This window comes from Panthera leo, chromosome A3, assembly GCF_018350215.1.
Source record: "Panthera leo isolate Ple1 chromosome A3, P.leo_Ple1_pat1.1, whole genome shotgun sequence".
NCBI classification, from domain to species: Eukaryota; Metazoa; Chordata; class Mammalia; order Carnivora; family Felidae; genus Panthera; species Panthera leo.
The window spans coordinates 13,165,958-13,224,761 of NC_056681.1; the positions used below are offsets into that span (position 1 = coordinate 13,165,958).

Below are 58,804 nucleotides of genomic sequence, written 5' to 3' on the forward strand. Positions count from 1 at the left end.
AGAGAGAGAGAGAGAACGAGTGGGGGAGGGGCAGAGAGAGAGAGAGAGAGAGAGAGAGAGAGAGAGAATCCCAAGCAAGCTCCATACTGTCAGCACACAGCCCGGCATGGGGCTTGAACCCTTGAACCACTGAGATCAGGACCTGAGCCAAAACCGAGAGTTGGACGCTTAACCAACCGAGCCACCCGGGCACCCCGCTCAGGGTGTTTTTAACTGCACCTGCCGTCTGCAGTCAGGTATGTGGACCCCCACCCTTAGAGTCTGCTCCTACCGCGAGCGCCTACGAGTAACTCCAGCCCCCATGGTGGGGCCTTAAGAATACAGAAGGGCAGAGCTGGGGGGCAGTGTTTAGGAAACAGGTGAGGATGTGCAGAACCTTGGCCCTTTTCGGGAGCCAGCCGAAACCAGTTAGGTTCCAAGTTGCACCCGGAGCACCCGCGGGCTGAAGGACTCTGGCAGGTGCCCTCTCTCCTTTCCGTGACTTACCCGTGGACTCCCCTTTCTCCCCTGGCCACGCGTCCTGTCCCACTTGCAGAAGCCCCAGACGCTGAGCGAGCATGCGGCCCAGCCTCTGCGTTCACTGGAAGCTTATCAGGAAGCCCCCAGGGAGCGGTAAGGCCCCGCCTGGCATCAGCCTCCTCCCACCCCGACCCCCCTTCCCTCTCGGCTCACCCCTCCGCCCCCGTCTGTGCTTCTGAAAGAAGGTGGCTGCACTTCAATCCTCCGTGTTCTGGAGACCCCAGGCTAGGGCCGGCCTCCTGGCTCACCCGCTCCCGCGGCCAGGACCCGGCTGGTTCCCTAAATCTGCCCACGTCTATCCCTGATGATTCTTAGAAACGGAACACAGCATCAGGTCTCACAGATCGGCAGCCTGGCCTGTGCATGCCGCAAAGATCCCGATGGGATCAGCCCTCGGAGGCTCTGACATGCAGTCGTGACGCCTGATTGTGGGCTGGCTTATGAAATTGTGCCGGAGTTACCCGATATCCACACGAAGGGGCGCGTCTTCTCTCTGTCTTCTGCCGGGTCGTGGTCCTTGAGTCTGTGGGGATCACGCCAGCCCTCCCGAGGAGCCGACATCGTCACACCCTGACCTACTCAGCGAACCCGGGGTCACCGATGCTCTGTGTGCTCAAGAAGGTGAACAGTGGGTGTTTCTGGGACCGAACCCTCAGTTTTATTTCAGAAACGGTCTCGGCCTCTGCTGGCACACAGGGCCCCCCACCCCCACCCCCACCCCCAGCCCTGATCGCTCAGGGCACCGTGAGGAGTGTCTTCTAAAAATGGCGTAAAAGGTGAAAATGGTGCCTGGTGAAAATCACCCTTGAGAACCCTTCACCGTGAGCAGAGAATAGCCAGAGCACATGCTCAGAAGAGCCCCGCATTTGGAGTCTAACGTCCCGCGGTCCTGGTCTTGACATTCTTCATGATTTTGTCTTTGGTCTTGGGTTTGGGAGTGAGGACCCCTGGGAGAAGAGAGCATGCTTGGAGCCTTACGGTAGGAGCGGTCCTGGCTCCTCACCTCCCCGGGCGGCCTTTCGGCGGCAGCTGCCTGTCCCCTCGTGGGCTCCTCACAGCCTTCCTCTTCCGGACCCCCTCCATGACCACTGCCATCAGGCGGCGACCCAGTCTGCGAGAGCCAGGCTGGTGCGTGCACTTTATGGCATCACTGGGAGGGCTTGGGTCGTCCCTACCCCAGGCTGGCAGCTAGAATTTCCCTCCTTTCCAGTTACTGAGTCATGTAAGTATACGTACATATATGTGTGTGTGTATATATACATTTTTTTTTTATTTTTTATTTCTTTTTTTTTATCTGAAGGCATTTTGAACTGGTCTCAATAACTTCTAACCCAAAGAGTCTTGTGGACTCCTTAGGCAGCCAGGACTCTGCCCACAGCACCCCACCCACCCAACACCAAATTCAGTTTCAAGAAATGATTTGATGATTCTTCCAACCAGGTGGTTATAGCTGGTAAGTTGCCACGTGTTACCCCCTCAAGAGCATCGCTAGGAACGTAGAAAGTCAAAGAGAGGGATCTTAAAGATGTTTGGGGGATCCGTATCATTTTTATGTATCAGTAAATGGATTCTGAGACGGGGCAAGGGACTTGCCCAGGGTCACACAGCAGATTTGGTGCTCTGGCTCAGGCTCCCCTCTGGCTACAAAGTTGCCTTGGACTTGCACTTGGCCCTGCCCCCAGTTCCAATATGATCCCCCAGTGTTCTCTGTGCTTCTCTCCGTTTCTGCCTCTCTCTCTCTCTCTCTCGTTTGTCTCCATCTCTCTCTTTCTCCGTCTATCTCTTGTCTCTCTCTCTGTCTGTCTCCCTCCGTCAAATATCCCATCACGTGATGCATGGATAAGCAAAGCATGGAATGGGCACACACTACGCTACCACACCTGCTAAGAACACGACGCTAAGTAAAAGAAGCCGGTCACAACAGGCCATGTTGTGGATGACTCCATGTACATGAAGCGTCCAGAACGGGAGCATCCGCAGCCCCCGAGGTACATTAGTGGTTGCCTGGGGCTGGGGGGAAGGAGGAGTGGGGAGCGATCGCTAAGGGATCTGGGGCTTTTTTAGGGAATGAAGAAAACGTTCTGGAATTGGCTAGTGGTGATGATTGCCGAATCTACGAAACCGCGAAGGCCACGCGCAGGGTGTGCGTGCTGAGGCAGAAGAGAGCACTGTTTTTTGAAGGGTGAACGTTAGGGTGTGTGGATTATATCTCGGTAAGGCAGGGATAAAATACGGTCACGCGACCTGGCACACACAGTGTTGCCGATAACTGCAGGTCTCGGCCCGTCCCGCCCGTGGCACCCTAGAGCCGCGTGACTTCCAAAGAGAAGCGCGTTCGGGTCCACACCCTGGCGGGACGGCCGGCGAGGGCAGAGGGACCGAGGGAGTGCGGGCTTCCTGTCTCTCCAGGGGTCCCCACACCCCCAGAGCCTGCTCCCCCGCCTCCCCCCCCCCCCCCCAACCCTGCAGTGCTTAAACACGATGTTTTCTGTTCTGGAAACAAAAACCCAAGGCAAGGAAAACTTGCTGGGGAGGCTGCATTCCCGCGGCTCCCAGTAAAACCGGCTCTCGGCCCCGGGCCCCTCTCCACCATCCCTAGAGAAGGAAGACAACACCATTTTCTTTTTTTTTTTTTTAATTTTTTTTAATGTTTATTTATTTTTGAGACAGAGACAGACAGAGCATGAACGGGGGAGGGTCAGAGAGAGAGGGAGACACAGAATCCGAAGCAGACTCCAGGCTCCAAGCTGTCAGCACAGAGCCCGACGCGGGGCTCGAACTCACGGACCGCGAGATCGTGACCTGAACCGAAGTCGGAAGCTTAACCGACTGAGCCACCCAGGCGCCCCGACAACACCATTTTCTTTTTGGGGCCCCAACACGGGACGGGGGCTCCCGCCCCAGAAGAGGGTGCTGTCTGTTTGGACTTGCCGTACTTTGGGGTTTCGTCCCATTCACTTAGTTACTGGCACTGCTTTCGGGGCCAAGGCTGAGGCCAGGATTTGCTCCTGGTGGCTCGCGGGAGGTCGGGGTGGCTGTCCTGAAGGGAACTTGGTCTCCTGACCCTGCGGACACAACCGCGGTGCAGTTGCTGCTGCTTTAGGGGAGGGGGGCAGTGCCCCATTTCTGGTTGGCACCACGTTGTTCTTTTGGGCTTGCTTTCACGTGCTTCTCCCCAGGCTCTTGCTGGGTCGGGCTCAGAAACCCAAAGCAAACAAATGAAAGCAACAGTGGACCCTGCCAGCTGCCCACCGTGTGCCAAGCTCCCGGCCGTTTAATCCCTACACTGCCCTCTATGGGAGATGCCATTACTGTCACGCCCCCTTGAGAGATGAGGACGCTGCGGCACAGAGGGGCTAAGCAACTTGCCCAAGGTCACACAGCTACTTACTGGCAGAGCTGGGATTTGAACCCTGCCGGTGTGGCTCTAGGGCTTTGCTCCAACCACGGCTCCCTTCCAGCCTCCGGGGAGATCCCATCCCAGACGGGCTGGTCTTCCCATCTCAGGGTTGAGGCGAAGAGAGTGGGGGAAGGGGGTCCAGCTCTGAGTAGCTCCGGGAGTAACATCCACAGAGTCTGTGGCTGCTCGGGAGAGACCGTCACATTCACGCAGAACCTGCGCCTTTGGAGAACCAGCCTCCCCTAAAGGCCCCGCCCCCCCCCCCCCCCCCGCCCTCCCCAGGACACTCAGGACACATGCTTCATGGCAGGGAAGTCACGCTATGTCCCATCATCTGCTGCTGTTTCTGCACCACGCATGACACTGGGCTCCCGACGCAGCCATGCGTAGGACAAGGTATAATGTCTGTCCGGGGGAGCCACCCTTCAGTAAGGAGGGGGACAGAAACCCCCACACTGGCCTTGTTCCCACAAGACGTGGCAATTCTTCATGTTGCAAAAAACCAAATCAACAGGTGGCCCTGCCCGTACCTGCTCTGGCAGGAAGTTGTATCTCCATCAACTTGGAGGCTTCCTGCCCACCCATGGTTTAGGGCAGATTCCGGGGGCTCACGTAGCCCAAGAAAACTGCACAAAGGACCCCCCAAGGCAGGACTGGCCGGGCTGCGTCTCTGGGGCCAGGTCATCCGGGTCAAGCCCTGGCCGTGTCGCTTGGTAGCAGTGTGGCTTTGGGAAAGTCACTCCTTCGCTCTGTGCCTCACTTTCCTCGTCTGTAAAACGGGAATAAGAACAGTCCCTACTCACAGGATCACCGTGATGATTAAATCTCTCAATATGTGGGAAACGCTGAGAACGTTGCTTGGCGTGGCGTAAACGCTCGATAAATGTCAGCTAGAATGATAACGGTAGTGATTACGATAGCTGTTGCTGTTGCTGTAAGAAACGTCCTTCCTTCCGCCGTCCCCGGCCTCCGTCCAGGTCATGCTCTGCGGCTGTGCTGGGAAGCAGAAACACCCCTCCAAGTTCTCGTTCTAGCTTCCCACTAACCCCAGACAGAGCCGCCCCCCAAGGCCCTGGTTCACACGGACCCTGGATCCCTTTCTTTGCATCTGTGGAAATCCCCAAGCCCCAGCCTCTCTGTCCGCCTCCGGGAATCCACCTGCAAACATTTATGGAGCGCTTGCTATGTGTCAGGCACAGCCATGAGCATTATCTCTGCCCTCACAGAATTAAAAAAAATTTTTTTAACGTTTATTTATTTTTGAGACAGAGAGAGACAGAGCATGAACGGGGGAGGGTCAGAGAGAGAGGGAGACACAGAATCCGAAGCAGGCTCCAGGCTCCGAGCGGTCAGCACAGAGCCCGACGCGGGGCTCGAACCCACGGAGTGTGAGGTCATGCCCTGAGCCGAAGGAGGCCGCTTAACCGATGGAGCCACCCAGGCGCCCCTGAATTTAAATTACACTCAGAGAGATCGATAATTAGCAAAACAGGTATGTAAAGCTGCAGAGAAAGCCAGGCAGTGATGAGGACCAGGGAGAAGCATAAAGGCTGGTGGGGAGACCAGAGAACGCCTGGGTGGGCTTGGATGATTTGCAATTTCAAATTGGTACAGGAAGGGCAACCTAACGGAGAGGCCCCAAAACCTGAGGGAGGCGGAGGAATAAGCTCTGGAGGCGGAGGGAACCACGAGTGCAAAGGTCCTGAGGCAGGAGTGTGCAAGGCTACTGGAGAAACGGCAGAGGGGCCAGTGTGGTGCGGTGGGGCTCAGAGAGGCGAGATGGGGCGTGGAGGGGGTGGTTCTCGGAGGTTCATGTGGGGCATTGGAGGGCTTTGACTTTTACGCGGAGTATGATGGGAAATCCTTAGAAAATTGTCACTTTGGTTATGACACGGTCTGATGCATGCTTCAGACCCGCTCTCTGGCTGCTGGTTAGGGAACAGTGTGGACCGCATCAAGGGAGGAGTCGGGGCCACCAGCGACGAGGCCACTGATGTGGCGACGGCAGCTCGGTCCAGGGTCACGGCAGTGCTGATGGCGAGAAGCGGTCACGGCCGCCTCTAAGGTAGAGGTAGGCGATAGAGGTTCATGGAAGGTGCTGCCTGGGCCTGCTTACCTTTGGGGCTTAGGGAAGTCTCCACGAAGAGACTGTCGGACTCCAACGTTGGGAAAGGAGGAGAGGGTCACCAGGAGACATGGGCAAAGGAGGTCAAGGCATGGAGGCCTGGGCACGTGTGGGGTCCGGGCTCTCGGGTCGGCGGGGGGGGGGGGGGCTCTGCTGGCCCAGATCAAGCCTCGTGGGGGCCAGGCTCCAAGCTTGCACCCCGTGCCTCTCTGCTCCTCCCTCCGTGCCAGGACAGGCCGAGGCCATCCTGTGATTATGAAGGGTCTGCCAAGACTGGCGCTCCCCCCTTCTCTGGCCTCCCCTCCCGCTCTGTTCTCCCCACCCCGCTCTGTTCAAGCCCCGTGAGCGCACGGCCGCCTCAGGGCTGTTTCCTCTGCAGGTGACCCCCCCCCGGCCCCCCATCTCCACTCAGGCCTCTGTCCCCAGGCACCTCTTCGCCCTACCCCCTGCCCTGCGCTCCTTTCTTCACAGCACCCGCCCCCCGCCTTCCCTGGGATTGCAGTGTGTGTGGATCAGCTTCTGGGTTTAACTGTCCCCGGGACTAGAGTGCAAGCCTTCTAGGAGGAGGGCGGTCTGCCCTGTTCAGTGATGCCCAGCCCCTGGCACATAGCCGCTGCTCAGCAAACACCCCTGCAAGGAACAGACAAGTGTGTACCAGTCAGTAAACGGGAATACCATAGTTAACCCAAGCGGCGAGTTCCTTGGCCTTGCGGCACTCTTATCGGTGTGGGGGGAGGCTGGGGTGGGAGCAGGTGCAAAGGCAGACCTTGGATACGTAAGCAAATGAACCACGTGGGCGGCTGGCATCTAGCTGACCTCTCAGTTTGCAGCCTCTGCCGTCAGCGAAAGAGCTGAGCAGTGATGGGGTCCTCTGGGCATCGGGGGGCAGACGTGGGCATCCCTGAGGGCGGGCGTCCTTCCCTGCACCCCAGACAGCACGCCCGTCGGTGTCAGAAAGTCTTGCTCTAGCTCTCTCTTTATGCCACGCCTTGCTCTGAGCACAGATGGCACTCGATAAACGGACGCACGGCCGGTTGGGAGACGATACGAGTTTGTTTCCGCATGCGGCCAGTCATCCTAAAACTTCCTGCAAAGGCACAGGCACTATCGTGTTGGAGTTCTCAGAAGATCGGAACGGCAGGGACTCTCAGGCGATGCTCTCAAATACCTCCTCTCATTTCACCGATGAGGAAGTGGACGTCCGTGCTTGCGATCCAAATTCCTTGCAGATGTTACAATACGATATTATCAACCGCAGGCACCCGGTGCCCGTTCTAACGCTTATTCACCCTCCAAACTAAAGTTGTGGTCGTCTGAACAACAGCCACCCGTTTTCCCCACCCCCCAGCCCCTGGCAACCACCACTGTCCCCTCTGTCTCTATGGGTTTGACTAGTTTTTTTTGTTTAGATTCCACATAAACGTGAGATCCCGCATGAAGGATTTGCCTTTCTCGGTCTGGTTTACTCCACTCGCCACAGCGTTTTCCGTGTTTATCCGTATGGTCTCCATTGGCAGGATTTCCTTCTTTTTGATGGCTGAATAATATTCCACGGTATACATAAGCCACATTTTCTTTATCCATTCATCCGTCGGCAGACTTTTACGCCGTTTCCGTGTCTTGGCGATCGTGGATGACGCTGCCACGAACACGGAGTGCGGGTGGCTCCCTGAGACCCTGAGTGCGAGCCCCTGTCCACCCGCCGTTCGCTCCTGTCCCCCACCTGCCAGCCCGTTCCTCCGCCGGAGAGCGGGGAGCGCAGGCCTCCGGCTCGGGGCCCTGAAGGATACCGCAGCGGCGTTTACGTTGTGTTAGTTTCTACTTATTCCAAATGGCACCGGGCTTTCAGTTCTGAATGCGGATACATAGGGTAATTTCTACCCTACTATAAATAACTCCAAGTGGGATCTGTGCCACTTTTTAAAAAATCACGAGATAAAACTAGAGACAGGCACAGCTGTCACGAAAGCCAGACGCAGAGATGTAAATGAGGCTCGCGAAACCATCAAGGGGCGGCTGACGCGTTGGGAAAATAACAATAAACGGCATTTGTCCAGAATTTACTACGGGCCCGGCTCTGCTCTGAGCACCTCTACGTGTCATAAATAATTCATTCCCCTCGGTGACTCGGCAATGATCCCTATTTGACCCATGGAGGCACTCGGGCTCCAAGAGGCCACGTGACTTGCCCACAGACACACGACTAGGAGGCGACAAGGCTGGAAGAAGCCCCTGACTGAGGGTCACTGGGGGGAAGGCCCCATGGTGGGCCCGGACGTGTCCTGGGGCCGTGTGGGAGATAGCGGCCCCCAGGCCGGCCTCGCCTGCGCAGTGGGACGGGGGTGTCGTCACCCACAGACATCACAGCTGACAGCTCTTCCAGGAAGCTCCGGGCAGCCGAGCGGGGCTTTGCTTCCTAACCTGTCGTGGGTGTTCTGAAACCACTGCGGGCGATTTAGTGCAGGCATACCCAGGAGGAATCGGTCATTGCCACAGCAAACGGCAGCATTTGCCAACCATCCGCTGACCTTGGCTTTTCTTCTGCTGAATCAGGGCCCTGCTGACCACAGGCTGACGGGAACTTCGTGGGCTCCTGTCCTCGTGCTCAGCACCGGGGTGGCAGCAGGTTCTCTGGGGTGGCTCTGGGTGGTGGACTCGGGGTTCAGGGCAGGGGCAGAGTGGGACGGCCCAGAGGGGCTTGCTTGGATCTGAGGGTGCGAAGTCCTGGGTCCTGGAGGCCCTTTTATTCCCCGTTTCCCAGAGGAACCAAAGGCCCATGCTCCAGACGGCCTCCGAAACTGCTGATCTAGTCCATGCTGGGTCTTGAGGAAGTCAGCATTTGGGTTTGCTGGATTGGGAGGGCTTCCTGGAGGAGGTGGCCACGGGCAGCTTATCCTTGAAGGGGTCACTGCTGGCCTTTAGGAGAGATAAAAGATTCCAGCACGGGCCGGGAAAAACGGGGATGTGTGGAGGGCTGAACCCGCGCGAGCAGGTGTGTCCCAGCACGGGGGGAGGGGGCGGGTGCTCCAGGGCCTTCGATACCAGGCGAAGAGGGTGGGAGAAATCAGGGAGCTGTGTTTCTGTGCGTGTGTGTTTGCTTAGTTTAAATACATCGAATATTTAGAAAACCAGGCTGGGGGCGCCTGGGTGGCTCAGTCGGTTAAGCGTCCGACTTCAGCTCAGGTGGTGATCTCGCGGTTCGTGAGTTCGAGCCCCGTGTCGGGCTCTGTGCTGACAGCTCGGAGCCTGGAGCCTGCTTCAGACTCTGTGTCTCCCTCCCTCTCTGCCCCTCCTCTGCTCACGCTCTGTCTCTGTCTCTCTCAAAAATAAATAAACATTAAAAAAAAAAAAGAGTCACCAACTGACTCAACTGACAGAGCCACCCAGGCACCCCTTGTCTTTACGTAAAAACACAACACGTGAATAGACTGGCACTTGTAAGGCAGCCTCCGCCACCGCAGCTCTAGGGACTGAAGATTTGGTCAGCAAAGGGCAGAGGGGGTTGGGGTCCCTGGCACAATCACACGGGACTGGCTGGAACCTCTGAGCAGGTGTCTGCATGGGCCCCAGCATTGCGTTGGGGGTGGCAGGGCCCATGGCTTCCTGGAGGCATCTGGCAGGAATGAGGAGACACATCGGGGGTGGTCGGGCCTCCCGGGACGGTGAGGGGGGATGGGGACCACCAGAAGGGAGCCCGTGGGGCTCTGCTCCTGGAGGACGGAGTGGGGGTGTCGGGAAGGAGAGTGATAGGACCGAACGCAGGCAGGGTTACCCTGTGTGGGCAGCGCAGGGACCCGGTCTCCGGGGGACCAAGATAGTAGCCAGGGTCAGCCCTCAGCCGTGGCACCAGTGAAAACAGAGACCTGATCCGAGGAAAGTGTCAGGAGAACTAGAAGAGAAGGGGGCGAGACCGGGAAAGCCCCAGGGGCAGCCTGCACACAGGCTCACGGGAACCAGGAGGGTGGGTGTTCAAGGACGAGGGTGGGCGTTCAAGGACGAGGCCGGGGTCAGAGTGTGGAAGGTTTGCCCCATGATAGGGTGTCGTGGATGCCCCGTGTCACCGAGGACTGAGTGTGTTCAGGGCACTGCTTAAGTGCTTTGCGGGAATCAATACCTATCATTTTCCTCGAAATCCTCTGAGCTGGGTGCTTTTATCACACCCGTGATGGCCTGTGATGGGGATGAGACGGCTGAGAAGCCAAGTGGTTTATCCAGCAACACAGGGCTCACAGCCGCGGAGCCGGGGAGGCCCAGGCGGCTCGTACCAGGCTCCAGGCTCCGCCTCCCTCAGGCCCCTTCCTTCGGGGGAAACTCCCCTCAGGCTGTCATGGCCTTTTCCAAGCAAGGTCTGAACAGAGAAGGGGGCAGCCCTATGTCCTCAGCATAGACGGTGATCGCACGTGGGGACCCTTCGTGATGGAACCAGGGACCCAGAAGGAGGAACACAAGCTCCCCGGGCAGGTGGGCAGAGTTTTGTTTTTATTTTTGTTTCTGGAAGCTTCACCTCCTTCATTCCCCTCCCTTCTCCTCCCGAGTCCTGGACAGAAACCTATCTCTGCTCTGCATGTCTAGACCCCCAGGAAGCCAGTGTGCCCTTGCTGAAAACAACAGCTTTTTTTGAGTGAGAGATTGACAGAGTGTGAGCAGGGGAGGGGCAGAGAGAGAGGGAGACACAGAATCCGAAGCAGGCTCCAGGCTCCGAGCGGTCAGCACAGAAGCCCAACGCGGGGCTCAAACTCACGAACCGTGAGATCATGACCCGGGCTGAAGTTGGTCGCTCAACCGACTGAGCCACCCGGGCGCCCCAAGACAACATCGTTCTAATCCACAACGTATAACTCACTGCACAAACACACACCCACATATGCAGCCTCATCCATTAACAAGCTCACAAATGTACCCACTCGTCATCCGGTGCATGTAAACGCGAGCATATCCCCAATTATACTTTCTGAACACAAACACATGCTTGCTCATCTGTTTTCATTCACCGAACGTCTCCTGCGCTCCTGATACTTCTTTGTGATGCCTCCTGTCAGGTGCCTGGGGGGACCGGGACAAGCATCAGCCACGGGGGCTGGGAGGGCTACCAGGGGAGAGCGGAGTGAAGCCAGGTGTTGAACGATGAAAAGGAATTTGCCTGGAAAATCGGAAGGATCGTTCATTCATTCATTCATTTTTGCTTCAAACTCTATCTTTGTTTGCTTGTGGAGTATGTTTCCCCTGGTAGAAGAGAAGTCCCACTGGGGCAGGATTTTTGTTTTGTTCATTGCTTTGTCTCTAGTGACTTGAGCAGAATCTGACTCAAAGAGCTCATTTGAGCTCTCCTTTTTTTTTTTCTTTTAAGTTTTCTTTATATATTTTGAAAGAGAGAGAGAGCGTGAGTTGGGGGAGGGACAGAGAGAGAGAAGGCAAGAGAGAGAGAGTCCCAAACAGGCTCCAAGCTGTCAGCGCAGAGCCCAATGCAGGGCTTGAATTCACAGGCAGTGAGATCATGACCTGAGCTGAAATCAAGAAATCAGACGCTTAACCCATTGAGCCACCCGGGGGGCGGGGGGGCCCATCTGAGTTCTCAACGAATACTGTCGAATGAATGAATGCATACATTAATCCTCCCTGAAGATTCTGATGGAGGTGATTGGGGGCGGAGCTGATGGCAGGGGCCACAAGGAACGAGGATCTTTCCACTCCCTTACTGAGAAGAGGATGAAATGAATGGGGTTTTCACCAGGAAAGACTGAGTTAGAATAAGTGGATTAGGCAGAGCTGAGGTCTGAAAACCTGTTTGGTATCTCAGCGCTCTGGAAAGGGGAGACAGTGGGAGGAGGAGGAAGGAAGAAGGAAAGGAAGGAGGGGAGGAGAAGCAGGGGGAGGGAGAGGGGCAGGGAGGGGAAGGGAGGAAGGAGGAGGGAGACAGAGAAATCAGGGAGCACCGAGTCCTGTCTCTGAGAACTAAGTGGCCTGGGCCATGAAGCCACTTTCCGACTGGCAGCTGGGAACGAGCCAGCCCGGAGGACAGGAGAGAACGTGGGAATGTGCGGGGTCGCTAATTGCCTGGTTTTGTACAAATCTCTGAGCTTCAGTCGTGCGTGACCTTAGGGGCAGGATTCTCAAGGGGTCATCCGTGGGTGGACTTCAGGTGGTGCCCAGATGCACACTTTTAATTGTTATTTTAATTTCTATGAGTGTTTATCAGAAATAAAAGCTCTAGCTACAATGTCATGATTATTATTTCCAAGGACCAGGTTGACTTTGCAAGGCAGCTGATGTAAAGTGGTTTGAGGAGACAGATCTAATCGCCCCACAGGCATGCAGCTGGGGTGGCGGGGTGGGGGGGTGTGAATGCTCCCTTTTGGGAAACACAGACCTACAGTGACGTCACAGGAAGCCTCCGCCCTGTGGCTTCAAGGTACGACAGGTGGTTCTCAGGCCAGTGGATGAGAGGGGGAGCCCCATGGGTCTCCCTGCACCCTTCACTGCCCTGCCCTCTAGAAGAGAAAGGACATCTTATAAGGTCTGACCGGAGGGAAGGGCTTCACCCCCATCCTCACGAAGCCAAGAAGCATCCCGAGTGGATGAGAACAATTCTGGTTGGTGAATGCTGTCGATTCCAAAGAGGGTAGACTCTGAGCCTTTGCGCTGGCTGTTCCCACCTCCTGGATACCTTTCCCTGCACTCCTCGTTTAGCTGCTCCTTCTCATTCAGGACCCCGCTCATGTGTCACCTGCTTGGAACGGCTTTACTGGCATGCCCTCTGCGACATACGCCCACCCACCCTGCCCACTCTCCCGTCCAAGATTTCGTCTTGTTTCCCTGGCTCGAGTCATTTGCCAGGGTGTTAAGCGTCCATCTCTCCCACGCGTGTCAGCAACGTGAGAGCAGAGCTGGATCTGGGGTCGTCCACGGCTGGTACCCAGCAGGGGCTCTGCTGTTTGCTGACCGGTTGAATGAACGGCCACGCGCTCCCCCGATTATCTGCCTCGGCCTCTCCGACGTGCTTTTTGTGACACATTCGAGACGTGCCAGCCTTGTTCTTTCATCACTTTCTTCCAGGCCAGACCTGGGGGGCCTTCATACAGTAACCGGAGCTGGCAGCCGCGCGTTTCCTCCCGGCGAGTGGAAACACGAAAGGTAGAGCCGAACCTTCTTTAACCAGACAGAGCTCACCAAGGGCCCCCCGCCCAACATCTGCCCCTGCTTTGGGGTGACCTGGCAGCCGGGAGGGAAGCCCCGGCCCCTGTAGACGCCTGGCCGAGATCTGCTCTCAGTGTTCGCGCTCAGAGAGAGCCTCTGGGAAGACAAAAGCTTCGAAGCCCAGGCCCAGCGCCCATCGAGGTTGCCAGGTTGACGGATCTCCATGGAGACCACAAAAGCACATCTGTTCCCTCTCACTTCCCGGGGAGGGTGTCTGTTCTGAGAGTGCAGTGCTCGGGCCTGGAGCCTTCCGCGGGTGAGCACCTCCCATACCTCCCCCACGCCCCTCCGGGCAGGAGCCCAGGCTGGGTCCCCTGCCCACGAGGAGGGCAAGAAGGAGGGCAGCCGCCGCTCTTCGCAGGAGACGGACAGCTTGGGAGACAGAGCAGACAGACGGGCTGGGCACAGAGGAGGCCCCGCGGGACTCCCGAGCTGGCCACCGGGCTGCGGCTCCTGGCTTCCTGGGAGTCCGGGGGCTGGGCCGGTGCCCACAGCTGGGCCACTGGCGCCTGGCTCCAGAGGAAGAAGCAGCAGCCTCTGTGGGGATCGGTCTCGCCACCCTGCAGCCCCGGAACCCGATGCCTCCCCGCTTGCTGTAGCTCCCGCGATCGGCAGCCCGCCCCTCCGTCTCTCCCTGGTTCTCTCTGGAACGCTCTCTCCTCTCTGCCCTGGGTCTCTTCCTCTGTGTCTTCTGACCTCTGGGCAGTTCTCTCTCTCTCTGTGTCTCTCCATCTCTCTCGGCATGTGTCTCTGTCCTTTTTCTGTCCTTTCTTGGCACCACACGTAACCACCAAGGGTCATTGTCTCCGGAGCTCTAGAAGCTATTAGAAATTGTTGCATTGTGGGAATGCCAACTGGTGCGGCCGCTCTGGAAAACAGTATGGAGGTTCCTCAAAAAATTAAAAATAGAACCACCCCATGACCCAGCAATTGCACTGCTAGGCATTTATCCACAGGATACAGGTGTGCTGTTTCGAAGGGGCACGTGCACCCCATGTTTATAGCAGCATGATCAACAGTAGCCAAAGTATGGAAAGAGCCCAAATGTCCATCAATGGATGAATGGATAAAGAAGATGTGGTGTAGACACACACATACACACACACACACACACAGACACACACACACACACACACACACACACACACACACAAACGATGGAGTATTACTCGGCAATCAAAAAGAATGAAATCTTGCCATTTGCAGCTACGTGGATGGAACTGGAGGGTATTGTGCTAAGCAAAATTAGAGAAAGGCAAATATCATATGACTTCACTCATATGAGGACTTTAAGAGACCGAACAGATGAACATAAGGGAAGGGAAACAAAAATAATGTAAAAACAGGGAGGGGGACAAAACAGAAGAGACTCAGAAATATGGAGAACAAACTGAGGGTTACTGGAGGGGTTGTGGGAGCAGGGATGGGCTAAATGGGTCAGGGGCACTAAGGAATCTACTCCTGAAACCATTGTTGCACTAGATGCTAACTAATTTAGATGTAAATTTAAAAAATAAATAGAATAGAATAAAATAAAATAAAATAAAATAAAATAAAATAAAATAAAATATAAAATAAATAATAAAATAAATAATAAAATAAAATAAAATAGAAATTGTTGCACTGTGCCCAGCCCCCTCTCCTGCCCTGGGGCTAGCTTTGACCCTGGTCTTGACCCCTTGAGCCCCTTGCCCCAGATTATCTCCCATCTGAGGTCTGTCCCCTCACAGTCTCCACACAGCTGGGAGGGCCCTTTTGGCAGCAAGGTGCATCTCAGGGGAGGAATCTCCAGTTCATGTAGGGAGTGACCTGCTTGGCCGCGAGGGCATCTCTACCTCTCTGAGTCTCTCTGCCCCCATCAGAAAATTGTATCATCGTGTGCGGAGATCCCAGGAGTGCGGAGAGAGCTAAGTCAGAAAAGGTGTGTGACCATTGTTTGCACACTAAAGGAGGGGCATAAACTGGAGTGCCATCGAGGGCCAGGCCAGCGGCACAACTGGGCAAAGAGGGAGGTGGGCCCGTACACAGGGCAACAGGGCGGGGTGAGGACCGTGACGAGCCACAGAGCCCAGGCTGTAGGGGGCCCACGACACAGCTCTAGTGAGTGGTCACTAATCAGGCCCTCGGACCCAAGCTTTCGCTAGAGATGCTAAAAAGCAGATTTCTAGTTACATTTTTAATGCTGACAGTTCCTTCCTGTTGCCTGGGCTTGGCCTCCCTGCAATCAGCCTGAGTCCTCTGGAATCAAGCTCGGGTCTCCCCCGGGAAAGTCTCTGAACCTCCATTTCCCCAGAGGGCCAGACTCTCTGTAGGGCACACGGTGTGCTGGAGCGGAGGCTCGAACCTCTACCCGCAAGCAGGGCCACATGGGGTCTTAACGTTTTGAGTCCCAGAGCGACTAGCCCACCGCGCTGGCCCCTGGACCCCAGGCCTCTCCACGCTCCAGCGAATGAAGCGGTCATGTGAGGCCCAGGGACCGGAAGGCCCTCCGGGACGTACTCCAGAGCCACGGCCAACGTCCGTTGAGTATTTGGACTAATCCACCCAGCTCCACACCAGCAGGCAGCAAGGGAAGGGAGAGTCTGTGGTCTGGGGTCTGAGCTCTGAACTGAAAATGTCCTTCCTTCATTTTCTCCTGCAGTATGTGTGACAATATTCCTACAGCCGCTGCCTGCCAGCTGCTATGATGAGAGACAATCCTTGTGTGAATTTTGGAGCTCAGGCTGGGGACCAGCTGTATGGGGTGGGGAGGGCTGTTCGCGGAGCTGGTCTTTTCGACATTCTCGTCTGAGGAAGGGGGTGGGTTTCAAGCCAGGGTCCTTGCTGCCCGTCTATGGCTGCCCCGACCCTACTTTCCAGGCCCAGCCCCTCCTCCAAGAAGCCTTCCTTGATGTCCACGGACGCACATGATAACATACAAGTCGTCAGAAGTCTTCTAGCTCCTCCGGCCTGTGCTCCTAAGAGACACAGGAGACGGGAAAATGACAGACACAGAGATAAGGAGGGACAGTCTCTGTCTTTGAGAGACAAAGAACGGAGACGGAGGTGTGTCCACGGGTGTTCAAAACATCCGAACGCGACGTGCGTCGTGGTTCTGACCGGAGCCGCAAGAGCTCAGCACCAAAGTCACCACGTCTCCACCAGGGACAGCCGGTGAGATCCACCGCGGTGCGGCCACACAGCGGCCTCTGTCCATCGGAGAACGAGGCGGCTCTGGGTGTGCCGAGAAGACGTGCCTCCGAGCTGAAGAAAGAGAGAAAGGCAAGCCAAGGGCAGGGCAGTGTCCGCAGATGCTGCCACGTGGATGGAAGAGGGCTGTGTCCCCTCCTCCCAGATTTGTTGGCCATGAACCCGGGGCCAGTGCCGAGACTGACGCCGAAGTCTCGCGGGGAAAGAAGTGGTCCCCGTCCTCGTGGAGCTCTTTCCGATTTTCTTTTCCTTTTCCTTTCTTCCCTTCCCTTGACTTTCTCTCTTCTCTCTCTGCCTTTCTGTCTTGTTTACATACGGATGGGTGTATCTTGCACGCGTGCCGTGTATGAAGGGACAACCTCCAGAAGCCCCCGGAGAAACGGCTCCCCCTGCTTCAGGCCTCTGGGGATGGGAGCCGGGAAGCCTGGGAAACATGAATGGAAGAGAGATTCCCTTCTCCGTTGCTTTTCCTTTGTGTGTCCTACCCAGTTCATGTTAGTTTCCGTAGAAGACTCTAGGAACTTCAGCTACAGATCCCTTGCAACACACGAGGAGGGCATCTGCCTTCCGAACACCATGCTTCTGCTCACTCCCAGACCAGGCAGAAGGGTCCTCTGCCTTGGCTTGCAGGATTACACTGATCCTGGCTCTCTCCGTTATACTGACTCTGGATCACTGAGTTACACTGATCCTGGCTCACTGGGTTATACTGACTCTGGCTCATTGGGTTATACTGATCCTGGCTCGCTGGGTTACACTGATCCTGGCTCACTGGGTTATACTGACTCTGGCTCACTGGGTTACACTGATCCTGGCTCACTGGGTTACATTGATCCTGGCTCACTAGGTTATACTGACTCTGGCTCACTGGATTATACTGATCCTGGCTTACTGGATTACACTGATCCTGGCCCCCTGGGTTATACTGACTCTGGCTCACTGTATTATGCTGATCCTGGCTCACTGGATTACACTGATCCTGGCTCACTGGGTTATACTGACTCTGGCTCACTGGGTTATACTGATCCTGGCTCGCTGGGTTACACTGATCCTGGATCACTGGGTTATACTGATCCTGGCTTGCTGAATCACACCGATGGCCATTAGACTCTCTCCATGTGTCCAGGGTGCTTTGTTAACACACCAACCCCCTCAATACTCTGTGAAGGAATCACAGGCACTGTTCCCATAAGGAAGAAAGCGACGTCTCATAGTTTGTCACTTTTCCAATTTTGTGTCCTGTTTGGGTTCTATATGCCCCAGAACTTAGTGTCATAAGACAATAACAGTTATTCCGCCGACACAGCTGAGATTTGAGCTGGCCTTGGGTAGGGTCAGCCTGTCCTTGCTCCGCTGTGCAGCGTCATCTGAAGATGACAGGGTGGCTCAGGCCTCCCAAGGTACGAGCCCAAAGGAGGGCCTGGGGGGGGTAAGAGCAGAATCCGTACCACCTTTCTTGACCAGGCTTCAGAAATCTCCGGTGTCACTTCCAGCACATTCTGTCCCTGAAGACAACGCATTGATAGTCCGTGGAAGGGGAGTTAAAGTCTACTTCGAGGGGAAGGAGTGTTAAAGAATTCACACACAGGTCTTAAAACCCCCGCACAGAGCAAGACAACGGTCTTGAGATTTGAACCCAGACAGCAAGGCTCCAAGAACATATGCTCTTGGCGACCCCACTCCACCTCTTCTCTTCTGGGGAAAAGGCCGTCCTCAGGCCCACGTGCACAACAGGTGTCCGATAAATGGTTTCTTGTATCCCGCAGACTGTAAAACACGCCACAGGCCCGAGGACCCGAAATGACCCTCACAGTCGCCTCCAGAGCTCAGTGAAAAAGTGGGCAGAGAGGTGCGAGCGGGAAACTTCCGGGGGCCGCTGGTTGGAATCGCTGATGAGGTCCCCGAGACGCCTCATCTGCCCCGCCACGCGCTCCGATGGGGGAAGAGCCGGCCTTCCCTGTTCAGTGTTGCCATAGCAACCCGCAGAGGGCCCGGTTTCAGCGGGGCCGCATCCCAGCCGACAGCCACTGGACACAAGACACCCTTTCCGGCGGTTGCTTCTAGGAGGAAAACCAACCGGCGCACGGGGGCTAAGGACGGCTATCGTCTGGCACCAGTGACGGGATCTGTTATTCTGGAAGCAGCAAGACAATGGGGGAGGCTTAGGGACAGAAAGGAGCGGCCCCCGATTCTTGTTTGGACGGCATGGGAATAAAACAAAAACAAAAACAGAGATCACCTAAGTCAGCAAGTAAGTTTCATCCATTCATTGATTCAGTCAACAAACTTTCATGGCGCATCTGCTCCGGGCCAGAAGGTCTTCTAGGAGCTGAACCGCAAACAAAAGGTCTGTTCTCTTGGGGCTGGCGATAAACGGAATACATCTGAAGTGAATCGTTGCACCAGCTGGTGGCAAACGCTGTGGGGAAGCTAAAGTGGGGTGGGGAGGGGGGGGGGGACAAGGGCAGGGGGTGGCCTGAGCCAGCCTCGCCGAGAAGGAGGCAGGGAAGCAAAGAAAATTAACGTGGAGAAAAGTACATTTTAAACCCGACGTTGAAGCCTCCTAGGTGAGGACGTGAGAGTATATTTTGCAGGAGCAGCAGCTGATACGGAGAAACTGGGGTCGGTAGCTTGGTCTGTTCTCCGTACCGGCATTGAAGCTGTTTTCGGAGCATGACGATTCTGGGGACGTGACCCGGTCGAGGCCCGAGAAAACTGGAGGCCTGATTTCTAGTCTTTCTGGTGATTCATCTGCCTAGCGAATATTTCGAGAACACTCACCATGCGCCACGGAGGCCCGTGTTGAGCACTGGTTTTTCAGTTGTGTGATTGTGGACAAAGCACCTCTCGGAGTCGGATGGGTTAGGTCAGAAGCAGTAACTGCGAGGGCTTTTGGGTCAGTCGAGGGAAGATAGAGTTCATTTGCACACAGGAGGGGTTGATCAGGACGGACTCATGCTCTCTGAGTTTGGAACACGGACTTAAGAGACGAAAAGGGGGCACCTGGGTGGCTCAGTCCGTGAAGCGTCTGATTCTTGGTTTCGGCTCAGGTCACCATCTCGCGGTTCACGAGTTCGAGGCCCTCACTGGGTTCTGTGCTGGTAGGGTGAAACCTTCTTAGGATTCTCTCTCCCCCCTTTTCTCTCTGCCCCTTCCCTACTCACGCTCTCTCTCTGTCTCTCAAAATAAGTACACTTTTTAAAAAAGAGAGAGAGAGAGAGAAAGAAGAAAAGCAAAGGGTCTGAGGGGCCCAGCCTGATGTGTGTCTGACCAAGCAAAGGGAGGGGCATTTTCTCTGGGTGTCACCTTTGACAGAAGCTCTGGGCTAGACCAGTGCCCCGCAGCAGATGGCATCTTTCGAGGAGACATTTCGTCAGGATTCTTCCGACTGAAAGTGACAGAAACCCAAATCAAAAAGACTGAAATGGGGGCGCCTGGGTGGCTCAGTCAGTTGAACGTCCGACTTCGGCTCAGGTCATGATCTCGCAGTTTGTGAGTTCGAGCCCCGCGTCGGGCTCTGTGCTGACAGCTCCGAGCCTGGAGCCTGCTTCTGATTCTGTGTCTCCCTCTCTCTGCCCCTCCCCTGTTCACGCTCTGTCTCTCTCTCAAAAATAAATAAAGATTAAAAAAAAAACTTAAAAAGACTGAAATGAAAGGAGTATGTTAGCTTATGTAAATGAAAGCCTGAGGCATTTGCAGCTTCAGGTACAGCTGGATCCAGGGTTTCAGTGGCCTGCAATCTGGAAATGTGGCTCTGTTTCCCTTCATCTCTCAGTTCTGCTTGCCTCCTGGTTGGCTTCACTCCTGACTGACAGCAATGATAATGAGAAGCAACCTGGGGCCTTTATTCTGCCCTCACGGCAACTGTCTTGGCAAGAAAACGGTCTCCTTTCCCGTCGGGGCAGCTAAGATCCCAGGTTCGACTCTGATTGGACCAACCGGGTCACGTGGCCACACCCTGCCAGCGACCGAGGCCGCGCAAGGGATGGGCCAGGCCTCGGGTCAACGTGCCCCTTCCTGGACCCAGGGATGGACCCAGCCCCACCCAAACCACACGGACTGAGTGCGGGGGAGGGGTGTTCCCACCAAACAGGACGTGGTGTTGTCACCAGTTGGCGGAATAGACCCTGATGGTCAGGAAGACCCAGCGCCCACGACACAGACCAAGGACCCTGCTGCACAAATTCCTCCCCTGGGTATGAGGAATGGCCCCTGGGGGCAACCCTTTCCTCGCCGGCGAAATGCGGTCTGAATTCATTTCTCACCCCAAATCCATCCAGGCGCCGCATGGCTGGTGAAGAAGGACGGGCCGGGAGCACACCGCTGGGTTTTAATGCTTTGAAGACGACTCCTCCTCCGTCTGTTTAAGGATTACTATTCCTTGAAGAATTCAGCTCCACACGAGAAGTGTTAATACCTTATTTCTTGGGGGACTCTGCAGCCTGGAGTTGGAATTGATTGTGAACAGAATAAAATAATTTGCTTTTTATCAGCATCCTCCACAGAAACTTGTTTGCGGCCAGGATGGGCCTCAGAGGAAAATGCTTCACCTCCCTAATCCCTCCATGAGATTCCTAAATCACACCCGTCACTCAGCGCCACTCAGACAGAAATGACCGGCGCTCTGTAATAAGAAAAACAGAATTACGGTCGCTGTCACCTCCCGCTGACAGCTCCTTTAGGGGCCGGATGCCAGCAGGACTTAGCCGTCGTGGAGGGCGGCAAGGACTTACGGGCTCTGCCGCGCAGGACAGAAGGTCGCGGGCCGACCGCAGAGTCACAGGCCACGGATGGAGGGAGCACATCCCCGTAGGCACCTTGCACTTTGGTAGGAGCACAGGCAGAACCGAGTAAGCCATCCTCCGAGGTAAAGGCACGGTCCGCATCCTTGTGGCCAAACACGGCTCGTTAGATTCACTCGCCACCCGCCAGAAGGGGAAACAGAGAGAGTGGAAGAACAGAGAGGTTAAGGAAGCTCCCACATTTGCACAGCCAGCTCGGGAGGGAGCGAGAGCCAATCTCTATAGACTGTGGGCTCCTCACCTGCTTCTCTTCAGGCAGGCAAGTACCCAGAGAGGCAGGACGTTGCACTTCACATATAGGAACGCCTCTGACCCTCCCCAGTGGTCAAACCTAGGATCACCTCACGTTGCAGATGAGGAAACTGAGGCATAAAGGGCTTGGGTACCGTGGCCAAGGTCACACGGCCCGTGAGTGGCGGAGCTGGGGGATGAACCAGGGAGGCCGCTCCGGGACCCGTACATATGGCCCCCGTTTTCCACGACTTTCACCAGTGGGCCGGTGGATTTTCCCTGTTCAATTTTCACTGGTTCGATCGTCTTCTGTGCTAACTCTCCAAGTAATCGGGCCCATTTTAATGCAACTTCACGGGTTTCGGTCTTGTTTTAGCATCGATGTGATCAGGACACCACCGTCTCTTGACCCAAAGGAAAAAATATCACAAGAATTTGCCTCACAAGGAGGTTTTCCGGAAGGAACCACCTGGGTAATGAGGCGAGCGTCTGGGTCTCTGACCTCTGTCAGATCACGGCGTGCTGCGGTCTGGATCTTTCCCTGCTCCTGTCAGTGTGGCCCCACTTTGGTCCGTTTTGCTCGCCCCTGTCTCTGTCTCTGGGCTCCGAGCACAGAGCCCGCGCTCGCTGGTTGTCCAATGACTCTCTCCCTCTCTCTGCCTCAGTCTCGGTCTCTGTTAGAACTTTCCGAGGCTTGTTCTACACAACGTGCCCAAGACCCCTGATGTGGAGCTGTCCGGATGGAACACGAACCAGACCCCGACCCCAGTGCTATCGCTCCAGGAAGGAGACGGATGGACCCAGGCCTGTGGTGATCGGCGTCCGGGTTGGGGGCCTGATTACCTGTCTATGGAGCATTGATTTATGGGTATTCTCCGTCTTTTCCAAGACTCTGGATTGCAGCTAATTTACCGGCGGTCTTAAATCACCCCCGCCCCTCACGCCGCAAAGCCACACGCAAGGCACCATCTATCATGTGCCTCCAGGAACCACTGACTCGAATAAAACACGGGCAGGGAAGAGAAATACCCACCTCCCTGCCAAGGGCGGGGACTCGGGGGGGAGCTGGCTGTGCGCAATTTATCCAGAAACGGTGGCGGCCCACACACGGCCCGCTTAATTTCATGTTTGGCTGCTGATGGGTTTTCATTTATAGATAATATAAACAGGTTGACAGGGCCCTAATTAACTGATTTGTGGTCCTTTGGGAACAAACGGTTATTAATATTCATAAACATTTGTAACGCTCAGGCAGATGCCCGGCCCCGACATGATCATAATATGTCCTCAACTGCGTGCACCTGTGATTTCTGATTTGTCTCTTGCCGGGGGACACCGGAGGGCGTTGACAAGTGCTGATGGCCCCTTGCCAGGAGATGGGCCCATGTCCTGATCCCATCGTTAATGCGAGATCTGCCAACTACAACTTGCTGGGTTTTCCGCCATCCTTCTTTCCTCTCTGGGCGCCCTTGGCCTAGCTCTCCTCCGATCCCGCTCTGAATCTCTTTGAGACGGGCCGAGAACTCCCTCCTTCGGGAAGCCTTCCTGGATTGATCTCTCTCCGTGGTGATGCCGTCTCTCCATAGCGTAGTCTGTTGGTACGGTGCAATTATTCACAGGAGGACGTGGTTTTTAATGTTTTGGGGCTATCTTATCCAAGAATGTTCTGTTTCGTGAACTTTTCCTGAAATCAGGGACAGATCAATTTCTCCCTTTGGCAGTGGAGTGCCTCTTATGCAAAGTCAGTTGCCATGGTGATAAGTAAATAACACCCCAAACAGCAACAGCTGGCATCTACCTGGCTCTTCATCATGTGCCACGAGTCTCTACCTGCTTCTGTCTGTTAATCGTCTCGCCACAGCCCCGCGAAGCAGGTACGAGGATCCTCCCCGTCTTCCGGATGAGGAAACTGAGGCACAGAGAGGCCTAGGAACTCAGCCAAGACCTTAAGTCAGTGAACGGCCCAGTCAAAATTTCTCTTAAAAAAAAAAAAAAATCTCTGAAAGTACTCATAATATCCAGTCCATATTTAATGCAACGACTTTAAAACTTTCTTTCTCGAGGCGCCTGGGTGGCTCAGTCGATTAAGCGTCCGACTTCAGCTCAGGTCATGATCTCGCGGTTCGTGAGTTTGAGCCCCACGTCGGGCTCTGTGCTGACAGCTCAGAGCCTGGAACCTGCTTCGGATTCTGTGTCTCCCTCTATGCCCCTCCCCTGCTCGCGCTCTGTCTCTGTCTCTCTCAAAAATAAATAAAACATTAAAAAAAAATTTTTTTTAAGCAAATGACTGGTGGGAAACGCTCCATGCAAACACATGGAAAAGATGTTCTACATTTCTTTAAAGTTTTATAAATAGTGATCCTGACACGTATCTAGAGCTTACTAGGTGCCAGGCACTGTTCTCAGTATTTTTCAATCATTAACTCAATCCCTCGCAGAACCCTACGGAGTATTAGGCTAAACCATATGAAATTGCCAATTACTGACAATTTCCTACGGGGAACAGCAATTGTCTATGGTTGAGCTTAAAATATATCCTTATGATAATTCCATTTTACAAACAGCAAAACTAAGGAACAGAGAGGTTAAGTAACCTACCCAAGGTGGCACAGCCGGTAAGTGAGGTTGCTGTGAATGCCTCCCAGGCAGCCTGGCTCAAGCCCCTGTCCTTCTAACCATTGTTTTGGCTGACGCTGTTTGGTCAATGACTCCTCAAGGGCACCGAGGAAGCTTGCAGCAGTCATGTGCATGGGTGGCGAACTCCCTCCTTGTTTCATGCTTGGGAAACCCTTCAAATTCTTCTTACATTCTTTTCCAGGTTTTCCGAGCTTCCCTGGCCTATTCCGACATGCCAGCATCCAGCGCCCAGGCACCCCTAAAGCACCCCCACCCATGTTGAGTCCTCCGTGCTCCGTCCCCCTCCATGAGGACAGCTGAATTTGTTGGGGACTTAGATGCAGTATGGTAAAGCTCCTCGAGCTTGGCTGTACCTGGGATGCATTTAGCAAACGTTAGTTAAAAAAAATTAGCCTCGGGGCACCTGGGTGGCCCAGTCAGTTAAGTGTCGGACTTTAGTTGAGGTCATGAGCTCACAATCTGTGAGTTCAAGCCCTGCATCAGGCTCCATGCTGACAGCTCAGAGCCTGGAGCCTGCTTGGGATTCTATGTCTCCCTCTCTCTCTCTCTGCCCCTCCCCTGCTTGTGCTCTTTCTCTCTCTCTCTCAAAAATAAATAAACAAAAATTAAAAAAAAAAAAAATTAGCCAGAGGCCCACTGAGAGGCTGAGCCACGTTCTGGACTAGAAGTATTTTCATAGCTCATGAACATATGGAAAGGATTGGGCTGGAGGAGACATCAGCGTTCTCATCGTCCCACTGCCTGCCCTGCCTGGCACAACACCACGCATCGGAACGTCCCCAACACTTAATGACCCACCCTGTCACAGAACCCTCCAGTTACCCAGTGCCCTGTGTCCAGGGCACCGTCCATCAGCTTCTGGAAACGTGAACCACGTCTCGCAAGGGGCGAGGGGCTTGCTTACAGTTTATTTGCCTCTTCAGGCCTTACATTTCCTCTTAAGCATCCGAGCCTCAGGGTCTGTGGGTTCCGACCGAGCAGCCATGTCCCAGCTCTACTGCGGAGCCCTGGGGAGGGCGGCGCCCTCCTGTCTGGAAAACAGTGGGGTAGCACCCAAAACTGGGTGTGGCTCAGGCTCTAAAATTACTGAACAAAGGGAAGATCAAGTGCAGGAATGACTGACTCTAATTCAAACCCCAGAGACACCCCCAACTTGGGTAGACGAGCCCAAGTGGACTGGCCCCAGACAACAGAGACCCAGTGAGGGAAGAGCTCAGACCCTCTGAGTCTCCACCTCCTACTGGGCGGGGCTCCATGCAGGGGCGTGGCCGGCTGGGGTATTTACATGCATTTCCATAGTCCATGTTTAATTACTAGCATTATCTTTGCTTTCATATCTGCTGTCAACCTGAAGATAATCGTCCCATGTTTTATTTTCTGCCAGGTGTATCCAGTCGTATTCATGTCGGACGAAAGTCTACTGCGGTCCTGGCGGTAAAAATACCCGCTCAAGGGACACGGATTTTGGAGAGCACGTGATGGGACGGGATGGATGAGGGCTGGATGCCGGACCTCTCATTTACCGACCGTGTGACTTTGGGGAAGCCATCTGATATTTCTGAGACATACGTCCTCTCTTTTCTAGACCGGTGACTCAACTGAGGACAATTTTGCACACAGGGGACATTTGGCGGTGTCCGGAGACATACTTTTGGCTGTCAGAACCTGGAGGGGAGGGTGCGACTGGTATCTAGCGGGTAGAGGCCAGGGATGCTGCCACACGTCCCACAAGGCACAGGACAGCTCCTTACACAGTGGCCTCGTTCAGCCCGAAGTGTCAACACTGATGTAGAAACTGATGGAGGAAAGGTATGAAGAATACTATAATGACTAGCCACGCCTCTCCCTCCCAGACATCAGGAGTGGAAGCCCTCCGCGGGTGCCCGCCCCCCACCCCGTGCATGCCCCTCCCTCCCTGTAAAGCCCCCCACCCCCTGCAGGCCCCTCCCTGTGGTTGTCATTCTCGTCCACGTCCGCCCCCTATAACAAGGGCATGTAAGTGCAGGTAGACCTCATTGACCTTGGTTTTATTTGCTTCTCCTATTGTCTTCTTGAGACAATGGAAATCATCCCACCTCATTTGACATCTGCAGAAATGAAGCCCAGAGAGGTTGAGTGACTTTTCCTCGGCCACACAGCAAGGCAGGACCCAAGCTGGGCTCAAAGGCCAGTCCTCTGAGTTGACTTCTGGTTTCAAGAGTTGAGCTTGAAGAGCTTTCAAAGAATTTGAAGCACAGGGGTTAATAGAAGTTGATTCTGGGCCTCTCACTCGGGTCAGCCGCTGCTCTCTGGCGTGTGTCAAAAGCATTTCCCTCCGATTTATTTTGCCTCTCCCTAAGTTGCCATTTCATTTCATAAAGGAGCACGGAGGCCGCTGTCTCTCCAGATGGATTGAAAATTGAAGGCTGCCCGGAAGGCCTTTGCCCCTTTCAGGCCAGCCCCTCTGCAGAGCGACGGCCAGCAGGGACAGCAATTTGGCTGCCTCTTATGTTCTTTTTGTTCCTCATGAAAAAGCAGTTAAAAAGAAACCGATTTTTGAGAAAATGACCCAGGTGATTAGATGAAATCGCTTCTCTGGCTTTATGCTGCAGCTGAGAAGCAGCAACCGGACTGGAGGAGGGGGAGATGGGAGTCAGGCGGCAGAGGGATCTGGGTCAGTTACTGCCTTTTCCCCCTCCCCCCAGGTAAGGTCAAGGTTGGGGTGTAGACCCACTTCACAGATGACCCCCCAATCTTATTTTTTTCAATTTATTTAATCAAAGGTATGTGCACACAGATGAATCACACAGTTTTAGAAGGTTTGTTACAGAAGAGGCGTTTTCTTCTTCCCTTTGCTCCAATTTTCTTGCACTCTAGGGTGGCTACTTTCAACACTTTTAGCTGAATATTCTGGTATCTAAATCTAAATAGCATGCTTTTAAAAAGCTCCCAGCCTTCAACAGCTAAGCAGGTGACCAAGGAGACATAATCAGATGTCACTATATGAAGGACACAGATTAAGCTGCATGCACACCAGCAGCCACTTTATGTTCGTGAGGCACATGCAGCTAATGATGTCAAATGGGAAAGGAGAAGATCCCCGTGTCCTATTGCCAAGAAGGAACCTACTTACCAGGAGGGCCAGGACTATTCCCCAGGTCTTCTGTGACTCCTAGTGTGGTGACCGTTCACTTCATTACAGTAGACCTGACGATAAGGGTCAAGTTCCCATCGGGTTAGCAAAATCTTCTAGTAACAGTTGCAACAGCAACAGTAATACAGACACTGTCGGTTGTTTACCCAACAGCCCTCACCTTTCTTTTCTTTCCTACAAACAGATTTTGTGTGGAGGAAGGAGCTAGTGATCTCAAGATCTCAGGGAACCTAACCCATCTTAATCGTAGAGGACCAATCTGTACTATAACCATAATGGTACATCTTTTTCCACTTTGTCAGTAATTGGTTTGGGAGTTGGCACATGAATCTGTTCTGGCTCATGAGATATAAGATATAAGCTGGGGGCTGCCCACCCTGTAAAAAAAAAAAAAAAAAAAAAAAAAACAAAAAAACAGACAAAACTCATGACAAAATCTTTTGCCCCTGACTCTTTCTCCCTTCTAGGGATGGGAGATCTGGATCTTGGCAACCATCTTGTGACCATGAGGACAAAGAGCCGATATGCTGAGGAAGGTAGGACAGAAGTGTGGGAAGACCCCCGAGTCCATGGTGATATCACATTGCTGCCACACCAGCCCAAGGATCTCAGGGCTCCAGAGAGCTTGTTCATATGAGACAAGAAACTGTCGTTGAAGCCTGAGATGGAGTTTGCCAGGTGCTGTGTAATTGCAGCCAAGGGCATTCCCATGGATACCCATTGCTCCCCGTTCGGAATGGGCTCTGATTCCCTCTCATTTCCCCCTGAGGTAAGCAGCAAACATATTGTGTGGCCACCACGAAGAGCCATTTTCCAGACCCTCAGAGTACAGACATGAATTGAATCCAGTCTCTAACATCACAACCACCGGGAACCTAAGGGAAGAAACACGCAAAATGGATGTATTCCTCATGACTGCTACCCGCGTGTCGAGTTCTGTGCTGAGCACTTGACATGGGACCACCCACCCGAGGTCAAAGCTGGTTGAAGAGAGCACCCGCCTTGCCGGACAGTAGTGGTTCTGCTTCTCGTGCACAGTCAACCCCGGGTCCACCCTGAGTCCAGGGGCCGGACCTCACGGGTGTGGCCACCCCGGGAGCCAACAGTAGGCTGTAGCCCCAAACCCTGACCCTTCCTCATCTTCAACGAAGTGAGTGTGCGAGCCTCCGCTCCAACGAGGGGGAACCCCAGAAACCCCAGCTTATGAAGACTTGAACCAAACAGGTTCCTCTCCTGAAGGGCAGAGGAACACGTGTCTGTTGGCCTCACAGCGTGCGTGTGGCAGGAAAGGTTATAAATAAACTGTCCTCCTTCCCTCCCTCTCTGCTGCCCTCACCCTCTGAACGTTCAGTCTGTGGTTTCTTCTCCCTTTGAAAGCCTCGCCTGGCCTGATGTGAATCCTAATTAAAGTCATGCACAGCGTGACTTTTAATTAGCCTAAGCAACCCCACGAAAGGCGTCAATATTGAGCGGGATGACTGTGCCAAGTGACTCTCCCCCCAAGGATCAGCAGGGTGCCCCAGCTGGTGGGAAGCCTGGCACCCATGCTGGGCAGGGCCACGAAGGGGTCTCGCTGGGCTCAGCCAATCACAGTTCTCATGCGGGGCTGCCTCTTTGTGGCCAGGAGGCAATGACATTTATCCGGGGGTTGCAGATTTATTTCACGTAAACTACACGGGATTGAAAATAGGTCCCAATTAGCGAAGACAACTACCCCCTGAAAGGCATGGCTGGATTTTCTCTCTTGGGGAAAATCAGCAGGGATGGAGGTACAGGCAGGGGTGTAGACCCCACCTCTGGCCTGGGGGGTGAGGGGGAGTGGCAAGGGTTCTGAATCTAGATAATGAGGAGGTGAGTAAATGGAAGATGAAATCGTTCTTTTCTTAACAGATACAACGATCGGAGCACAGTGATTTCTCAACGCAGAAATGATCTCACTCTTCTTTATTCCCCCAAAGCCATGGATTTTTCTGTGCCTTTGCTCATGAATCAACCAGAAACGTGGCGTGGGGGAGGTGGGGCAGCAGCATGCTGTGCTCAGGAGAATTCATTAGGGATTCTGGAATACTGACATCATAATTCACTCCTAGCACAGCGGGCTGCACCTTGCCCGTGCCCAAGGTTGGGGGACCCATTTAAAGCTGCAGGCAGCCTTCCTGCAAAGACACTGGCTCACAGTGGATGGTTGCTTCTGAGTGGGACACCAGGACACCCGCTTAGGGGCCTAGACTCTAACAGCTCCCCCGGTCCATGGAGCTGTCGGCTTGAAGATGGTAAAACATACCAGGGAGCAGGCCTGGGAAACCCTACAGCTAGCAGGGGCAGAAGGTAACTTACGCATGTCAGAAATCGTAAGAAAAGTGGGCAAATAGGATTCCGACTGCCAAAAAGCAGACTTTGGTAAGACACCTACCTCGCTTGCCTACTGAAACAAAGGTAAAAGACTTGGTTAGTGACCGTCTTTCCCCTTAAATTACTTAAGTGCCTTGATCCCTTATTTTATGAGCTTGACATTTTTAAGGAGACAAGACAGATTATTCGATTTCACAAACGGATAATGAGCTCCCACAAAAAGGACACCCCGCTTCACGTGAATTTCAGGAGTGAGAAGGATAGATGTGTAGGTCGGGGACGGGGAGGGGGTGATGCCCCAGTTCCTAGGGCAATATAAACCTGACAGGTTAGTTTGGCAGCTCTGTCCGCGTCAAACGTCCCACGGTCAGTTAACGTGTCTGGGCTACACGGCTTCCAGCGACTGTCCATATGTCTGTCCATCTCAGTGTGACCAGGCGCCTCAGTGACAGGCATGAGATCCTTCCAGAAGAAAGGCACCCTTTCCTTCACAGGGATCACCAACACCCCCCTGCAGGCAATGATGGCTTCTCAAACACTTGTGTGAAACCTTCATCCCGTCTATACAAAGGTGGCGCCTTTGGTCGGCCACCGCGTTGACCAGGATGTGGTATAATTTTGCTCTTCTTCTCTCATTCCTGCTCAGTCCAATGTGGCAGTGAATCTTGTCGGTCCTTCCAAAATGTCCAGCGTCTGACCTCAGCCCCCAACTCCTTGCTGCCTCCGTGATTCGGGTCCCATTCGTCACCCCTCCTGGTTTGCCGTAATGGCTCCTATCTGGGCTCCTTGCTTTTGTCCTTGTCTGCAGAAACCGGACCTGTTCAAGGCTACACGTTTTAACCTTTTCACTTGAAAATTAAACAGGGTCACCGAAAGGGGCGCCTGGGTGGCTCAGTCGGTTAAGCGACCGACTTCAGCTCAGGTCATGATCTCATGGTTGGTGAGTTAGAGCCCCACGTCCAGCTCTGTGCTGACAGCTCGGGGCCTGGAGCCTGCTTCGGATTTTGTGTCTCCCTATCTCTCTGCTCCTCCCCTGCTCTCTCTTTCTCTTTCTCTCTCTCAAAAATAAATAAACATTAAATTAAAAAAAAAAAAACACGGTCACCGAAAAACACACGAAAATGCATCCTTATAACATCCTTATGACCTGGACCAAGTCTAGAAACAGCACTTTGCCCCAAGCCCCTCCATGGCCGCATCCCAGGGCCAGCCCTACCCTCCTTCCAGAAGTAGCCACCTTCTGACTCACAGGGAACACCACCCTCCCTGTCAATCTCCACGGCGTCACCACCCCAGGGGCCTCCTCAGGCCCTAGAGCTAAGGTTACTGATTCGGTAGATCTTGGTGTATGTCTTTTAAGATTCCCCTTCCAGGCCTCTTTTCCTGAGAAGCCCTCTGTTGCCGTCCCGGGCTGTGTGACCAGTAGGGTTTCTCATAATCTGGATCGTGGCGATCCCATATCTATGGTCAGTGAACGCAATCAACACGTTCTCTCCGTCCTCCGCACCTCTTGAAAAATGAAATCTGCATGCAGAGGCTTGGTCAGAATTTTGTGCGAAACTGGAAACAAAGTTCTGACTTGTAAAGGAGGTCTTGGGGAACCGAGGAAGGTGAAGTTGGAAGGTTGGACCACGATGTGAATCCCGCCAACCAAAGACCACTGGGGATTCAGCTACACGGTTCCACTCGTCCTGCCCGCTGCACCAGAGGAGACCCCCCCACGGCAAGCCTGGAGCATCTCGGTAAGAGGGACGGGGAAGTGCTTCTGCACGGCTTGGGCTTCTGCTGAACGCTTCCTCGGGGGGATTAAGGAGGCAGGGTCAACAGGTGGGACACTTTGGTGGCTGGGTAGCTGAAATATTTTTATCTCGGAGGCAGAAAGGTGAAAGCAGGGCTCGCGTTCTCAGTGGTGAAGAGGCAGGCATCACTCACGTTAGCAGGAGAGGGGCATGTTCAATCACTTCTGTGCTCTCTCTCTCTCTGCCTCGTCTCAGATGGTCGTTTTCTGAATGTATTTGTATTCTGTGAGCATTGTGCCTGCTGATATGGCTCCATCATGACCTAACTGCTGGCTGCCAGCTGCCGGAAGGGTTGTTTTCCTCTTTCCTGGATCCCCTCCCGGGTCTCACTGCAAACGGGGCTGATTTTACTTTGTCAGCAGTCATATTGTGGAAGGCCTTGACTATCCATGTGAGGAGGCTTCTATCTAACTTGGGAGATAGGAAGCCACTAAAGATAGTCAGGAGCCAGAGTGACAGTTAGAATTGTACTCAGATAGGGTGTCGGTCTTTTGGGAGAGAAAAGATTGACCAGAGGCAGTGTGATAGTTAGAGGCAGATATTCTATCAGGGCGAGAGCCGGGGCCGTGTGAGTCAAAGCACTAGTAACGGGAATGAAACAGACACGGCAGAGGCATTGGCAGGGCGGGGGGGGGGGGGGGGGGGGGAGGAGCGGGGGGGGGGGGGGGGGGGAGGGGGGGGGGGGGGGGGGGGGGGGGGGGGGGGGGGAGGGGGTAAGAAAATGGCAAAGCTGCACCCAGGACAGGATGTTGGGGATGTGAGAAGATAGTGTGGTGTCTCCCACCCAACAGCCATCCCCACCCTTCTTGCCAACACATCCCTGAGCATTTTCTAGGCAAAATGGGTGGGCCTTGGTGGGTCAAAACCAATCTTGACTATCCCAAGCACCGTGCCCGACACTTCCCGACCCCCCTGCAGTGAGCACTGCCCGTGACCTCATTGTGGCCGAGGGGACCCAAGAGGATGTGTGACGGAGCCCCCTGGTAAAGGTCTGTGTCCTTAAAAAGGACTGGCACAAAAAAGATGCTCCCTGAACTGCCCTTTTATGCCCGACTGCAGCACAAGAAGGCCATGTGATGCCTGCAGCTACCCGGCCCGATCTTTTGCTAAATACCCTTATTTTTTATGAATCATTGTTGGAGTTGCTGTCAGCTGTGGCCCAAAGCATTCTTTTTTTAAATTTTTTTTTTAACACATATTTATTTTTGAGACAAGAGAGAGACAGAGCATGAACGGGGGAGGGGCAGAGAGAGAGTGAGACACAGAATCGGAAGCAGGCTCCAGGCTCCGGGCCATCAGCCCAGAGCCTGACGTGGGGCTCGAACTCACAGACCGCAAGATCGTGACCTGAGCTGAAGTCGGACGCTCAACCGACTGAGCCACCCAGGCGCCCCTGTGGCCCAAAGCATTCTAACCGACACCCGGGGGGAGCCAAAGATGACCCCAATGACCGCAATGTCTTTGAGCCTCGGTGAGTGACCGGATGGCTGAGCAGAACCAGACAAGTCTGAAGGAGAAGTGGACTGGGGGTGGGTAGGAAGATGGCAATGTTTTTGAATCTTCTGGGTTTGAGTTGACGGAGAATGTCAATATCTGGGGCTTGGGACAGAGGCTGGAGCTTGAGAAGGAGGCTCCCAGTGCTTCCGCCGTCTCTGGGAACCTGTTCATCAGCAGAGCAGCCTACAAGGACCTATGGGTCCATGGAGGAAGGAGGAAAGGGGGTGAGAGTCAGGGGGAGCAGACCCTGAGGCTGGGGCCCCAGGAGGGCGGATCAGGGAGGACAGGTCTCAGTGGGGAGTCAGGGAGGGAATGCAGGAGAGGTGGGGGCAACCCATGGGCCGCTGACGCCTTGACCTCCTAAAATAGCCACTCTAACCATTGGACACTGGAGAAAGTTGCCCGTTTTTCTCCAGAGAAGGACGAAGCAGACGCCAGAGCCAGTTCCTGGTACACTGCTTTCTTTTTCCATCTTCCTTCATTTCTCTTCCATTTCATGAGATGAGAAACCAACAGAGGGTTTTAAGCAGAGATATCGCGCATCACCTAGACTACTTCGATGGGGTGATGAGGGCGGGAGGGGAGAGGCAATGAGAAGGCCGTCACTGAAACCAGGTATGAGACCCGGTGGCTCGGACCCGGGGGCAGCAGTGGAGGTGGTGGGGAGCGGTGGGGATCTCTTCCAAAGATCGGGCCCATACAACCATCCCGGTGGATCGGCTGTGGCTTAGGAGAGAAAGGAAGGTGGTAAAGATGACCCCCAGGTGCGGGTCCTGAGCAACTGGAAGGATGGCCTGGCCATTGATCGAGATGGAGAAGACACAGATTGAGAGGGAGGTATGAGTCTCAATTTGGAGAGGTTACATTAGCGTGTCTGGGCCACCAAATGCACAGGATGGGAGCTCAGGGGAGCGTTGGCTTGGATGTATACACGGAGGCGAAGGTAATGCCTTCAGCCAGTGAGGACTCCCAGGGAGAGGTCGGGGGAGTCTCAAGAAAAGAAGAGCGCCCCCCTCATTTCCCAGGCCCGGATGCACTGTGTGATCTTGAGCCGTTGGTTTGTCTACAGGAACAGCGGTGGAAGGATCTGATCTCTGAGATCCTGACCTCTCTGTGACTCTATAATGGTCCAGGCCGACCGCTCGCTGCCTAAGAGCTGCAGACTGATGAAATGGCTGCTGGCCTCCGTCAGCGCCGGCCCCTATGGGGACGAAGACCTGGCTATCATGGGCTGTCACCACATTGGACACGATGCCCGTGCACCCGGAGGGAGATGTTGGACGCCCCCAGTTCCGCAAGCCACGATGCTGGAGGCGTCAACCAGCAAGGTCCTGACTATCTCCTGTGCTCTACAATAGGAAATCGGAACCGTTATTCAAATCACTCCAGCTGGGAATGTCAGGAGAACTGCAGTGGCCAGTGGGGTCATCCTGCTCTGCGGTCACATCCTTGGCAGGCCATTTGCCACCTGTTTATCCACCAGCAGGAAATGAGAGTCTACAGACACAGCCAGGATCCCTCTGCTGGACATCTTCTCCCCGTGAACAAGGAGGCGGCCATTCTTCCTCACCCCGGAGCCCTGTGGATGTGATCGTCCACATTATAGGGGGACCGGGTCCCGTGGGGGCACGTCGCCCTATTTACACAACGTCGTCTTCGGCCAGTGCTCAGAGGCGGGGCCCTGGAGAATGGAGAGACCTTGGTTTCCAGGTCATGCAGGCTATTTTCGGAGAGAGCAGAACGAAATGGAAACTAGAAGAGATTGACGGGTTCTGTCGGTGTACCGGAAACTGCCTGGCACCCAGAAGGTCAAAGTTGGCACGCTGCCCAAGCACTCTGTACTAATGGAACAATAAGAAACTCTCCGTAAGCTGCACTCCCCTAGGTGGTGGGTGTGGTGGTTAGAAGCATGAACTCTGGAGACACACTCCGCTGGTTCAGATCCTGGCTCGGTTGTTCTTCTAACTGCATTACCTTGGACAAGCGACCCAATGGTCTCTGTGCTTAGAAGCTTCGTACGAGAAAGGAGTGTAATAATGGTACCCACTTTATATGAGGATTACGTGAATTACCTTGTGTAAGGGCCTTAGAACATCGCCTGAGGCACCGAGAGTCTCGTATGAATGAGGCTCGATGTTCCTAAGGACGGGTCCCTCAGCCAAATCCCAGCCTACTATTTGGAGAACCCCTGGACGACATCTGCACTCCGAGCTCTTTCAGTACACGACGGGAAGACCCCAGCTCACACATGACTTCCTTCTGCTCTCTGGCCTGATCGAGCCGGTAGTTACTGACCGGGAGTCTGCAGCTCCCTATGTGGGCAGCTCTGGGCCGGAAGCAGAGACCCTTACAATGAAGATGTGGAGCCAAGACGTAAACGTGTGACCTGCTGACCGGAAAGAGGGGTGCAAGTCACGTCCAGGATAGTGACCGGAAAGCGTCAAAGGACAGCACACGATTAACACCCATACCCTTGGGTGAACAGTGAGAGACAGGACGGTATTTGAACAAAGAGCATCAGCAGACCACGTACTTAATGAAGACCTCCAAGAATCAACTAGAACTTCCAGAGATTATAATCGTGTCCGGAAGTCCAACGCGCTACAAGGTCAGTACATATTTAGGGAGCCGACTGAGTCCGTGATAACATTCCCATAAAGAGAAGAGCACGTAAGGAAAACCTAGGCATTTGTTGAAAAAGGAAGGGAGTTTAGGAGGAAATTGCTCTACCAGATTTGATGTTGATGTGAGAACAACAAAAAGGTTGACGGAACAAAATCCAGATTCCCAAATTAACGTGCCCTCTGTATTAAAAATAAGCAGTTATTCTTTCTCGTTGCCAAGTAGTGAAATCCTGCCATTTGCAGCAACATGGATGGAACTGGAAGGTATTATGCTGAGTGAAATAAGTCAGTCAGAGAAAGACAGATGTCATATGTTTTCACTCATATGTGGAACTTGAGAAACTTACCAGAAGACCATGGGGGAAGTGAATGGGAAAAACCAGTTACAAACAGAGAGGGAGGGCGGCAAACCATCAGAGACTCTTAAATACAGAGAACAGACTGAGGGTTGATGGGGGAGGGGAAAATGGGTGATGGGCGTTGAGGAGGGCGCTTGTGGGGATGAGCACTGGGTGTTGTATGTAAGCGATGAACCGCGGCAATCGGGCCCCAAAACCAAGAGCATACTGCACACACTGTAGGTTAGCCAACTTGACAATAAATTATATTAAAATAAATAAGTAAATAAAATAAAAAGTATAAATAAATAAATAAAATAAAAAATAAAAACAAGCAGTTAAACCCAAACCAGAAACAAATCTAATTTTCCACAGCAGTGATATTCAGCACTTAGAGGCGACAACATGTGTCTGCGATCCATATGAGTAAAACTATGGAAAGAAAGAAAGAATGCGATGCATAGTATATTCCTGGATGGAGTTAATCCTGGCTGGGTATTTACTGCCTCTTTCTTCAATCTATAAAAAAATGAAGTTCCACAAGGTTGCCATGAGGTACATGGCCTAACATGAATTTGGAAAGGTAAGTCATAGAAAATTTTTTTTGAAAAAAAGAAATCATGGCGTGAGCTCTACCAGGGACTCTCACACGTCAAATTGTAATAACTGAAATGTGGAGCTGGTTGGGAACAGAGCCACAGAGCTCAGTAGAAAGTTCGGGAAAAGACCAGCATCGACGTTAAGACTTTGCGACGTGATAAAGTACATTTCCATTTTGGCGGGGAGGAAGATTATTCAATGAATGATACTCAGAACATTTTGTGAGCGCCTAATGATCTAGATAAAAAAATATTAAATCTGCTCCATATCTCATTATGTACATCAAAATGCATTCCAGATGCACGGCTAAATGAAATGTAGAAACCTTCAGTCTTGGAAAAAAATAAATGAAAGTTTACATAATATTAGGATAATCTCTTAAGAGGACAATACATGCGGCAAGATCAAAGGAAAAGTTTGCTGAATGTGAAATGAGAATGAGAAGCTTTTCTTCCAATATCTCTCAAATTAATTTGTTTCTCAAGTCTACGAATTCAATGCCAAGATATCATTTCTTGCCTGAATTCATTCGCTCATCCATCCATCCATTCATTCTTTCATCGAGTGCCGACTCTACGACAGATGCTGCCTGCTGGTACCAGGGATGCAGTCATTTTTTAAAAAGGACAAACCCCTGGCCTTCCCTGGACAGACCGCTGGCCTTGCATTGCAGTGGGGCCGACAGGGTATAAACAGGATGAAGAAGTAACATATATAATATGTCAGATGGGTGTTCGGATTTATGCAGAACAGTAAAGGAAACAAAGGAGTTAGGTTTGGGGAGGAGTCACTTGCAATTTTAAACAGAGTGGTCAGGAAGGCTTCTCTGAGAAGCTGAGGTCTGCGCACAGAGCTCTGGGAGGAGAGGAGGTGATGTGTGTGGATAAGTGCAAAGTCGCTGAGCCAGGTGTGCGCCCGATCGTGCTTAGGGATCCTCAAAGAAGCCCGTAAGTGAAGAAAAAGACAGGAAAGGCTAGCCCGGGGCTGGGGGCTGACTGTGTGGGCTCTTGTCTCCCCAGCGTCAGACAACAAAATGGCCCTAGAACCGGGACTCGAAGGCAAGTCATACTTCCTTATGTGCTCCTTGAGCCTGGCTGGCATTCCTTCACTCATCCGTCTCCACCCTCTTCCTTGAGGCTTGAGTCAGCCCTGGGAGACAGGGCTCAACACACTGCTGTGACTGTGTGATTTACCCCCCACGCCTTATCCTCACTGAGCAGGAAGGGGCGCCATTAACGATAATTCCAGGCACACTGGGACTGGCGGCCACCTTAACTGGACGCCATATTTGCAATGCACTTCTGTAAGATTGAGGAAGTTTCCACTGTCTGCACAGAGAATGGGGGATAGGCCGACGACCCAAAGGGTTGGACCCCCGGCTCTTCTTCTGGGCCTCAGTTTCTTTGTTTGTCAAACGGTGGCCATAACAGCAATGCCTGCCTTTCAGGCTCCTCTCGAGATGCAGTGAGCCATGCATAAGTTCCTCAAACGGCCTGGTATGTGACAAGCGCTCTGCAAAGACTGGCTTCGGAGTCATGGGTCCGAAATGGGTCTGCAAGGTCAGAAACTGAAGCGTGGGCGGGAGATTCTGGTTCCTCAAACTTCCCACCTTCTGGAGGCCACCAGCCTTCCTTGGCTTCTGGCCTCTTTCTTCCAAAGTCGGCGACATCCGGGCGGAACCCTCCTCAAGCTGCCATCTCTCTGGCTGTCCCTCCTCTGCCTCCCTCGTCCACTTGCGGGCACCCTCGTACTGACACTGGCCCACCCAGATAACCCAGGATCACTTCCCTCTTTGAAGCTGAGCTGATGGGCCACTTAACTCCATCGGCAACTTCCGTTTTCCTTTGCCATGCAACCTGGCATCTTTGGTTTCCAAGGATGAGGGCACAGATGTCTCAGGAGGGTGGTGGGCGGGGGGGGGGGGTGGGAACCTTATTCTCCCTACTATGGGGGCAATTGAAATTAAATCTCCTCCTCCCATTCCAGAGGAGGCAGCCTGGAGGCCCTGGAAGAGGACGAGAACTGCCCAAGGCACTACCTCTGGTCGGTGCCAAGAGCTGACTCCTCCCCAATATCCGCACCCCCGGAGCCAGGGTTTCCCGAGGTAGAGAAAACCCCACGTGACACAATGTGCAGCCGAGGTGTTCAGAGAGAGATTTATGCACTGCTCTGGTGGGAAGCACCGCTCAGCCTGGGGTCTTTCCTCTCGACAATGAGCGGTAAAAGTAAACCCAGTGACAGTGACTTTCTCTGTTGCTGGAAGTCACATCAAGTTCAACGCTAGTAATTGCAGAAGCACCCTTCCCAAATCGCAGATTCATTACGGAACAGATTTCAAAATAAACGTCCGGTTTCCGCCCCTCGAGTAGAAAATCGATACCGCGGTCGAGCTCCGGGCAGATGGCTGATGCAGGAGCCGGTTTAGTCACACTCGCCCATCTCAAAGGTCACTCGGGAGCCTTCATCCCGAGCACACCCCCTCTCTCACCCGGGCTGGGGAGGGACGAGGAGGCGGGTAATTTATCCACGTAATTATCCTCACGGAGCGAACAGATGGGAGACTTTCTCCAGGGGACACAGTGTACAACGTCCCATTTCTCACCGGGGCAGCGGGGACAGTTCCAATGAACCAACTTCCCATGAACCGGCCCCCAGCAGAACTCAGGGGAGGGGGAAGGGGGGAGGCGGCAAAGAACGTTCAGTGTTGGCTTCCGCGTCCGCGGCAGCTCGGTGCCGCCTTGAAGGCTGAAGGCTCTCACCGCAGTTAGAAGCCACGATCTCGGGCTCCTGGGCTCAGAGGCTGCCCGCGGGGGTCTCTCCTCTCCTCAACCAGGAGGCCAGCGTGGAGGGGGTGCTCGGCCCCCCTGAGGGAGCACAGAGGCCTCGGAGGCACTGCCCCTGGCCCAAGGGCCGTGCAGGGTGGCAGGGCAGTGGGGGCAGAGGGGCTGACCCCTAGGAACGGCGGAGGAGGCGAGGGTATGCACCTGTGCGGAGGGCACGCCGGCTTCCCACGCCCAGCTATGACCTTGAAGCCCTCATTACTACCCTCCGAGCCTCGGTTTCCCTGCCCAACAAACACCTGCGGTCAACACGACCTGAGCAAGCTTGGGGGGAATGGCCCGTGGAGGACAGCCGGGGCACTGAGGACGCCAAGTAGGGCGACAGAAAGAGCCCGGTCCCTGGAACACGAGTGCCTGCTGCACACTGGCCCTCTGCACTGGGCGCCTCCGGGCTCCTGGGGATGCGGGAAAAACAAACCTATCTTCATTTCAGTCACCCTGGGTTGGGTTTCCTGCTAGTTGCAACTGAAATGAGCCCTGATAGAAATCGTTTGTCAGGGTGGTGCTGAGGGACAGACAGGCCTTCGTGCGGGAGGAAATGGCAGAGGCAAGTGGAGGGAAGCAGAGAGAAGCACAGAGCTAAGTCTTCCAGAAGATTCTGGCAAATGATTTCAGAGATCCAAGAAAACCCCCCCCAAGAACGGACCACCTCTCCGGTCTCCTCTCTTTCAGACACTCTTCACATCTGGAACTGTGGGCAGCCCTCCCGTCGCCAAGAAGGGTGTCGGCCTGTGGACAACCCTGAGGTCCCAGAGATCCCAGAACAGGAAGTGGGAAAGACCCAGATTCCTTAACCATGTCCCTGAGCCACGGTGTTACCCAAACCGCAGCTACCTGAACTCTCACGTAAATAATAATTGTTGAAGTCATCGTGCCTTGAAAACAAGTGTTGGGTCACCTGTTGCTTGCAGCCCAAATCATCCACACGGATGCTCTGTGTTTCAGGGGGAAAAGATGCATTGATCATCGTCCGTTAACGGAGCTGATAGCATCTGGTTGTTTTAAGTCACCGCGTACACGGCTTTCTTTAGTATTCCAGAGTAGAGCACAGCACTTGCCCCAGGGCAAGACTCTACCAGTCTTTGATTAAGTCTGTGTCACTCATCAGGAAGCACAGCTTGATGGGAGGAACATGGACTGTGGGACAGACCGCCGAAGTCTCAATCCTGATTCTGCCAACTTCTTGCATGACTTGTTTAAACTCTCCATGGTCATTTTATTTTATTTTAAGATGTTTATTTATTGTGTGTGTGTGTGTGTGTGTGTGAGAGAGAGAGAGAGAGAGAGCGAGCGCACATGCACGCATAAAAGGGCAGAGAGAGAAGGAGAGAGAGAGAATCCCCAGCAGGCTCCATGCTGCCATCGCAGAGCCCCACACGGGGCTCGAACTCATGAACCGTGAGATCATGACCTCAGCTGAAATCAAGAGTCGGATGCCCAACTGACTGACCCACGCAGGCTCCCCTCCTTGCTTGTTTTAAAAAACAGAGAGAATAGCGCCTCCCGCACGGGGTGGTTGGAAAAACCAAATAGCATAATACGTGAAAAGAATAGTTCCTGGCATTGGCAAGTGCGGTGTAAGAGTTAGCCGTTGTCATTCTGATACACAGACAAACAGCGTTGTTGATCCCAAGTGTTTTTCTGCTGTTACAGCGACAATATTCCCATATCACAGATGAGGACATCGAGGCCCAGAGAACTAAAGTTATTTGCCGGAGGTTGCCACCACTAGCAAGTGGAGAAGCTGGGATCTGAGCCCAGGCAGTGGGGCTCCCGGAAGGACCAGGGCCTGATCTCTTAGCCACCCTTCTATTCTGGATCCTTCACGGTGGTCAGATTGAACGAAGCAGGCAGCTGAGCAGGATGGCCGTTACACAGGCTGGAATCACGGATACAGTCAAGCACCAGCAACAACAGCGTGCTCCTTCTTTGCCAAGCTCCTCGTGGCTTTCCAGCTCCTGTCATGTCAAAGCACAGTTATCATTTCTCTTTTGCATTTTGGAGCCGCTGAAAGGGTCAGCGGGCTCAGAGATCTAGAGGGAATCTAGCCAAATCCCCACCATCTGGCGCCCCCAGGAGACAGCATATGCTGTGACCCTCTGCGTGAAGAATCCCTCGAGATGCCCCGAATCCCTCGAAAGGCCCCTCAGGCCAAGCGCAGGTGGTCCCTGAGGCCCTGCTGAGGAGTGCCAGTCCCCCATAGCTGACAGGTCCCCCAGGCTCTGGGTCCTCTTGGGCTTTCCTGAGCTGACAGCCCAAAACCAAGCTTGGAAGAAAGTACCCTCTTTCTTTTTCAGGCTGGAACAGCGCCCTTCAGGCAGGAGGTATGGAAAAAATAACTGACATGAGACCAGACTGCAAGCATGGGGCACGAATGTGGCACCGACCAGGTCCAGGCACTGGACAAGGTGCCAAGAACACAAAGATAAATAAAGCCTGGTTAGTGCCCTTAAGCTGCTCACAGTTTAGACAGCAAGACAGACGGCAAACAGCTAATGAGAGTTCTTTATTGAGCACTCGCCGTAAGCCAGACACTGTTTTAAACCTTAATACGTTTGGTCTCCGCACCTACTCTATGAAGTGGCTCCTTTTATCATTGCCATTTCCCCTAGGAATCTGAGACACACACAGAGAAGTTAAGTCGCTTGCTCGAGGTCACACAGCTAATAGGCGGCTAGAGCCAAGCATGAATCCGGGACATCTGGCTCCAGGCTCTGCTGCCTGTAGCACCCAGAAGAGGTGTGAGATGTGCTCTAAGGAAGGACTGGATGAGGGCATCCTGGGGCCCTGATTGGAAAGCAATGCATTCTCCCCACTGGGGAGGGGCTGCTTCTGAGACGTGGACAGACACAGATGGTGGTGATGATGATGGACAATGATGATGGTGGTGGTGACGACGATGATGATGATGATGGTGATGATGATGGTGACGACAGTGATGATGGTGATGGTGACGCTGATGATGATGGTGACGATGGTGATGATGGTGATGACGATGATGATGATGGTGACAGTGGTGATGATGGTGATGATTATGGTGAAGACAATGATGATGATAGTGATGGTGATGATGATGGTGACAATGATGGTGATGGTGATGATGGTGATGGTGATGATGATGATGATGGTGATGATGGTGACAATGATGGTGATGATGGTGATGATGAAGATGATGATGGTGTGATGGTTATTATGATGATGGTGATGATGATGGTGACGATGATGGTGACGATGGTGATGATGATGATGAAGAATAGTAGCTAACATTTAATGTGCGCTGAGAGACTCGGCTGAGTTTACTCAGTGATACCTCACAACACACATAAGAGGGTCACCATCATCAGGTGATGTGACAGATGCGACATTTGAGGCACAGAGAGGTTGGGTGACTTGCCTAATTTCAGGGAGAAGCAGAGCTAGGACTTGGACCCAGGGCATCTGGCCTCAGAGCCTGTGACCTCACCACCAGACCTAAAGGACAGGAAGACAGTCCAGAGACAGGGAGCTCAGTCTGGTTGGCCAGAGCCTGGTCACAGGGCCGCATGGACACCAAGGAGGCTGGGAAAGGGAGTCCTGACTCTGCACAGCCAGGAGGACAGCAGGAAGTGAAGAGTGCGGAGACTGTGGGAAAGAAGTGGATAACAGAGGATTGGCCAGTGGTCTCCAACCCACGCCTCCCCCACCCATCCCTGGGGCGAATGTCAAATCAATGCCCTTGTGAGGGATGAGAGGAGAGAATGGGCCGAGGGTGGACGGCCAGGGGTCTCACCCGGGAGGCGTGGAGAGGTTCGAGTTGCACCTTTGTGCCTCTCGCTGCCTGCTCTGGCTCCTCCTGCCCCCTGCAGCCCCACTTGGGGATATGTCAGTTTCTTCTGCTGATGGGGTCAGAGTATACCTGATCTCCCTCGGCCCAAGGCCGACAAAGGCCCTTGTGTGCCCCAGCCCTGGCCCTCTGGCCCTGCTTCTCCGTCCCCGGTGCTGGGTGTTCTGCGCTCAGTCCCCCTGGGTCACACCACCTGGCACGGACCCTCAGAGGCTCTCAGCAGCCAGTGCCGGGCGTCCTGCCAAATGCCAGCCTCCTGGCCGGAGGGAAGACAGCGCCGCCCCTCAGGTGGGTTGGGGCAGAGTGGGCTGTCAGAGCAGGACCGGGCACACAGCCATTTCTCAGTGTGCCCAAGGACGGCATTCTCCAGACGGTGCCGGGTTGCAGAGGGATCTGCCCACGGGTGCCCTGAGCCCTCGTTCCTTGGACACGATAGAGAATGCGCTTCCACTGTGCACCGGCATCTGCCTTGTTCTTCTGTCTGAGCTCAGGCATCTGTTGTTACCTGGTCCAACAGGTGTGAAGAGGAAGGAGCCCATGGAACAAAACAGCCTTGTGTGTCTCTCCCTGCCCTGCGTGCAGCCCCCAGGTTAGGGGAGCAGCAATTGGCTTCTAGTCTGGAGAACCACCCACTCTTCCCCCGCCCCGGGTCTCAGTCTCTATAGTTGGGGTTGGGCTGACCCCACCCCTGCCTCCACAAGTGGACATGTGACCAAGGCCCGGCCAATCAGAGAATCCCAGTCTCCTGGACGTGCTCTGAATCAAAGACAGTCACATGACCGCTCAGGCCAATGGTGGTTTGGGCTGAGAGGTTTGCTAGAAGCCTTGGTGCTCCGTCCTGTCCTTCTGGAGTGGCTGGCTTGTGAGATGTAACCCGAGCTTCTGGTGGCCATCTCTGTCACCCAGACAGAAAAGCCTTCCTACAAACGGAGCCAGAAGAGATGAAAGGAAGGCAGAGAGACGGAATGTGAGTGCCAGCCACCCCAGTGCAGCTGTTCCTGAACCCCACTTATCCCCTGATGCTTTCATCACGAGATCCACGGGCTCTTTGTTGTCTTACCCACCTTAGAAATAGATTCTTGTCACTTGAAACCGAAAGCTTTCTGCTTATGGCTTTTCTTCCTGGATCCACAGAGCAGCCTTCAGGGCCTGGGGAGAAGCTGCGGTTCCCAAACAGTGTGGCCCTGCATTCCACCTGGCTGGTCACCTGCCCTTCGAACAACCCTTCCCCCCAGCGCTGCCCAGCTGCCTCCCCTCGGCCCCTGGCCTGCCCCTTCCAGCTTTGTTCCTCACTCCCTTTCCTCCCCTTTGTCCTGCAGAGACCCCTTCACGGCCCCCAGAACAATGCAGCGCTAAACTCCTTAAGCTGCCTCTCCTTTTAGCAGTTGACTATTTAACCATCTTTCCGCGGACAGTTCAGAGGCGTCAAGTACATTCACAAGGTTGGGCAACCACCCCCCACCGTCCACCCGCAGAACGCGTTTCTTCTGGCAGAGTGAACAGTCGGTTCCCGCAAAACAAGAACTCCCTGTCCTCCCTTCCCAGACCCCGTGGCAAGGCCACCCCTGCACTTTCCGCCTGTGTGAATTTGACCGCTCTGGGTACCCCGTACAGCATTTGTCCCTTAGTGACCGGCTTGTGTCACTTAGCACCGTGCCCTCAAGGTTCACCCGTGTTGCAACCCGTGTCAGAATTCCCTCCTTCTTACGGCGGAATTCTGTTCCACTGTGTGTAGAGGCACTACGCTCTGCTTACCCGCTCGTCTGCCGATGGTTACCCGTTCCCTCGACCTGCTGGCCCTTGTGAATAGAGCTGCTATGGACACGGGCACACAAATACCTGTTCTTGCCCCCTGCTTCCAGTTCTTCCCGGGGGGGGGGGGGGGCGGGTAAGAGACGCAGAAGTGGGATTATTGGATCACATCGCAATTCTCTGTTTTAAATTCTTGAGGAACTTCCATTCTATCTCCCGCAGGCACCACACCGTGTTACTTCCCCGCCGGTAAGACACACGGGTCCTAGTTTCTCCACGCCCTCATCAACACGGGTCCTTGTCTGTTGTTTTGTTCTGTTTTGGTTTGCGTTATAGTAGCCGTCCTGACAGGTGTGAGGTGGTATCTCATTGTGGTCCTGATTTGCATTTCCCTAAGGATGAGCGAGGTTGAGCATCTCGTCAAACGCATATGGGCCATTTGTGTGCATCCTTGTGTGCATTCGAGCCTTGGAGCCTTCTTCGCTCATTTCCTCCAGTCTTTAGTCATCCGCCCGGCAACTATTTCTTGGGCATCGGCTGCTTGCTGGGTATTGGTCCGCGTGCTACAGGTGCAACGGCGACCAAGATGGAACGAAACCAAGTAAACAAATGCAACAAAATAAAAGTGAAAACTCTCGCCTGGGTGGGGATGCGGATTGTCATCTATTCGTAGCATAATTCTTACTCGGAGGGCTTGTGTCGAGAACGAAGTAAAATAATGTCTGAGACCCCCTTCGGAGGGGGGCCGCGAGTCAGTGCCTCCCTCGCCCCCCGCTTCCCTGTGCTGTCACACTCCCTCCATTTCCTCCACCGTCCCCTCCCCACCTGGCACCAGCCTCCCCTGCCTTTTCCCTTCTCCACGTGCCTTTCAGCAGCTGGCGAGTGTCAGAGCTGGGGCCACAGTGCCCGTGGGGTCCTGGTGGGGATTTCCATCCCTCCCTCAGGTTTGCTCCAGAAATATAAGCACACTCGCACACTATACACACTCGCCAAATATAAGCACACTAAACACACTCGCCAAACACACTTGTTAACCCCGCCACAGAGCAGTGGTACCCTAAGCCCACGTAGAGCCTCCACGAAGACAGCCGCCTTGTCACAATAAAGTCCTTTGTCTGATACATTTATTGGGAATTTTCTGTGAACCAGGAGATGGGGGGAGGCGAGGACAGACAACTCAAACATTTACAAGGGAAGCGGTTGGGGAAGCGGAAGCTAGCGTTTCAGATTCACACTGGGGAAGAGGCAGCTTGTGGGTAGGAGCTGTCCGGCGAGTGAGTTGGGGTGGACCCAAGCCTGGAATTGAACTGGAGATGAGTGGACAGGGAGTAAAATAGTGGGGAATAATGCTTATCACGTGCTTTCCCCTTCTGATAACTAATGATGACTTAACCCCTGCGATACGTCGAGTACTCTCCGAAGGGCTTTATCTAGATTTAACTTGCTCGATCCTCACAGCTGTCCCAGAGGGTGTTATTAAATCCATTTCCCAAAGCATGAAACTGACATGAAAGAAATCGAAGTCATCACACTGTTGAGGGACAGACGCCGGGTTCAAACCCAGGCTGTGTCTGGCCTGCCCCTCTGAGCTGAAGCACTTCACCCCCTCCCCCCAGTACTCAAAGGCAGGCACACATACTGTCCCTTGGATTCCTAGTCTAGGCCTGTCTGCCACGCAGTCACTGTTCAATCAGCATGTGTTGAGTGTTAAAAAAAATACCCTCAAAAGACTTCTCAGTTTATAAAACATTTCACCTCTGTTAGCTCATGTGTCCTCCCTAGAACCCTGGGAGGGAAAAGTCAATATTCTGTAGCTTAAGAAAATTAGGCATGATCACAAACCTACTAAGTAGCAGAACTGGAGCCTCTGTTTTCTGACATGTTCCTAGTTTGGGGTTGTCTTTACCAGGCCAAACCGTTAGCAGCCATAAAGGCCAGAGTAGGCCTTCAGGCAGAAACGTGACAAGTTGACAGCTGGAAAGGAACTTCGATGTTGGGAGAGAAGTTTATGAAAGATGCAACCCTTTAGAGATCTGGGGTGAGGGTGGGGGGAATCTATCCAGGCAGTGAGGATTGCATGTGCAAAGGTCCTGAGGCAGGATTAAACTTGGTGTGTTCAAGGATCAGAGAGCATCCCACTTCATCTGGAGAGTTGCACGCATGTTAGGGGGCTTAAGAATACAGAGTTAAAGCTCAGGAAGCAGGCAGAATTTTATTCTAGATGCAATAACCCTCTGGAGGTTATTAGCAGATGAGTAACTAGGTCTGAGAGATCTTCTTAAAATCATCTCTCTTGCATTATACAGAGGATTCGCTGGAGAGCGCAAAATGGAAGAGACAAGGTTGAGGGACTCCGAGTGGTCCAGGTTAAAAATGGTGGTGGTTTGGACCAGAATGGACTTGGTAGAGATACAGAGACGTGGACAGTGCAAGGTCTACTGTGGAGGTACAGCCTTGGGATCTGCTGACGCCTTGGCAGGTGCCAGGAGGAAGGAATGTGAGCAATCAAGCCCTGGCCTTGTGTCATGGACAGCTGGCTTAAACACAGCTTCTGGAAGCTTCTCTCGATGGAATGGGAAGGTGTCTCCACGGTAGCTAAACAAGATGTCTCATGTCCTTAGGAAGAGGCCAACGGGAGCCTGATAAATGCCCACCTTCTTCTTCGGGCTTCTCCCTGGGGCTCGTTCCATGTGTCAAGGGAGGGGACAGGCCTCACAGGCCGCCACGTTTCCCAGCTCTCTGGAGGGGTGCATTCCGCACTGTCTCCTGCTGCCGGACAGAGAAATGTAAGACGGGGAAAACGTCTGTGGCTGCCAGCCCCAGCCCTTTCTCCATCGGCGGTCTGCCCAGGCCCGTGTGATGTGGTGCCATGCAGCCCATACAGATGGACTCTGTTAGCTCCGGGCACACAGGCCCTGGTACTGGGTCCCTCGCCAGCCCGTGATGGATGGTGGTCGGAGCCCAGGCTCTGCGAACCCGAAGACTTGGAGGTGTCCAGACGCAGACAGGGCAGGCACGAGTCCCCACAGTGCACCTTTCTACTGGAACAGAAGCATCTGGACGGGTCTGGGCATCTTCCCACAAAAATGGTGGAGAGAAGACGACTGTAGCTATCGCGTGTCCCCGTCGCTCTTCTCTTGGTGGCCACCTCCCGGGACTCCTAGAGTCTAACGGCCTACATTCTTTGTCCCCCGATTTCCTGGGGGACCAGCCTTTGGCCCTCCACCCAGTTCTTAGGACTCGGCTAATCTGATAAAAGAATGTGCACAGAAGTGCTGAAAGATGCAGCGGCTGTGCCGTCAGCGGCTTGGATTCCTGTCCCAACAACATCCCTAATTAGCTTCAGATCAGGAAGCCCTGAAGGGAGGGTAAGGCATCTCAGCACCCAACCGAGGCTCTCTTCGTGGCTCACCCAGAGGGCGGAGAGGAGAGAGGAACCGTTTCAACTCTGTCCCTGGTGTGTTCTGTGAGAGTGGCCGAGAGAGCCTCTGGGACCTGCCAGGGGCAGGGAGGGTGACGCCGGGCCGCCCACGGGGCATGTCCATAAAACTACCATCATCGTCGTGACTGCTGGAGAGAGCTGACGGGGCACAGGAAGCGGTCGTTATTTCTGACCCTCGATTCCAGGGCTGGCGCTCTCGGCCACTCCCCCAATTCAAGCGCTGGTTTGAAGCCGGACGGTCCCCACCTGTCACCACGAGCCACCATTTCCTGAACGCCTGCCGTGGGTCACCCTCTATGCCGGGCGCTTTATCGTTTTGTCCCAATTTAATCCTCCTCAGAAACTGCCGAGACTGGTATTTGTCATTTTTCAGACAGGGATCTCGAGGCAGCGGGAAGAGGCCCCGAGCGCGGGCAGGAGCGCCTCTCCGTGCACTTGACCCCCGAGGCCGTGTTCTCTCTGTGACCTTTGCTCCTCCGACTTTGTAGCGAGAAGATAGAAGTCCCAGGAGGCCCGGCTTGATTACCCTGAGTTTTACAACACCTCCCTTTAGGGCTCCTTTGATTCCTGCTCTGCTGCGTTTGTAGAGAGCTTTTCTCTGAGGCACAAAGGACTTGAACTGCATCAGAGGCCAGAATCGCCGTCTCTGCCCGTATCACTTCACCACTCAGCATGCCTCCCCTCTCCTCTCCTTTGCTCCCTGTCCTCTCCTCTCTGACCAGCCAAACGATACTCTAAAGGCTCCTTTATTCAAGCAACAAAACCCCCAACGCAAAATGGTTGGTGCCTAGAGACCGCGCATCGGTGTCTGTAATTGAACACAGCGGTAGGGGTCTGGGCTTCGGGTACAGGTTGACTAGGTTGTTCAAAGGACCCCACCAGGACCCGGTACTTCCCTGTTCTCGGCTAAATTTCCCCTCGCGGCTGGGGCACATTTCATCTGTTCTCAGATGCGAGGCTTCTGGAGAGAGGGAGCCTCTTTGTGCCAACAGGAATTTATTCATCCAGGAATATTCAGGAAGGTGGGAAGCATCACGCTGTTCCCGGTTGTTTTCCAGGTGCTGAAGATGCCGGAGACGAAACAGAGATGGACCCCTGCCCTCCTGGAGCGGCCAGTGCCGGCGATAAATGGATTCGCGCGTCAATACATGAACGATGACCCGTAGTGACAAACGCGGCGAAGAGAAGTAAGGCAGCGCAAGGCAGGAAGAGAGGGGGACAGCGGGGTGGCTGTGTTAGAGCCGTCGGGAAGGGCCCCTTGAGGTCACTCCTTGGAAGAGGCCTACGTGAAGTGAGCTCTGTGAATCTCGGAGAGAAGAATGTTCTAGGCAGAGTCACAGCGAGGGACTGCCGGGTGTGTCAATGGAAGAACGGGAGGTGGGGGTTCTGGGGACGGAGGTAAAGCAGGGGAGGAGTGAAGTGGGCAGGAATCCCATCAGGCTGTGGGAGAAGCTTGACGCTTCTTCTTCGTGTTGAACGAGCCGCCATTGGAGGGTGGAGGGCAGGGGTGAGGCTCTGATCTGCATCCAAAGGACCCTCGGGCAGCAGGCAGGCTCACAGACTTTGGGGGCCGCGTGCCCATTCCTGGACCTTTCCTGTGACTGGGGAGGAGACCCTGGAGGGCCGTGGTCTGAGCTGAGCAGGAGACAGAAGGTTCTCCAGAGGATCATCCCACCCTGCCAGTAGGAAGCAGACGGATGGGCTGTAGGAGCTGGAAGCACCGGGAGCTTCTCCAGCGGCCCTCCAGTCTACGCACGGCCAAGTGTCACTTCCAGGGACCTGCCCAATGCCCAACCTTCCACGGGGTCTCCTCAGACACACACGTGGGCCCAGCGCAGGCGACATAAGGCTCCCGGGGTCCTCTAGTCACGCATCTATGTCTTGCCTTCTCTGATGGATCGCCGTTGGCAAACAAGGACCCTGGGCCAAATCCAGCCCACACGGCCTTCGTTTGTCCAGCCCCTGGACCCACAAACAGCGGTTTTCCACCTTCTACGCACACGTACCCACACGCATGTGCGCACCGAAGATCTCGTTCGGCCTGCAAAGGCTAAAATATTCGTTACCTGGCCTTGAGGGAGGGCTTTTTGTTCCCTTCATGTCTCTCTGTCTTACTGGACGGGTTCCAATGGCGACATCGGATTGCATCATGATCATGATATAATCAGTCCCCTGTGATTATCAGTCAAGGCACAGTGTCTCAGAGCACACGGAGAATCTAATTTTGCCATCCACGTTTTCATACACAAGAGTCAGACTAGACAGTTGGTATCGACAGTTACATGGGACATCTCTTTGTGCCTGCATGGTATCTGTTGTGCTTCTTTGTGGCTATTTTTTAAAGTTTATTTATTTTCAGAGAGAGTATGATTGGGAGGGGGCCAAGAGAGAGGGAGAGAGAATCCCAAGCAGGCTCCACACTGTCAGCACAGAGCCCAACATGGGGCTCGAACTCACAAACCGTGAGCTCACGACCTGAGCTGAAATCAAGAGTCGGACACTCAACCGACTGAGCCACCCAGGCCCTCCTCGTGCTTCTCTGGATCACAGCACCACTCTTTTCATTTGGCGGCACCCCCTACCCTGCTTAGCACTGGGGTCTCCTGGGGCATCAGCCTAGGTTCCAGAAGGGAGCTCTAAACCCACACTGGGCCAATGGGTTGAAAACCTGTGATTGCTTTTTAGAACCTTGGCAGAGTGGGGGGAATGAGGGGTAGGGGTGGTGTCTCTTCCCATCGGCCTTGGGTGTGGGAAGGCCTCCCTGCACCACCTGGGGGTGAGCCCAAATGAAGGAAGGCAGAGCTGAGAGATGGGGAGAGAGAGAGAGAGAGAGAGAGACTGAGTCTGGTGGTGATGGCAGCTGACCCCGTTAGTGGCTACTCGTCGCCCAAGCTTCTCCTCTTCCCAGCTGTGTGACCTTGGAAGAATAATCACAGAATTTACTACTCAAATTGGACCACTTTTGAGAATAAATGGAGGTGCTCATAATTATTATGTTGGGGTGTCCCAGGCAAACCAGGGTGCATGGTCACTCTGGATGTAAGTAAGTTACTTCAGCTCTCTGTCGCGGGTTCTTCACCCGAGGAGTACCTGTCTCCAAAGAGATGCTATGAGGACATTAAGTGTGATGTACTTAGAAGACTGACAGGCACACCATACATTACTGAAATGTGCCAGCTATTGCTGCCGTCATTATTGTTGTTTTCATTATTGTTTGTCCCTGAGCACCTCCTATACATAGAGACCTTCCCATCTTATGGGTTCACGCCTCCCCGGTGGGAAGCTGGGGACATGTTTTCCCAGACTCCCTTGCAGCTAGGATGCTTGGCAAGTGGGATGCCCCGTGTGATCTGGAAGCCAGTAGCCTGGAGAAGGCTCCCCACAGATCCTAATTGGTGAGGGACACACAGCTTCCAGATGGCATCAATACAGGGGGCTTTCATGCTGGTGCCTGGCCTCCACCCCAGTGTCCCCAGGAGCAAGGACACCACACCTGATCCTTTACTCTTCTCAGAGGTTGTGTGAGCCACGTAACAGCCTTCAATAAGCCCTTTTACATTTACACAAGCTAGATAGACTTCTCCTGTTTGTAACCAGCTCATAACCAGTAACACTCCCTAGATCCAACCATGCCTGTAATCCACCCCACTCCTGCACAGAATTTTCAGTTAGACAAGATGAACATCCTTCGAATTCTGTTTAATTTGGATCCCTAGCGATTGTAGCCAAAGCCTACTAACTAATACACATATCTGTTATCAAAATTGGGGGAGACAGGGAATGCAGAAAAGTAAAAACCATAGTTCTTATATAAAACCTTAAAACTACAATTCTTTAAACACTGGCCTCCCCACTAAGTGACATGTCTATACTCACTCATCAGACATTTCAACAGAGCCCCGGCTACCTAAACCCAAAGCTAAGCATAGACAACAGGCATCCCCTATCTTGCTACTGATGTTTCCCGATTGCTGCTTTAGGAAATGCGAACAAAGCCTCTGGTCTGTCGCTGTCCCCCTTCGTAGGGCTCCGGGAGTATGTTGAATCCTTGTGTGTGCTCTGAAAGGTGATTGTCCCTGGAAAAGCCTATCTTGCTTCCCACCTTGAACTTGTGATTCCCCGGTATCTAGAGTATTTTGCGAACATATAAAAAGGAAAAGAAAATACAGCAAATTCGGATTGTCATACAACACTCACCCGACTCCCTATAAAAAGTGAGCCTAGAGAAAGGTGGATTTTCTGAATACAGACCTTTGTGAAAACCCTTTAAGATTTATCTTCTTATCAACACCCCCAAATAATTTATTTGGGTATGAATGAGGGTTTCAACCCAAGAGGAAAAAAAATTATAAACATCTCTGGAAATAAAATTCCCATTCATGCTCAAAGTTTACATTTCTAACATTATTTCCGTATGCCTGTCTGGACTGGGGAGGGGAAAGAGAAAGAAACTGAGACTTAAGTCCAGGACTTTGCCTGCTCTGTATTTTTATGCGTAGGCACAGGGATTGATGCCACGTTGATGGAAGGTTTCCTGGCACCAGCCTCCTGAAGGGATTCAGTTCTGGAAAGTCAGGCCATACCTGGAAGACAGCAAGGCCTATAGGAGAGTCTTGGGTTTTTTTGTTTGTTTGCTTGTTTGCTTTGTGTTTTTGAAAGACAGAGAGTGTGTGTCTGTATGAGTGTGCACAAGCACAAGTCTGTCTGGACTGGGGAGGGGCAGAGAGAGAGGGAGAGAGAGAATTCTAAGCTGGCTCCATGCTGGGTGTGAATCCCATGACTGTGAGATCATGACCTGAGCTGAAATCAAGAGTCGGATACTTAACCAACTGAGCCAACCAAGCACTGCCACCCTCCCCCACTTTTTTTTTTTTTTTGATAGAGAGAGAAGAGTCTTATTTTGAAGAGAAATCCAACTGATGTGTCCAGAGACATCAGTATTGTGCGTGTGACTTTAAATATCATTTTAAAAAACATTATACAGTAAAAGCTAACTTTTGGTGTACATTTCTGTGAATTTTAATGTATGTATATGCTTTGCATAGCCATCTTGATAATGAGGATACAGAACAGTTCTATCGGCTCCCCCACAAAAAAAATCCAGCCTCCCGCGATTCCCTTATAGTCACACCCCGCCACCACCACCACCACCACCAAACACACACATGTAACTCCTGGCGGCCCCTGTACTGTTCTCTATTAAAATGATTTTTCTGCTTTTTCAGGAAGTCATATAAATGGAAATGTACAGTACGTAATCTTTGAGACTGTTTTCTTTCACTCAACATAATGCCTTCCAGATATCAAAGCTGTGGGTATCAACAGTTCATTCCTCTTATTGCTAGGTAGTATTCTGTCATGTGCGTGAACTCCAAACTATTTAACCATTCGCCCGCTGAAGATCAGTTGCTCCCATGTTTTTGCAATTACAGATTGAGGTGCTGTAACCATTCGTGTACAGGTTTTGGTGTGAACATAAGTTTTCTTTCCCCTGGGGTGAGGCAATGGGGGCGCTGGGTCACCTGTAAGTGTGTGTTTAGTTTTCTAAGGAACCGACAAACTTGTTTTCCAGAGTGTCTGTACCGTTTTATATTCCTAAAAGCAATGTGTGAGCTCCAATTGTGCCACAGGGTCTCCTGCACACCCCACCCCCACCCCGTCCAGTCTGTGTCACAGCCATTCCCATATGCATGCAGGGCTATTTCATTGTGGCTTTCATTTGCATTGTCCAGATGCCTAATGACATAGAAAATTTTGTCACGTGTATTTTTGCCATCCATACACCCTCTCTCGCGAAGAGTCTGCTCACATCTTTGCCGATTCTTTAGCTGGTTTTTTTGTTTGCTTACTGAGTTTCAAGATTTTTTTTTTTTTTTTACATATTCTGGATAAATGATTAGCAAAGATATATTCAGCTATGCGATTTGCATGCCTTTTCTCCCAATAACCAACCTGATTTAACAGGTTTTTAAGTGTCTTTCACGGAATACATTTATCATTTAAAATTAAATTTCTAATTTTTACAGAGTCAGTTTTGTTCATTTTTTCTTTTTATGGGTCATGCTTTTGGTATCAAGTCTAGAAACCTTTTCCTAACCACGGGTCACAGAGATGTTTCCTATTCTTGCCTTAGATTCGATTTTTCCATTTGTTTCATGTATGTCCACAATTGTGTATTGAAGCATTTTTTTTTATCATCCCTGATTTAAAGTCCTTGTCAGAAAATTTCAATATCTGCATTATTTCATTGCAGGTGTCTGTTAACTATGTTTTCCATAAGTGGTGAGGTTTTCCCGGTCGTTTACAGATCAAGCAATGTTAGATTTTACCCTGGACATTTTGCCGTGAGCCTCGGAGTCTTGTTCATATCCTGTGCACCATGATGTTGCTTAAGAGTTTGGATATGAGAGGGGTGCCTGGGTGGCTCAGTCGATTAAGCGACCGACTTCAGCTCAGGTCATGATCTCACAGTTCATGAGTTCAAGCCCCGTGTTGGGCTCTGTGCTGACAGCTCAGAGCCTGGAGCCTGCTTCGGATTCGGTGTCTCCCTCTCTCTCTGTCCCTCCCCTGTTCACACTCTGGCTCTCTCTCTCACAAATAAACAAACATTAAAAAAAAAATTAAAAGAGTTTGGATATGAGAGAATGGAGAAAAGAAGGGGGGAAAGTGGGGGATGGCCACACTCTGTCTGAATGTTGGAAGCTCCCTCTACCAGAATGGGTTCCCCGAACAAGGCTAGCGGGCCCCTCTGGGCTTCTCCTGGACCTCTCTCCATCTTTGCTCTCATGCCATTTCTGGATCTGGGGATCAGGACACTTGATAGGAGAGGTGAAAATCTGGCAAAGTCACCACCAGATTGGCGACGCTTTAAATTCTGGTCTTCCTCCCTAAATGACCTACAACGATTTCCTTTTCAGAGTCTCCATTCACTGCTCCATGCAATCTTTCCAGGCTCTATAGATTTATCCAGTGAGAGACACAGGGCAAACTGTTTCTCTTACCTGGGACCTGAAGGACCGACATCATTTTTTAAGAATAACGATGCAGGGGTACCCGGGTGGCCCAGTTGGTTAAGCATCTGACTCTTGATTTCGGCTCAGATCATGATCTCATGGCTTCGTGGGTTCGGGTCCGCTCCATCAGTGCAGACCCTGTTTGGGATTCTCTCTCTCTCCCTCTCTCTCTGCCCCCTTCCCAACTTGTGCCGTCTCTGTCTCTCTCGAAATAAATAAACGTAAAAGAATAATGATCCATTCATTCATTTAATGTGTTTATTACAACTGTCCTTACGTCACGGTCCCATGTATGTTTGCCACCTGCACCACGGGATGTGAACCTCCCCAGCTCCAGTGCCTCGTTTCATTCATCCCAGAGTCTGGCTTTGCTGTCGTTTGGTTTGACGTGGGTCGGTGCCCATAACAGGAAAGTCCAGAGGTAGCATATGCTTCATGGCAGGTCTAATCCAGGATCTTAAGTGATTCCATTTCTCTTGTTCATCTCTGCTTTCTGTAATGTTGACTTTATCTTTGGACTCTATCTTCTGGCCGTTCTGGACTCTTGTCTGGTAGCAATACAATAATTCCTGGGTGTCTAGAATACAGTTCTCCATATGACGCAAACTAGCGGGGGAAAAGGGGGTCTCATAGTTTCTACTGCCTAGGTCTTGAGTTTTTTATCCTTTTGCTAGCCCAAGTGGGTTATACGTCTATTCCTAAGCCAATCGTCAAAGCCAGAATGGGGAGAATGTGCTGCTTGATGGAAGCTTACATAAGCTTCCCTACGTAACTGAGCATGGTATCAGTCCCACCCAAGGCTTGCGTCTGGGAATACAGGAGGGGTGATCTTCCCAAAGGAAAACCAGAATGTAAACTATGGGAGAAAGGATAAGTGGGTAGATAGATGCCACGGAGCTAAGTCACTTAAGTTAATTTTAAATGCAAACATCAAAAGGGCTAATGCATCATACTTAATTATTTCAAATGATTTGTTGTTCATGTAAGCAATTAAGTCCAGAGATTCAGACATCAGGAGTGGCTTGATTAAGATCCTCTACGCTTTCTCTCTCATTTTCTGTGGCGGGCCCCTCTTCCCCTCCTCAGCCTGGCTTCCCAAAATGGTTCCACGATTTGAATCACCAACCCTTCTACATTCAGAGGGGGTTCCAAGGAAAATAGGAGTTCTGCACTGACTGGGCCAATCTGTATCCAGGAAAGTATTATATGCCCATCAGCTTACACCCGGTTTCTTGGAAACAATCATGTGGCCAAAAGGGTGGAATCATGCTAGTTTTCTGGAACATGAGGGTCTCACTGCTATCGCTGGGCCTGAGGTCAGTTTCCCTGAGAGACGTGGGGTACCCGGAAGAAGGGTGAGCATCCCCTGAGGATACCGTGTGGAAGGGACATGGGCAGTTAGACACTGGATAGGCGTGAAAAATACCTACAAAAACTACCAAACGTAGGACCCATGTCTTTCCAAGGCAGAGACTGACTTGCCACAGTATTCACAGTCACTGGCACTTGGGCACTTAATCAATCTTTGACGACTGGATTAAAGAGTTAAAACTATCAGGGAGTAAAATTCTCATCACATTTAAAAATAGGATTCACAGTCTTAGAGCTAATTCCATTGAGGCACTATCACTCAGAGATATTTTGCTATAGCTGTGTCTATGAGAAGCTGTCAAAATATTGTGAAGTTAGGTAATAATTTGGTATCTATTAAGATTCTATCTTCAAACGTCTTCTTTCCGTGTACACGGAGCATTGAGGACCAGGCAAAACCAATGTCAAAACATTCGTTTTATATCATTGTATCTTGGCTTCTAGGCTAAAAGCGGCGATCAAGTGACACATGTCACAAAACTCAAAACTCAGACAGTTCTTAGGGAGGGAACCGTGATCATTTAAGACACGGTGTCTGATGGGTGGTTCTGAAAGTAGATGCCAGAGAATCTCAAGAATCGTAAAAAACAAAAACCAAAAAACAGAACTCTTGGTCAAGGTGAGATTTGGACAGAGTCCTGTGGGTCAGTAAGCTGGTCCTAAAAGTCGAGGGCGGTGTTGTGGGTGGGAGGAAGCATCCACAGCAACAGCTTAGAGTCACGAAAAGAGAAGGGATGCCGTGTCGGGGGTTCCCAAGACCTCGCGTCCGCTGAGACAGGGTTTGCAGGACTCCGCGTATAGTTGTATTCGTGGCGATGGTTTATTACAGTGTCTCAGCAGAGGGAGAAGGCACCCGGAGTGAAGTCTGGAGGAAACCAAGAGCAGGCCTGCAAGGGTCTCTCCCACCGGAGTCCCACAAGACTCCCTGAGTTCCTCCTGCGACGCGTTATGACAACACGTGCGAAATGTCACCCACCAGGGACGCTCGTCAGAGACTCGGTGCCTGGGACCTTTACTCGAGTTGCATCATGTAGCAGCCTCTGCCGAGCGTGTGCCAAAATCCCAGACTCCCAGAAGGAAAGCAGGTGTTCAGCATAAACCATATTGTTTTGTATAAACACTTTCGGCCCTGTGAGCCTTTCTTATCAGTCAGGGTGTTGGGAACCCTCCCCAAATCCCAGTTCCCAGACACCAGCCAAGGGCCAACCCTCTCTGCAGGCCTTTCAGAGGGCACCGTCAGGCCTGCTGTGGCCACTCTCTTCTGCACAGACGTTCAAGAGTTCAGTCTTTAAGGTCAGGCCTTTCAACTTCCCCAATCATGGGGACTTGCGTAATAGTAATTACCACTTAAGCCTCCTGCCCTGTGCCAGTCACTGGGTGAGTTATTGCCTCAGTTTCTTTTTCTGAAAACAGACACGAGGCCAACCACAGAGTGGCTGAGCCAATTAACCCAGGCAAGAGGTGAGAACACCTGTTCCCCTGGGGGGGAGAAGGCGAGCATCACCTCCCCTCTCCCCCCGCAGCCTCTGATTTCATGCAGGGGAGGGAGGCGGCGGATCCTCTGAGCCTGTCCAGGCAGGAGCAGGATTCCTTTCCGCTCACCCCACCCCAGCCTGGCCCCGGAGAACCACATGAAGCCGAGCAGAGCGGGAGAACCTGCGCTTTGCAGAGGAAACAAGCACATCTGTAAATACATGTCGGGAAGAATGAAACCCGACTGTGGGTAGAGAAATATTTTGGAAACACGTTCCCTTGGGTTCAGCAGAGCAGAATTGGTTGTCAGTTGTCAATTGTTGCCAGCCCAGCTCAGCGGTTTACCAAAAGTGGTTTCTCCCCACTCTCGCAGGCCTGTGGGGCCACCACAGCTCAGCTGATCTCGGCTGATCTCGCCTGATCTCGGCTGATCTCGGCTGATCTCGCCTGATCTCGGCTGATCTCGCCTGATCTCGGCTGATCTCGGCTGATCTCGGCTGATCTCGCCTGATCTCAGCTGATCTCGGCTAGGCTGCACCGGGCTTGACTCGGGCTGGGGCTCGGGGTGGGCTCCACGCGGGTCCTTCCCAGCCCGATCTGAAGGAGCGCGCTCTTCTCGCGGCTGCTTCCCAAGGGCAAGAGCAAGATTA

The 58,804-nt window shown here is 53.0% G+C and overlaps 3 long non-coding RNA genes across 7 annotated transcripts; all 3 read left to right on the plus strand.

Moving 5' to 3' along the window:
* The first annotated feature begins 18,499 nt into the window (after positions 1 to 18,499).
* On the plus strand, positions 18,500 to 28,502 carry LOC122214882. 2 transcript variants are annotated; one of them, XR_006200126.1, is made up of 4 exons: positions 18,500 to 18,678; positions 25,482 to 25,906; positions 27,415 to 27,508; positions 27,698 to 28,502. It is a non-coding gene; the product is annotated as an uncharacterized LOC122214882 (long non-coding RNA). The 2 variants fall into 2 exon arrangements; XR_006200127.1 differs by lacking the exon at positions 18,500 to 18,678 and adding an exon at positions 23,248 to 23,334.
* Positions 28,503 to 29,341: 839 nt separating this feature from the next.
* LOC122215451 lies at positions 29,342 to 38,205 on the plus strand. Of its 4 annotated transcripts, none has more exons than XR_006200386.1 (4): positions 29,342 to 29,666; positions 30,943 to 31,324; positions 37,888 to 37,999; positions 38,100 to 38,205. It is a non-coding gene; the product is annotated as an uncharacterized LOC122215451 (long non-coding RNA). The 4 variants fall into 4 exon arrangements; XR_006200388.1 differs by having other exon boundaries at positions 31,009 to 31,324; XR_006200387.1 differs by having other exon boundaries at positions 29,342 to 29,630.
* Positions 33,423 to 36,903, plus strand: LOC122215452. Its single transcript, XR_006200390.1, has 3 exons — positions 33,423 to 33,715; positions 33,948 to 35,486; positions 36,216 to 36,903. It is a non-coding gene; the product is annotated as an uncharacterized LOC122215452 (long non-coding RNA).
* Positions 38,206 to 58,804: the final 20,599 nt, after the last annotated feature.